At 40.3% G+C, this 57,408-nt stretch overlaps 1 protein-coding gene and 1 non-coding gene across 6 annotated transcripts; one reads left to right on the top strand and one right to left on the bottom strand.

Moving 5' to 3' along the window:
• Positions 1-4,135: 4,135 nt before the first annotated feature.
• Positions 4,136-52,798, bottom strand: tmem144 (transmembrane protein 144). 5 transcript variants are annotated; one of them, XM_033018419.1, is made up of 13 exons: positions 52,601-52,798; positions 41,275-41,406; positions 38,022-38,219; positions 36,644-36,766; positions 32,586-32,685; positions 20,018-20,098; positions 19,702-19,783; positions 17,184-17,263; positions 13,930-14,048; positions 11,439-11,558; positions 8,487-8,584; positions 7,630-7,683; positions 4,136-5,407 (listed from the first exon to the last, which is right to left on the bottom strand). In XM_033018419.1, exons 1-13 carry the CDS (start codon positions 52,785-52,787, stop codon positions 5,321-5,323), a joined length of 1,461 nt encoding a protein of 486 aa, XP_032874310.1. In that variant the 5' UTR covers positions 52,788-52,798; the 3' UTR covers positions 4,136-5,320. The 5 variants fall into 5 exon arrangements, with proteins under 5 accessions (XP_032874310.1, XP_032874318.1, XP_032874325.1 ...); XM_033018427.1 differs by having other exon boundaries at positions 52,618-52,763; XM_033018434.1 differs by lacking the exon at positions 52,601-52,798 and adding an exon at positions 51,607-51,776 and having other exon boundaries at positions 41,275-41,408.
• An 84-nt stretch (positions 52,799-52,882) lies between these two features.
• Positions 52,883-52,953, top strand: trnag-gcc. Its single transcript has one exon. It is a non-coding gene; the product is annotated as a tRNA-Gly (tRNA).
• Positions 52,954-57,408: the final 4,455 nt, after the last annotated feature.

The following is a 57,408-nucleotide window of genomic DNA, read 5'->3' on the forward strand; positions in this document are numbered from 1 at the left end:
GGGGAACGACAAGGTTGGAGGCTGTGGAGAGCAGATAGCCGGAAGTGATTAAAAAAATGGATGTTGGTGATCTCTGGGTTGTGGCAGTTTGGGTAACAGAAATTTACCCTTAAAAATGTCACAAATCATCAAAGATTTTGGGATATAGACTTTGGGATACATGTATGAAATTGATGTGAAGAAAAGTAAACGCAATTTTTAAAATTTGATTATTTTTTCTTGATGCACGTGCGGATGATTCCGCGGCACTTAGGGAAAAATGATACACAACCCCCTGTACAGGGATTACATTATTTAAATTTATAAGTATATATTGGAATAAAAACACATGATCACAGAGGTTTATGGGAACAACCCATGATGCTAGGATAAACCTAATTTCTGTCAATAATTGTCCACTTATTGGTGTTAGAATAATTTCACATTGGGATAGAATGAAAATGTCAAAGCTTGTCACTTTATGCAGATTATATTTGAACTTGGACATCGAGACGTTTACTGCCTGTCTCGGCTGGTGAATTTGCACTTGTTTATCCATTTTTCTCTTTTCCTAAGAACATTGAACTAATTGTTACAATGGAGGATGCTGTGGAGCTTTACTCAATTACCTTTGAGAATTAGAGAGAAAAAAATTCAAAACTTTTCTTCGGGAATGTAAAATCTACAATAAGACAGTTTGTATATGGCTTGAAGATGGAGCAAGCTAGCTTGTCTTAATTTTCTGTTTGTATTCTGTAACACTTTTGTTCTTAAGTTAATACCATATTTTAAATATTAACTAAATGCTATTTTAAATATTAGCCAAATAAACATAACTGATTATTGTGAAGACCTCCACCCTTGTTACTCAGAACCAGCTGACTAGGAGCATATCAGGTGACTTTAACCATGGATTTTCACTAATCCCTTAGGAATGTTTTTCTGCCTATTCACTGCTACCCTGAATGGATGGTATTCACTGTAGCTATTTTAGTAATTTGTTTAGAGCTCATTGATGAAACATTCCAATATGCTTCAGTTCTCACATACATAACTGAACACAAGCTATGTATCATAAATGGTATAGGTTACATTTTCTTATGGATTTTTGCTACCTATGAACTTGAAGGTAAAACATTGCCTTTGCTTCTATGGCCATTTGATGACATTCATTAGCTATTACGTCAAAAATCTGAACATTGGATCCTAATGATACTTCCACTGAAAGTATATCTAGAATGTAGAACTATTGGGATCCTTTCTTTGGAAAATAAAATAATTGAAGTTTTATCAATCATCAAGAAATATAAAAGTAGGTAACGTTCCCAATATAGACATCTGCCATGGTGTCAATGCGTTAGATAAGGTTGAATTTGTTAAATGTGTTCAGGAAAGTTTCCTTAGCCAATATGTAGTGGGCCCTACAAAGGAGGGAAAAGCTTGATTTACATTTATGAAATTGGAAAGGGCAAGTGACTGGGCGTGCCTTTTGAGACTAGTGACCACAGTTCTATTTGTTTCAAAATAGTTAGGGATAAGGAGAGGGCTGGTCCAGAAATAGTTATGAATTGGGTCAAGGCCAACTTTGTTGGTATTATACATCTTACAAAAACATTATTGGAATATGTTGTTTTGCGGGCAAAGGGTGCCTGGAAAGTGGAATGGTTTTAAGTGTGATGGTGAGAGTTCAAAGTGTGCATGTTCCTGTTAAAGAGCTGTTGGCTGTTGGGAGTAAGTAAGCCTGGATGACAGGAAAAATTTGAGGCTATGATCAGGAAAAAGGAGACATAGGCCAGGAAGAGGCAACTGGGGTCAAGTGTATCCCTATTTGAGTTTAGGGGACTGAAGAACATACTTAAGAATGAAATTGGCATGGCAAAAATGGGGCAAGTGATAGATCTGACAGATAAGATTGAACATCCAAAGATACTTTATAAGTACATTAAGGGGAAGAGGGTAACTAGAGAAAGTATATGAATGAATGAATGAATGAATAAGGTTATTGACCAAGTATATTCACATACAAGGAATTTGCCTTGGTGCTCCGCCTGCAAGTGACAACATGACATACAGTGACAGTTAGGAATGACACATAAAACATTAATAATAAAACATTATCGATTAAACATGTGAATTAAATAAAATACCAGAGCAAAAGGAGGCTGCAGATTTTTTGTTATTGAGTAGAGCTACTATTCTTGGAAAAAAAGCTGTTTTTACATCTGGCTGTGGCAGCTTTGACAGTCCGTTGCCGCTTTCCAGAGGGAAGTGATTCAAAGAGTTTGTGGCCAGGGTGAGAGGGGTCAGAGATGATCTTACCCGCTCGCTTCCTGGCCCTTGCAGTGTACAGTTTGTCAATGGAGGGAAGGTTGCAGCCAATAACCTGCTCAGCTGATCAGACGATTTGCTGCAGCCTCCGGATGTCATGCTTGGTGGCTGAGCCAAAGCCGACCATGATGGAAAATGTGAGGAAAGACCCTACGATGGCAGTATAGAATTGGACCATCATTGCCTGTGGCAGATTGTGTTTCTTTAGCTGCCGCAGGAAGTACATCCTCTGTTGGGCCTTTTTGACTGTGGAGTCGATGGTGGCCCACATTTAAGGTCCTTGGAGATGATGGTTCCCAGGAACTTAAAAGATTCCACAGATGTGACTGTGGTGTTGTTGATGGTGAGTGGGAGCTCTCCTAAAGTCCACAATCAATTCCACTGTCTTAAGAGTATTGAGCTCCAGGTTGTTGCGATGACACCAGGATGCCAACTGTGTCACTTCCTGTCTGTAGGCAGATTCCTCCCCATCCTGGATCAGACCAATCAGGGTTGTGTCGTCCGCAAATCAGTCATCTGTGTGGAGCCACAGGAAACGAGCAAGGTCTTCAATGAATATTGCCCCTGTTTTTACTCTCGAGAAAGACGTGAGGATTGGGGAACTTTGGACCGTTAATAGAGAAGTCTAGAGGACAGTCTGTATTACAGTTGAGGTGCTGGACATCCTAAGGCGTATGAAGGTAGTTAAATCTCCCATGCCTGATCAGATATATCCAAGGACACTGGGAAGCTAGAGAAGAAATTACAGGAGCTCTGATGGAGATATATGAATCATTGGGGAATCAAGGATAAGGGGGAAATCCTTTAAAACCGAGATGAGAAGAACTTTTTTCACACAGAGAGTGGTGAATCTCTGGAACTCTCTGCCACAGAGGGTAGTCGAGGCCAGTTCATTGGCTATATTTAAGAGGGAGTTAGATGTGGCCCTTGTGGCTAAGGGGATCAGAGGGTATGGAGAGAAGGCAGGTACGGGATACTGAGTTGGATGATCAGCCATGATCATATTGAATGGCGGTGCAGGCTCGAAGGGCCGAATGGCCTACTCCTGCACCTAATTTCTATGTTTCTATTGTTAGATACGTGAGGTACCAGATGACTGGAAGGTGGTTCCAATCTCCAATACATGAATTTAAAGACATTAGTAACATTTTTAAGTGGAGCAGGCTAGGATATGTGACAATGACAGAAGGATGGAATTCCATAAATCTTCACTTTCCACTCTAGTCTCCGCATTCAATGAATCATCCTTTGCAATTTGCCCACTTTCAATTAGATTCTATGACCAGACATATCTTCTCTTCCTTTTCAGAATTCCAACGGAACTAGTCTCTTCCCAATTCCTGGTCTCATCTTCCATTGCAATCAACCACTCCCCTTCGCAATGCAATGACTCTCCCTTTCAATGACATCTCATTGATTGCAATTATATCATATTCCCATGTGCTGATCAATACTCATGGTTATTCTGCCTTACCAGTCATGGTCCTTGTATAGATGCATTCTAGCCTTCCAATCCTCATATGTGCCTTTACAGGCCCGTGTCCACACTGCCCACTGGATTTATTTATTTTATCTTCTATATTTGATTGTTCATCCCATCATGTTCATCCCCATCTTCCTCATCCCCATCTTCCCTGCCACCTGCCTATATTCCATTTTGTGGTGCAGTTTAGCATCAATGCTATGTGATCCAGAAGACTACCAAGAGGCTAGTGGAAAATGTAATCAGTCCTCAAAATGAGATCCTTAGGACTAAAATAATTCAGAGGTATTCCCTACCGAGGAGCTTAAGCAAATTAGTAATGAATGCATACAAGAACATAAAAACATTTACACCCTGTGGAACAAATTTTATTATGAAAACAATTAAAAAATGTTTTCAATATCTCGTAACAGGATTTCAGTATGAACATGTTTAATCAAAGACATAATGATTTAACATTTTGTTGTTAATAAAAATACACTTGAAAATATCGAACAATTGTAATGTTTTCATTAGAACTCAGGAATATTTCACATCCAAAATATAGTTTTTTGTTTACTTCTGTTTACTCCTAGAGCAATAGACTTTTCATGTGTTTAGTGTCTGTAAAGTACCAAAGCTTGCAAGTCATTATCTCTGATTGCATTTTGATTGCACATGATCAGTTCCTCTCATTTAAAATGAGTAAGTACAAATACAAGTGGGCAAACTAAAGAAATATTTTGAAAGGAAATAATTGCTTAATTAATTTTTATGGTTTTAAGAATATTTTAAGGCCATCACAAAATCATCCAAATGGTCCCATATTCAATTAAAATGATTAATGCATTAATAACATTCCTTTTATATAACATTTAACATTAAAATGTCCAACCTGGTTCACAAACATGTTGGCAATTTATCAGGAAGATGAGAAAAGCTTGTTATGAATTAAGAATTAGAACTAAGAGGTAAAGATGTTTAGGGAAGGACCTTCAGATTTCAGGTAAATGCTGAAAAGCGTAAGTGGTCAGGTTGAGAGGAACTATATACCTGAATGTAACTAGTTCTATACATGTCTCCAAAATTCTAATACAGTACTCCAATAAAATGTCCCACATCATGAACAAGGCCTGCTCTCCAACCGCTTATGTAGAGTGTGCCAGAGGCTTAAATTAGAATTAATTTAAATATAATCAAATGCCCTTGTTTAGTCTGTCATTGATTAAGGATTTAATGAGGTATGTTCTTTTAATTCAGCATCCTTGTCCGAAATTTACAGTAGTTCTGTTCCTAATCTTAACACCTCTTAGCAGTATCTATGTATTTCTGAATCAGAACAATTGTATTGAGGTCAATAAACATATTTTCCATTAACAAATAACTGAACAATAAAAATAATTAAAAATTCTGTAAAGCCTGTTTTCATCTTAAGGCTACTGTTAAAACGATTCCAATGCACTGTATTGCTGATACCAAAAGCAGTCCGTTCATTGAACTGTTTCGATTTCCGAGTGAGCAAACACTTTGCGCCGACGCCAACTCCCAGTTTTAAGACAGCTTGGAAAAGGCAGTTGCTAACACCCCTGCTGATAAAGTGCAGAAGGCAATGCCGAGAATAAGATAGTTCCTCATCCCCTGTGGAGGGAAAAAAATACTTATAATTTATTTCTTACAGATGTGCCGGTACTAATAAAAATGCTTATTGTAATATTAAAATATGGCAAAGTATAAATTACATAGATTTAACATTGAAAATAATATTTTGTCCAAAAATTGATAAAACTGATATGGATAATTGTCAAAATAATCTGCTATTTTGTATATGGCAAGTACAACCAATGTTATTGTTTTCTCTTGTTTTCATAGATCCCATCAAACTGATGTGGTTGAACAGCCACTTGGAGTCTGGAGTAGTAGAGTAATGAACCTTTATTCAATCAATCTCAGTACAAGCATACACACACGGGGTATTCAGCCTCTCCAAGAATCAAAATACATTACATTTTATACTATAATAATGTAAAAGTATTTAGCATGTCCACATACATGTATATGAACTAGTGTGTCAATATACTTTAATATAGCATTCACATTATTTGTTAAAATCCTGGCTACTGAGAAATGTGCAGTATATGCCTAATCAAGAAATGGTCATGCTGATGTTCGTGAGAGAGACAAACTGTGGAGTTGAACTGAATTATGGTACCAAGAGGAGATAAACTTGTGCAAAAAGATAAACTACTGAGTTCCTCCAGTAGTTAGGTTTTTGCTCAAGACTCAAGCATCTAGTCTCATGCCTTCCAGATTAAGATAACATGCTTGTTGACTGAATATTTAGGATTGGATTTGTCAGGCACTGGATGGACAAATGCCAACACTGCTTAAAGGAATAAACAATTATACATTAGATGCATTTGTGGAATTCAATTTTGATTATTTAAAAACAATGTATGTCTTGGGAATTTGTTGGAATACCTTTGAGATACAATGAATGATAATAAATGACAAGTGATTATCAACCCATCACTATTTTTGGTGAAGCTAGGTGGTCAATTCTGCTATAACATCTGCTTCCATAAAGCAAATTGAATATAATGCAATAGATGAATTTGGGAACACTATTTGGCCGAATTGGTCATAACCTGATTTCAATTGGGCGCTAGAGAACTATTAAAAGTTACTTTGAAAATTGACATACAGTGAAAAAGGTGTGTTGAAGAAAAAAATCAGTGTTGGTAAAAAACACCTCATTATGAGTTACCTCCCTGCAGTAATCGGACACCATTGTCTCTTATGGACACAAGTATTAATTTAACTGAAAATGACAAGCATTATTGATGCTCTATTTATACGTATACAATGATCCTATATTAAACAATGTAACATTCAGTCTTTGGTATTTTGTAGCTGAAAACCTTTGTTTTTGAAAATTCTGCAGGAAAAATAACATAGCGCTTCTGAAACTCCAACCCATTCACCTTTTTATTATTGATACAATTGTTTTTATATAGTGATTTTCTATAATGATAATGTATGAAGAATGTCTGAAGAAGGGTCTCGACCCGAAACGTCACCTATTCCTTCGCTCCATAGATGCTGCCTCACCCGCAGAGTTTCTCCAGTATTTTTGTGTATTTTCTATAAGGAAAGGTTTCTTAGGAATGGCAAATATCAAGCTATTTAAGTGGTTATTTTGGAAAACTTGTTATATTTAATTATGTGGTTATTTTGGAACTTCCCTTACTTCTTTATCTCGAAACATCTCCGTTATCTGTTTCAATGGTGCCAAATACCGTAATTCCACACCTTAATATATAATGTCTGGCCCATTCATGTATAGTCTGCTTACTATCAAGAGTTGTTCTCATCCATATAGTACATCTCTCTATCTAATTTATTGTTCTCTTTTATCCTGATATTATTAGTGTGCCAAGTCTTACAGTTTCATTGGGCCTTCTGATATGTGATAGCACAAAACCCAAAGTGCAAAGAGCAATCAGAGCATGGTTGAATTATGCCTCCCTGCTCAAGATTATAGCTGAATGATTTTTTCTCTTCATTGTGAGAGTTGTGTACCATGACATTGATGACATGCCAATCTGCCAGTGGTTGTACTTGAGCCCAATGCCAAGTTATTTCCTTCCTCCTGATATTTAATCCTTGTTTTGCATTCAAGGGCGTAGATTACACATTCAAATATCTGTATTAGTAAACTCAGAAACTCCTATTCTAGGATATACTATAGTCATTAAATTGAGCTGACTAAATGGAAATTGTGGTTCGGGATGTCACATATCAATGTATCTATTGTTATTTTCATCTACTAGAAAAATCCTCAATAAAATCTTCACACTTACTTTTATTTCTTTGAAAACAAGTACCCCCCATAAAGCAGCGATGAAACCTGGTATCTGATAAAAAGGAAACTTAATTTAAACATTGACTAAAACATATTCATTTCAATAAAATAGCTCTTTTAGTCTGGAACATAAAATTATATTTAAAATAATATGCAATTTTTGAAAACCAAAAAATAAAATACTGTTAGTGAGTTGCCAACATTGTTTTATGTCATGTCACCTTTTGTATTTATTCACTTATTGTAGTTAGTAATCAAGTGATCTGCCTTAGTTAGTTTCTTTCAGTTTCACATGTAAATATCAAAATAAAATCAGCAGAACACACCTATACACTAAATCAAATACTGTAAATATATGTTTATCAACAGCTTATCTAATATTTTTCTCCTGCTTTCTATTATAGTAACAATAAATAATCAGGCATGCATTGGATGAAAATGAAATGCAATTCACCAGCTGGCCCAAGTATTATGGTTCTCAATTATTACATGCAGTATAAAATAAATATTAAATATTGCCAATTTCATTATAGGTTGTTTAGTATATCAGTGAATATGAATAAAGAGAATATATATTACATGCACAAAGATTAAATGCTAATCATTTTATAAAAAATAATATGCATTTAAATAATTGAATTCCCAGGTGAAATGGTGAGATTCAAAATCGTCCCTGAATCAATGGTCTGGAATTCTGACAGCTTGAAAAACAACTCAACTGCTATGCTGCTGTATATGAATTCTTCCTCATGGGTCAGTGCCCAGCACTGATGACTGGCAAATTCAGGACCGAAGTTCAAAACAACACAACACATTTCCACAACTTTTGCACATTGCAAAGCTCAATCAACTTACGGCTGTGATAATAGGGAAACTAATAACAGCACTGAGGAAATAATTCGCCAGGAACCAGCAGCAGCTAGCAATAGCCCACAGCACACCTGAAACAAATCCTTAAAGAAAACATGTTAGTTAGCATTGTCTTTGTTTTACAAGATTATTGAAACATTATTAACTTAGTTAAAAAATATTCAGAAATAAAATCTGAAGGAGGCCCTGGACTCGCAGAACAGACACTGTTTAATTATGGGAAGGGATAGCCAGAAGGTGCAAGATTTTACTCAAAGCCACCTTGCAACATTACCACCGAACCCTGGGACCTCTGCCCTGTGACTGCTCAAACAGAGGAGCATTCAGGATGGTATTGAGAAGCTCAATGGCAATGCCTTGGGTGCACATAGAGCCATGCATGACTGGTGGAAGGAGCACATCACCTCAAACTTCCCACCTGCCTTGCTCCTTCAGGCACCATTTTCCCCCAACAGTGGTAGCATCTGCAGATCCCATATTAGCCTCATTGGCCACCTCGGGACTCACAAAATCAGTGGAAGAGACTCATCTTCCATCCCGAGGGGCTGCCTAAGAAAGGAGGAGGAGGAAGAGAAGCAGCAGCAGCTGGCAACCTCTCATGGGAAAAAAATAGTTTAAGAATTATTTTCTCTGTAGGGGTAGAATGTTTGGTCACATGATGTATTGATCTTTGGTTGTCATCTACATTATCTAACAGGAAACTGGATGGGTCAGTCAGCATTAGAGTTAACAAAGATAAAGACACCTCTAATGGTCCTCCCTGCAAAGGCCTCCTCATTGACATCTAAGGAACACCCAACATTGACCAATGAATCAAATGATTATAGGACCTAATACAGTACAGGCAACCCCTGCGTTACGGCTGAGTAATAGAAATTTGCCTTTACAAAATTCATAAATCACTACCCAGAAATTTGAGAAACAGGATAAAATAAAATTGCAAGTGCTAAAACCAGAGAATGCTGGTAATATGCTGCAAGTGAGGCAGCATCGTCATGGTGATTGAAACAGAGTTATGTGTTAGATTCTGATTAAATCTGAACCAGTAACTCTGTTTCCCTGTCCACTAAATTGTTTAGAAAGCTTGAACATTAATTGTTTCACCAAGTATATGGTTTCCCTTTACACCCCTCTGACATGTTAACATATTGACATGTTAACAATTTCGTTCAGACCGAAAAGTCTGAATGACAATAAAGGAATCTGAATCTGAATCATATTGAGGAGTCCTGCTTTGTTGAAATGGTTGGCCTTATGCAGAAACAGATCAGCTTCAACTTAACATGCAAAAATCCTGCCTGAATAGGTCATGGCTCATGGAGTCCAGTGCTGGTAACCTCTCAAATGGATCTTCCTTAAATTAACTATTACATATTATGATGCCTTTCCCTTCAGTTATGAGAATTGCTTTCTATGTGTGTCCCCTGCCCTGCCTTTCATGCGTATTGACCTCCCTACCATCGTAGGGATCGAGAGGAGGCATTGCCTCAAAAAGACAGCCAGCATTATCAAGGACCCACACTGGTCTCGCTACGTTCTCATTTCACTCCAACCATCGGGAAAAAGGTATAGGAGTCTGAAAACTGTGACCACCAGGTTCAGGACCAGCTACTTCCCAAACAACCATCAGGCTATTGAACACTACCAACACCAACAAAACATCAAACTACGACTGTTTGGTTGCACTTGGGGTTTGGACTTTTGAATAATGTTTTTTAAATTTCTTGAACGTTTTTCATATTTGTTGATTATGTTATCTATAGAGTACTGTGTTTACAAGCCTGTTATGCTACTGCAAGTGAGAATGTATTGCTCCATTTCGGTACATATGACAATTAAACACCCCTGGCTTGACCTTTCTGTTCAACCAGTTTCTGTTTTTCTGCATGGTGATCATTTAATCTATAATTGTGCTCAATTTCAACAAAAATATATTGCAAGCTATTAATGTTGAGAAGCAGGTACACAAAATTGCTGGGGAAACTCAGCGGGTGCAGCAGCATCTATGGAGCGAAGGAAATAGGCGGCGTTTCGGGCCGAAACCCTTCTTCAGAGAAGCAGTCTGTTTTATCACAAATGAACAAAAATGCTCCAGTAAGGTATCTTCCTAAACAATACCAAGTTCGAGGAATGCCCTAAAAATGCGCATAATTATTTTGGCAATCAGAAGCAATAATCTAGTAACTAACTCATTTTGTTAACTCTAAATAGCATTTATGACGTTCATCTTAAATTGGTTTTGGGAGATTAAGAGAAATTGTTAAATGTAAAATGAATTCTAAATATGGCAGCAATAGCTTCATATCAGTGTCACCTGGCCATTGGCATCAGTGTGCTAACTCTGCCTGAGTGGAAGTGAGGTAGATACGAGCATAAATCTCTATCACCTAGTACACCAAATGGATGGCACATTCGAATACTAGGAGGTTACAAGGCAACTCAAAAATGTTGGCTTTCTGGAACCCAATTTCTCTTCCATTGCATTTAAAAAATAAAAGTCAGGTTTATAGCTTTTCAGTACTGTGCAAGTAATGGTGTACACAGCAAGGCCTTTTGATTTGAATATCCTGGTATACGATTTAGATAGAGAAATAAAACAAATATTATCAGTTTCTGCACGAGACATAGGGGTAGGTTTATGCCAATGTATCAAAATGTTGAATAAATAATTATTTGAGTATAAAAATGCCACAGATCAATATAGCTTAGTAAATATCACACACAGTAAACAGCATCCTTTACAAATGTTACAAGTTTCATTAAAGCGGTAAACATGGCATTTTTATTTATAAATGTATCTTGTGTGTTCCGTTGCATTTTATTTGTATGACTGACTTGGCAAATGAAATTCCTCGTATGTTGCGAAACATACTTGGTTAATAAAGTATTATTGTGATTATGATTTTTAAATCATCAAGTGAAACAATGATTTCTTACCTGGCAGTATTGCCTTTGGGTAAACTTTTGGTTTATTCTTCATTATTACACAATATATCAGAAAGTAGACAGTACTTGTGAGAAATATGCCACTAAAATGTGCAAATACATAGTCCAAATCTGTAAGTAGAGCAAATTATACAGTTATCTTCATTAAATTGTTTCTAATTTAGATCATCAAATCACAGATTTAGTTGTTATTGGTTGTCCAATGTAATAATGCATTTAGTTGAATGCATTAAAATTGATTCTAGTTTACCGAGGAAAAGACAAAGGACAGGGACTGGCCCTGATTAAGCTTAGTGGTGTAGCCAAGAACAGGTACTCAGATGATTGCAAAAGTACAAACCAGATTTCCACTGAAACAAGCTGTAGAGGAGGTACTATAACTATCTGAGGCAGGAACTATAACAGCATTTAAAAGACACTTGGCCAGATAAATGGATGGCGAAGGTTTAGAGGGATATGGGCCAAATTGTACAGGGTCTTGGTGAGACCACACCTGGAGTATTGCGTACAGTTTTGGTCTCCAAATCTGAGGAAGGGCATTATTGCCATAGAGGGAGTGCAGAGAAGGTTCACCAGACTGATTCCTGGGATGTCAGGACTGTCTTATGAAGAAAGACTGGATAGACTTGGTTTATACTCTCTAGAATTTAGGAGATTGAGAGGGGATCTTATAGAAACTTACAAAATTCTTAAGGGGTTGGACAGGCTAGATGCAGGAAGATTGCTCCCGATGTTGGGGAAGTCCAGGACAAGGGGTCACAGCTTAAGGATAAGGGGGAAATCCTTTAAAACCGAGATGAGAAGAACTTTTTTCACACAGAGAGTGGTGAATCTCGGGAACTCCCTGCCACAGAGGGTAGTCGAGGCCAGTTCATTGGCTATATTTATGAGGGAGTTAGATGTGGCCCTTGTGGCTAAGGGGATCAGAGGGTATGGAGAGAAGGCAGGTACGGGATACTGAGTTGGATGATCAGCCATGATCATATTGAATGGCGGTGCAGGCTCGAAGGGCCGAATGGCCTACTCCTGCACCTAATTTCTATGTTTCTATGTTTCTAAATGTGGGCAAATGTGACTAATTTAGACGGGGCACCTTATTTAGCATGTGCAAGTTGGGCCAAAGGGCCGGTTTCCATGCTGTATGACTCTAATTTAGTTACAAAAGCAAAATTACTTAATACATAGTTTACTCTTTCACAACCATTCCCCTCGTTCAAATGAAAGAAAGCACTGTTCCACCAGTTTAGTGGCTAGATTGCTCAGTGTGAAGTACTGGAGAATGGCTACAACTTTGTACTTCCCTGTTGTACTCCATGAGGACTTCCACATTAGAGTACCAGCCAGGGCCGGATTTAGATGAAGTGAGGCCCTAAGCTGTTCCACTTATGAGGCCCCCTCCACGTTGGTTTTCAGCGCTGGCGGCGAGGCAGCGACCGGACAGCCATGGCGGCCAAATCTCCCACAATTCAAAGCGAGGGAGAAAGTGCCCAGCGCCGACCAGTTGCCGTTACAGTGCGCATGCGCAGGGAGGCCGCTGATGTGCAGGGGGAGGACGTGCAGGCCGCAGCAATGCGCATGTGCAAGGCGGCCTGCCATGCCGGCGGATGAGGAGCGAGCGGGGCCCGGCGGCCCGGATAGCGGGGGGAGATGGAGAGAGAGATAGAGAGGGGGGGGCCCACCCGGGGGGGCCCACCCAGAGTTGAACGGTAGATGTCCTGCCTTGGCCGGAGGCCCCCTAGATTTCGAGGCCCTAAGCTTCAGCCTATGAAGCCTAGTGGTGAATCCGGCTCTGCGAGGCCCCCTTGGACCTCGAGGCCCTAAACTTAAGCTTGTCTAGTTTGTAGGTAAATCCGGCCCTGGTACCAGCCAGAAAAAAGGTTGGTCAGGTGCTGTCAGTAAGTTGGGATTTTCCATGTTTTCCCAGGAATCCAAAACTGGGGGGAATTTATGTAGGAAAAGAGTAGCATTTGTGTGTGTAGCTGGTATAATTTCTCCACAAAATCTTACCAAATATATTGCCTAGCTACTTTCTGTATTTGATGCTTCATAAAAAATTTCATCTTCTGAAAATTGGAAGCATACAATCTTTAAGAATTTTATGAAACATAATGTGCCAGAATTTTGCAGGGATTGTTCTCATCTGCCAATATACAAGAAGGAGCATTAAACAACTCACTGTTTATAGCATTTATGTTCTGATCATCTGCCAAAGTTACAGCAAGCTCGAGATCAAACCAGTCCTCTAGCGCAGGTGAGTTTAATAATGTTAGGCACATGCACACACACGTTTAGTGCTACTCAGCAATGAAATGCATATAGTATCAAGAGTTAGATTTAGCTCATAGAGCTAAAGGAATCAAGGGATATGGGGAAAAAGCAGGAACGGGGTACTGATTTTAGATGATCATATTGAATGGCGGTGCTGGCTCGAAGGGCCGAATGGCCTACTCCTGCACCTATTTTTCTATGTTTCTATTCTTACCAAACTGGCTTGCATTTCTATATTTCGTTTCATTCTTCAGGGCATGATTCTTGATGTATATCACTGGTACAAAGTTAGAACCGTACAGTAATCCTGCAAAGACTGCAAGGCATGAACCCCTAGATAAGTGGGATGATAAATCAAAAACCAAATAGGATTATAAATGACAGCGTATTACATACATTACAAATTTTGAACTGGTATGTTAGCCACTTGCGCAGGATAAGAAACATTAAGGGAGAGAAGACACTTGATCACGGCAAGTATACTGCAGGCCAAAGATCAATTAAGACATAATAAGAGATGGTAAGATATGTGCTGCAATAAATGTGGATTTATTTGATTTTCATGTAGGTTTCACAAATCAAATAGGCAAAGATAGCTTTGAAAAAAAGTTTATAAAATGCATTTGTGAATAGGGTTGTGGAACCAACTGGAGAATAGATTACCGTATATTTGACCATGCATAATGAGAGAGAATTAAGTAATAATTTCCTTATAAATGATCCACTGGAGAAAACCGATGATAAATTGATAGAAATTCACATTTAGTTTGAGAGTGCAAAACAAGTCAGAGGTATAAATAAATCATAATCTGGTTTGCACTTGTAACTAGCAGGTTATCCCACAGATCAGCATTGTTTGCGATCTATATAAATAACTTAGGTGAAGGGACCAAATGCATTTTAGACAAATTTACTGATGATACAATGATAGGCGTGAAAGCAAATTGTAAAGGAAACGAAGAATGAAAATGGAATATAGCGAGGTTAAGTCGGAGGGCAAGGATTTGAATGAAGAAACAAAATATAGGGAAACATGAAGTTGTTCAATTTTGTAAGAATACAAAAGATGATAAATGTTCAACTAGAGAAACTACAGGATACGCTGTATAGAGAAATGCGAGACTTTGTAAATGAAGCACAAAAAGTTAGCATGCAGGTACAGCAGGGTAATAGGCCTTTCTCACGGGGCGACTTGACGCAAGAGGTAACCAGAGTTGAACATCGTGGGAACCTCGTACGATAACCGTACGGCATTCGTGGACCACCGTGGCGCTAACGGCAGGTACTCGTGTAACTTGTTGACTCGGGAGAAAATTCAAGCAAGCTTGAATTTCTCCAAGAGTGACTTGTACACTTGTGGTTGAACATTGAAACATTATATGGACGTAGTGGCCAGTGCGATATCCGTAATAACTGCGTTTACCGTGGGAACTCCTGTGAATGGTGAACCCGGAAGCTGGACAGAGGGGACAGAAGGTGAGTAATCTGGAATGAACATGCTGGTCGTTCTCTGCCCACACGATCTCTACGGAGCTTCCAGGCTGTTTATATATAAAAGAGCATTCCAAAAGTGTCTCACCAGCAATCTGCAGCCTTCAAGAGGTCTTTTTAAATGAAGTGTTTATTTCCAACGTCTGGTAAGTTTCGGTAGAATTGCCACCAGCGTTTAGAGAATATATACCTGTGATTTTGTCCTATTTTTTTCTAATACTCATTAAATCAACGGGAGACTAAAAGTGGCATTTAGATAAACAAAGTTGCTGCCTTGGCGAATATCGATGCTATTATCTTTATGTAAACTGTGAGAGTTCGCAGCTGCCACAATGCATCTGACGAGTTATACCAATGTAATTTGGCACAAGCTGGTTTAATTGTGGGAAAAACTCTTCAAAGCCCTTCCAAGACGGAGGAATTCCCCAGAAAGTAGCTCGTTTTCTTTTGTAGAACTTTCCTCCGTCAACGCATAGATCTACAGTTAGGGAACCAACTGCCGGTACTGGTGCATTTGAGTGTTTCAGGGAATTTCCTCTGATTATTTTCAAGCTTTGTCCATCTCTTTTGAACTCATTTGATTCGATACTATTTGATTTTGGAATGGTGATTACTTATTATATAAATTATGTGACCTATTTTCTGTTCCTATGATTCTCTAAGTACTTTGTTTATAAATTCTGAACTCGTGAATTCGAGATTTCAGTGGTTTTCTGTATGCGGCTCACTCAGATACACTTGGCACAAACCGGCTTTTCGCATTTGGACCGTATAAGCCGTTTACAATCGCGTTAGACTCACTACATTTCTATGATCTGTAATCGTTTAACATTGAGTATAAACGATTATATTTAATACTCGGAATGCATATTGATTTTAGCGATGCCATATAACTTTCTCTGTATGTGAAGGGAACGATCGCTTCTAGTATGTTTACACCTCTCTGTAAAACATCCATTCTTAAAAAGGTGGTCTCAATATCGCCAATGGAACATGTGTCAATGTGTCAAAGCACTTGTAATGCTTGTCTAAAAAAAAGTGACATCATTTGTGCCACGTGATGATTTAACAACACTTCACAGTTCACAATATTCATTCAAGATTTAACGGGAAAGCTCGGGAGACGGACAAGTCACTCGCACAAATAACAGAAATGCCGAGTACCCGTGGGAACTCTTTATCTACCCCCGTTATATCGTGTGATATCGTGCTAGACCACGACCACTTCACACTGGTTACATCTTGCGTCAAGTCGCCCCGTGAGAAAGGCCTATAATTGGAAAGATAATTAATCTTTGCTCTACCACAAGGAGAATGGATCATAAAAATAGGGAAGTCTTGCTACAACTGTACCTAGTATTGCCGTGATAACACCAAGATTACAGTTACAGTTTTGGTCTCCTTATCTAGGTACTGTGTTGCCTAATGAGCAATGAATGGGCAAATGTGGACGATTTTCTTGGGAGTTCAGAAGAGTCTCATGTAATCTTACTGAAATGTAGATTCTCAGAAGGCTTGTCAGGTAGCTTCTGAGAGTATCCTTTACTTCAAGGGTAAAGAAGGATCCCTACCCAATACATCATCTGTCTATTTCCCTCCATAGATGCTGCCTGATCTGCTGAGTTCCTCCAGCAGTTCGTTTTTAATGAATTTCTGTAAAATGCATTTCTGGTTTCTGCAGTTCTCCAATGGGAATGCAGATCAGTTATTATTCAAGACATGATTATCTATTTGATACAGGTAAAACAATGTTCTACATTACAGCCTGCTTATTAAAAAAAAAATCAACCAATATTCTGACTTAGTTAGTTCCATTTTTCAGTGCACTGCGTGCTTTCATGCAGAATTGCACGATAGAATGTTTATTTTTTAACTATTAACTCAGAGCAGGTTTTGACTAAAGGGCTACAAACAGCAAATGTTGAATTACCATACACTTAAATTATTTTTGAAGAAAAGCACATTAACAATACTTACACAACCTTTTTTTGTAGTGGACTAAGTTTGTCTACCCAGGATGCATCTGTCAACATGCCTTCTTCATCACGGTTTATATTCTATTTTTAACAAAAAAAAAGATCAAACTTGCCAAAGTTATACCAAACTTTAAATTGCAGCTCAATAAAAAGGATAAATAGTAATATTGCTTTTAAAAATTCTTGAATCCTAAGGTCAAATAAAAGAGACTTTTCTGTACAATTCTCCTCACAAATGTTTTCTTATAGTCTGAGTATTATGTATTAGAGCTTAAGGTAGAAAACAAATTGGTGTGAATGGAATAGTGAGGATATTTGGATAGATATAGTGGAATGCTGCTCATGCAACATTTACACAACTGTAGACTATTAATGGCTATGCACTTCATCAAAATGAAGGATGGTGGGCATATTATTGGGCAGGATTGGGAAGGGATGGAGATTGGAGATTGAGACAGATGGATGAAGGCAAACAGAATAGAAAAATGGATTAAAGGTAATAAAAGGAAACAGACAGAGCCAGGTGAAAGGAAGGGAAGGTGAAGGTAGATTCAGATACTGGAAGATGATAAACAGGAACATAAAGGGTGCCAGTGCTGTATCCGATTAGTGATAAGCAAGGAAAGTGATGATGGGAGCTATTAGGAGAAAAATGAAGGGCAGACGGAACCATATGAGGAGGCCATATTGGGAGTACCAAATGTAGTAGACAATATCAAAGGAAGTGCATGTGAAATTCACCACCATTTTCAGTATGGTGGCATAGACATTGGTTGCCTGAAGAAAAGGATGCTTGAAAATCAAGACCTTTGTCGGCACCCTATATGTGGGGCTCTTTGCATACTTTGTGTATGGTATGCAAAGCAAAAATGACACTTTGGCATGTTACATGTGATAATAAAGTATCAATCAATCACAAAGCTCTTGGCAATTGGGCAGCAGTGGCCTCTGCCCTCTTGTACACTTTCAAGATGTGGGCTGCAGACGGCAGCAATTCAAAACACTCAGAGATGCCACCCGTTTAGTCTTCACAAAATCCTCCAAATCCACTAGTAGTATAAGTGTTTCCAATGCTTCCAAGCCAAGATTCATAACATTGAGGCTGTAGGTAGACTAAATTTGCTCTTGTGGGCAAACTGCGTTAGTGGCATGGCCAATATTAGAATCCTTAAATAGACACACATTCAAAACTTTGTCATGGGAAAAAGATTACCAACGTGAGAGAGAAAATTATTCAAGGAAGTTACCAAGAGCTCTTTTAAAAGATGCAACATCCAATCAATACTTGGATATCCCAGGTTCACGACTGTTCAAAATGGAGTAGCAACATTCAGGATGGCATCTCTATCCAAGTTCATTCATGTGCAGTAAAGTCTAGTGCAAATGGCAGAAGGAGTATTCTGGCTGTTAAACTCTCTGCCCCTTCAAGCTCCTTGTGCCCCACTTGTGGCATGGTTTTCTAATTAATCATCTAAGTCATTATTGAATATGCGACTAACCCCTTCTGCCCATCCAGAGATTCTAGCAAGACCCTAACTAACTCATCGTGCCAACTGGAGAGCCTGCGCTCTTCACCTCCTGCTGCTCAGCCGATGTTACATCCTCCTGCTCCATACGTAGTCCAATAATAAATTGTATCCATATTTATAGAACCAGCCCTGGTAAACTTATTGGACTGCAGTTACCCACACGAGTATTGCGATGTAACACCTTAGACACTGCAACAACTTAGATTGCATTTATCCTCTTAATCGACATTGCAGATAAAGTATAAACAATCATATTTTTTAGACCATAAATAATAGAAAATTAAACTAATATAAAATTAAAGGCAAATGTACGACATGAAATGGGCACTGAACTATATTAACATAACCGATCCATCATATCTCATAAAGGTCCAGCAGGAATTAATCACATCTGAAGAGCATTCAGGACAGTTCAGAAATGGAGGAGAAAGTAAGGTATGGGAGGTTGTGGGAGTAGGGAAGAGAAGGATGATAATATATTATGATAATATGATGTGATAAATCATAGTATATTAGAGACTGATTTCATAAAGGATAAGCAAACTAAGTGACAGGGGCACCAAGCAAGAGGAGAGTCATCAGCATTATATTGAACTGCCGCTGAGCATGAGACATACTGTAAATCAGGTGTGGGAGCTCAATGGCAGGGAGGGGATTCAGCCTTCTGTATTGCGCGAGGTCTCAGACGAGGAATCAAGTAATGCATTTTGGACATTTTCATGACAAAGTGGATGCAGAAGGTTGTGTTGACAATGTAACCTCCTCTGGTGATGTACACATTGTTTGCAAGAGGCAGGGAAACACTTACCTCAAAACACAGATAATCAATATCTAGGGCAAGTTATTATTGTCTTACACGCTTTATCAATATAGACATTATTTGACTATAACTCTAGTATTCAGGTTAATCTAAATGAACGCAAGTCCTTTCTTGAGTAGAAATATTGTGTTGAGTTTTTCTCAGCACTCCCCCTCACAGATGTTACTTACACTGTCAATCAGCATTGGAACTGTCGACTCCGATGTGTGTGGAGCACTTACATCAGTTTTGACAAAGAAATATACGATGGCACTAAAACAGAAAATATATAAATTAATGTTTTCCTTTCAAATCATTATCACATTTCAAAATTCGTAATAGTTTTAGTTTAGTTTACGTTTGCAACTGCTTCTGACAGTATAGTCTAAAGATTGCAGATGAATCAATAGTTTTGGTTTTCTATAAATCTATTTTAAAAGACAAATCCAGGGAGAATAAACTGCAGCAATTATTCTTACTTCATTAGAGTTGGCTGGACAGGTTTACCTTAAGAAAGACAAAGCTGCCCCAGTGTAGTTTAAGTAAGGTTTTGCTACTTCTTGAGCGTCAATGCCAAACCAACCAAATCTGAAATAGATTATACAGTGCAGTTAGAACATTTGGACATGATTATTGATTTAAGCTGCAGCCACCAAAAGCCAATTCAATGGAATCACACTAAAACTGAAGTTGAGCTTTGTAGCATCATCCCAGAACACAGAAAATGTATAAACCTTCTCTCACTCAATCTTCCTTGATGCATCCACTGCATTAATTACCGTAAAATGTATGTGAGATGGAAAGCTACATCTGGATTATTATGAGTAACATAAAATCTATTGTCAAAACACAAAGTGCTGGAGGAAGGCAGCAGGTCACGCATCTGTGGTGAGAATTGACAGGTGACGTTTCTTATCAGGACCCTTCTTTAGAAAATCTATTGTCTTGATATCCATAATTGTAATATCATTCCAAATATAAGATTTTCAGTTAAATTCTTCAAGCGTGCATCAAGGTACATTACATGGATATTTACCTCAGTTTTCAGATGGCATTTGGGAATTTTGTTTAAAAAAAAATACGAGTTGTTGACAGCCAAAGTCATCATGTAATTGAAAAACCTAATTTAGTGCAGAGAAATGGCTTAATTACCTTCTGCACATGTGGAACCAGTGACATACGTAGGGGAAATATATGATATCAATGAGAATGCAGGAGTATGAGAATGGTATTACAAGCATCTTTCTGCATTCAAAATCAGCACTTTAAATATTCATTTGTGCTGAAATAATACTCTCAAATCGTGTAATAACTCTGCAAACAGTTTTTGGCACACAGGTGAATAGCAACGTATCTCTTGAAAAATATCCAAGAACAAAACCATCCAAAATGATAGATTTGTCTATTGACAAGCATTAATAAACACACTAACGTTTTCAATTAACTATGAGCATAGCAGAGATCAAGATGCAGAAATTCAACCATATCAATGAGGGAGTGGAAGTGCTGACACTTACAGATGGCTGATTAAAATTAATATCAAAATAATATTTAATATAAGGGAACAAGCAGATCTCCCTTCCTAAAAGATATCAGTGAAACAGATTGCTTTTTGCAACCATTGGTTGTTTTCAAAGGTCAAGAGTGTTTTGCTGCAACTTTACAGGCTTACAACGCAATAACACACAAATAACAATCAATGACTAAATAATCAGTAATACTAACTAACTAGACCAAAATAGTGCAAAATCGAAGAACACATGCAGCCAAAGCAAAGTTCATAGTAGGTAATAGTTGCATAAATAGGGTGATGTGCAGTGTTCAAGAGCCTGCTGGTTGCTGAGAAGGAATGTTCTTGAACATGGAGATCATAGTTTTCAAGTTCCTGTACCCTCTTCTCAATGGCAGTAGCGAGATGAGAGTGTCAAATCATACAAGTCAGCCTGCTCTCAACCATACACCCTAGAAGTTCAATAGAGTATTCAGTGACATACTGATCTCCTAAATCTTCTAAGGAAGTAGAGGTGTTGATGAGCTTATTTTTTATAATTTCATCAATGTGCTGGGCCCAGGACAGATTTTTGGAGATATGCATTCCCAGGAATCTGAAGCTATGACCTCTCTCCACCACTATCTCAATGACGAGGACAACTTCACGGATCATCGAGTAGTTATCGATTTTAACTTTTAATTTCATTTTAACTTAAATATCCGAAGTAGAGTTAAAACGTATCAAAAGCAATCCACTGTATGGGCGACAGGGCAAGGCACCTCTTTGCATGCTGCTTTCACTGCATCTGGGCCGTGTAAAATACCCCTTTCTGCTTTCCGCAGACTGTTCCCTATGCAACTCCCTGGTTCACTCATACCTTCTCACCCAAACCACCCCCTCCCCAGGGACTTTCCCCTGCAACCATAGAAGATGCAACACCTATCCTTTACCTCTTTCCCCGACTTCATACAGAGACCCCCACAGTTCTTTCAGGTAAGGCAGAGGTATAGTTTCACCTCCTCCAACCTCATCTACTGAATCTGGTGCTCCCGATATGGGCTCCTATATATCGGTGAGACCATGCGTAGACTTGCCGATCATTTCGATGAACACTTATGTTCAGTCCATTGTGACCTATGCGATCTCCCGTTGCCATTTTAACTCCCCTTCCCATTCACATATCGACCTTTCTGACCTACGCCTCCTCCACTGTCAGAGTGAGGCTACATGCAAATTGGAGGAACAGCACCTCATACTTTGTATGGACTGCTTACAACGAAGTGATATGAACATTGATATCTCTAATTTCAAGTAACTGAACTACTCCAGCATTGTGTGTCTATCTTCGGTATAAACCAGCATCTGCAGTTCCTTCCTACACATGTAAAATATTGCTGTGAGGAACCCAAGACATTGATACATTACATGAAAGCATTCAATATCAGACTTGCAGAAGTAACAAATACAATACGTCTGTGGGGATAGGATACATATAAGAACATTTCCCAAATAAACATTATTTCAGATGTGGACAAGACAGATGCCTTAATGCCATTTTGGGTAGCATAACAGGTCCCATGATACTATTTTGAAAGGCAAGGGAGTGATTGTGAGAAAGAAATTGTGCCTTAAGTAACATTATTAAATGGATCATTATCTCAATTCTGTTTGTGTGAATTTACTGTTTGTGCAAATTGGCTGACATGTATTCATCAATGCAACAGAGCCCATTCTTCAATAGATTACAGTTAAATACAAAGCAATTTGAGACATTCAGCTTGGGTCATAAAAGGTATCACTTAAATGCAAGTCTTTCTTTAGTTAAAATCAGCCTGAAATCCCATTGTATCCAAAAAACCATAAGATACGATAGACCTATCAATGAATGATATTAGTAATACAAAGTAGTAGATATGGATTCTTTACCAAGAACATTAATATTACAATCGAAAGAAATGGAGACAATAAAAGTACAAGTACAAATAAAAGTACAGAAGAGATGGGAACTGCACCAACAGACGAAAAACTGATGATAGTAGAATGTCAATCAAAATTACCAGATGCATGTTTGACAAAGATCGGGGAATGATTGCTGAAGGAGCACATAAAATCAAAAATAAAACAATCATCTAACATTCAGGAAAATGTAAGAACTGCCAAATACAAGTTGAAAATAACAATTAATCAAACAGGCAGGTGCAGTTGAGCAAGCCTTTGTGGCAGAGTACATTGTGTGTATTGTTTTGTAATGTGGCATCATGTTTCTAATGCTGTCACTCCAACATTATTTTCATCTTTATTGACACTATAAAGGACAATTATTTAGTCCCATCATCACTCTATTTTACACTAGTGAACTAAGTCCTGAGCTGGGTTCGAATGTAGTATCGTTCAATTGTTAGTTTACTCAGCTGTCAAAAGACCTCAGCCTTCATTTTGCCTCGGGAATGCAATAATAGTAAATAAGACAATATAGTTACATAGTACTATCAAATGAAAGACCAATGGGCATTTTTAACAAAATATATACAATTGAAAATCATAGTTTCTAATGTACATTATATTTAGGAAAGAAATTTGGAAGTTTCACTTGACGATTTAAGTTCTTTTCCCTCAGTGAATAGTTTTTCAAGATGATTACGGGTGCTTCTCTGAATGCTTCTTTGTATATTCTCCACGTGACCTGCGTGAGTTTTCTCCGAGATCTTCGGTTTTCTCCCACACTCCAAGGACGTACAGGTTTGTAGGTTAATTGGCTTGGTATAAATGTTAAATTGTCCCTGGTGTGTGTAGGGTAGTGTTAATGTGTAGGGATCGCTGGTTTGGTGGGCCGAAGGGCCTGTTTCCTCGTTGTATCTCTAAACTAAACTAAACTAAGACAAATAAGGCTTTCCCATGCACCACTTGGTGGCACTATAGGCCAAGTCCTGATTATATCTAAGGTTCAGGATACAACAGTTTCAAAGCACTTAATAGTTTGCAACAGTCCTTCCTAAGATTCTCATTTCAACTTCCTCATGTACCCACCACTTCATCTTTCTAGTGTTTTTATTTTTTATAGAAAGAGGGAAAAAGAGAGGGTAGAAAGTTACAAATAATAAAGAAAGCAAAAAAAAACACAACAGAAAAACAAGGGAGGTGGAATGGGTTACCTGTAATACATCAATGGAGATAGGTTCGTAGGTTATAAAGTATAGCTTTTCATCTATTCCTGAGTTCAAGTTTCAGTTGGGTCCTCGTGCAGTGCCAATCTATCCCTTCAGATAGTTAATGAATGGAGCCCAAATTTTATGGAAAAGATCTTGTTTGTCCATTAAGACAAGTCTAATTCTTTCTAAGTATAGGGTCTCCGACATTTCCGTAATCCACATTTTAATTGTGGGGGTTGTAGGGCCTTTCCAAAATTTTAATATTAATTTTTTTCCGGTTATTATACTGCAGTTGAGGAAATTTCTTTGGTTTGTTGTGAGTGTTAAGCTTTGTTCTGATATTCCAAGTATTATTAATTTTGTGTCTGGGTCCAGTTTTGTATTAATAACTTCTGAAGTTATTTCAAAAATATCAGTCCAGAAATGTTTAAGTTTTATACAGTTTGCAAACGTATGTGTTAAATTAGCCTCCAAATGTAGACATTTATCACAAATAGGAGAGATTTGTGGGAAGATTCTATTTAGTTTTATTTTAGAGAAGTGTAGTCTATGTAAGACCTTGAATTGTATTAAAGTATGTCTGGCATTTAATGAACATTGATGTATTTGTTGTAAACTTTCGTCCCACATATCTTTCGTGATAGGATGACCTATTTCATTTTCCCATTTGTATCTATATGGTTCGGTCGGTGGTACCTCGTTGTTTAGTAGGGTGTTATAAATATAAGCTATTAGTTTTTCAGTATTAGGATGCTTGTTCAGACATTCATCAAGAATTTCTGATTCCCTATTCCTGTAGACTTGTGTATTAGATTTAACATAATCTCTAATTTGTAGATATCTGAAGAAATTATTTGAGTGCAGTCCATAATTCTGTTGTAACTCTTGAAATGAAAGAAAAGTACCTTTCCCATAAAGATGTCCTATATTTTTGATTCCATAATTTTTCCATTGTGTAAAACCTTTGTCCATAAAGGATGATTTGAATAAAGGATTATTTACAATGGGAAGGCAGAGTGGTATATTATTCAATTTTAAATCTTTTTTTATTTGTTTCCAAATTCGTATTCCACTATGTATTATGGGGTTTTCTTTATAGGTTTTTTTGTGCAGTTTTGTGGGGGCAAATATGATCGGTCCAATTTCAAAAGGTAGACAGTCTTCCTTTTCCATCATTAGCCAATCTGGTTGTTGATCCATTTCTTCCAGCCAGAAATTCACGTTTTTAATATGGACTGCCCAAAAATAAAATAAGAAATTCGGCAAAGCCAGACCTCCATTTATCTTTGATTTACATAAATGTTTTTTACTTATTCTATGATTCTTATAATCCCAGACAAAACTTGTAACAATGGAATCGACTTTTTTGAAAAAAGTTTTTGGGATATATATCGGAATTAATTGAAGTAGGTACAGCAGTTGCGGTAAAAAAATCATTTTTATAGCATTAATTCTCCCAAGCATAGAAATGGGGAGTGTTTTCCAGTATTGAATATTCTTATGTAGTTTATTCAGTAAGGGTGGGAAATTTAGTTTAAATAAAGAGGTATATGTCTTAGTTACATAGATTCCTAAGTATTTAAATTTATCTTTAACTATTTTAAAAGGGGATTGTTGTATTGTATGTAAATTGAATTTTGTTATTGGCATGATTTCGCTTTTATTCCAATTAATTCTATATCCCGAAAACTGACCAAATTGAGTTATTAGATTTAATAGGTTTGGAATACTAGTTTCTAATTTTGTAATATATATTAGTATATCATCTGCATATAAGGAGATTTTATTCCTTGTGTCTCTAGTATTGTATCCAAATATTCCTGGATGGTTTCTAACGCTTTCTGCTAGGGGTTCGATTGCAAGAGCAAATAATATTGGGGATAGTGAGCATCCTTGTCTACAGCCTCTAGAGAGATTAAATTTAGTTGATAACATTTTGTTTGTTAATATTCTAGCTGTTGGATTAGAATATAACAATTTAACCCATGTACAGTACTTCTCTCCTAGTTGAAATTTTTCCATCACCGAAAATAAATATGGCCATTCTACCTGGTCAAATGCTTTTTCAGCATCTAGCGAGATAATTGCTAGCTCTGCGTTAGGGATTCTATTGGAGTATATAATATTAAATAATCTTCTCAGATTATAAAATGAATACCGTTTGGGGATAAACCCTGTTTGGTCGGGATGTATTAATTTGCTGATCACTAAGCTCAATCTATTAGATAGAATCTTAGTTAATATTTTCTGATCAGTATTTAAGAGGGCTATAGCTCTGTATGAACCTGGGTCTTCAAGATCCTTGTCCGTTTTTGGTATAAGTATGATTGTAGATTCATTTAGAGTTTCTGGGAGTTTCTGTTGAGTATAAGCGTATTTGTACATTGTCTGTAGGCGTGGGGAAAGCAAATCATAATTTTTTTTATAAAATTCCGAATTTAGACCATCGGGTCCTGCCGACTTTCCGTTTTTTAAGGACTTTATTGATTCTTCAATGTCTTTTATCGTAATTTCAGCCCCTAGCAATTCTCTCTCTTTCTGATCTAGACCCGTAAACTTACAATTCTGTAAAAATGTTTCCATTCCCGTTGATTGTTCTGTTATTTTAGATGAATACAATTTTTGGTAGTATTGTAGAAATCTATCATTAATATCTTTAGGCAGTGTTAATGTTTCTCCCTTGTCTGTTCTAATTTTGTATATTGTTTTTTCCCCATCCAATTTGCGAAGTTGACGCGCTAATAGTTTTTGTGGTTTGTCACCAAATTCAAAATTTAATTGTTTTGTATGTTGATAAAGTTTTATAACTTGGTCTGAATAAATCTTGTTTAATTTATATTTCAATACTGCAATTTTATTGTGTTTTATCGTGGATGGTGCTGCTGCATTTTCTGTGTCTAACTGCTTTATTTCCATTTCCAGTTTCTGTTGTTTGGCCCTATTCTCTTTATTAAAAAATGATTGGGAAGAAATTAATGCTCCTCGTACAAATGCTTTAAATGTTTCCCAAAGAAGGGAGGCAGAGATTTCAGGGCTATCGTTAGCCTCAAAAAACATTTTAATCTGTTTTACTAGGTATTCATTACATGACTTATCTTTTAAGATTTGGGGATTAAATCTCCATTGTGACTGTGTCTCTGCCATTCCGTTTACTTTGATCATAAATGTTAATGGAGCGTGGTCTGAGATTATGATGTTATGATATTGTGAGTTATAGGTAAATGGGATAAGTTTTGAATCTACTAAAAAATAGTCTATCCTTGAGTAAGTTTTATGTACTGGTGAGTAAAATGAATATTCTCGGCCCGATGGATTTTCAATTCTCCAAACGTCCTTAATATTAGTAGTATTAATGTATGAATTTAAAAATTCACTTGATCGAGATTTTAGTTTTCTTTGAGTTGATGATCTATCCAAACAAGCATCCAAAGTGCAATTTAAATCTCCACCGATTATTAAGTTTTGTTGTGTACCTTCCGGGATATTGTTAAGAATTCTCTTAAAAAACAGAGGGCTATCAAAATTTGGTCCATACACATTGAGGAGAGTCACCTTTTTTAAGTATAACTCCCCTATTATTACAATATATCTGCCTTCAATGTCTGCTATCGTTGATATATGTTTAAAGGGTATACCTTTACGAATTAATATTGCAACACCTCTTGATTTATGTGAGAATGAAGAGTGGTACGCTTTAGCAATCCATTTTGCTTTCAATCTGTGTTGTGCTTCCTTTTTAAGATGTGTCTCCTGGAGAAATATTATATCTGTTTTCAATGATTTTAAATGAGCTACTTCATCTTTAAGTTCTTTTACATAATCTTTGCTTTGATAAAGAATAGGAATTATCAAATTGAGCAATAAATGTTGCTGGCCTGTAGAAAGAGCATACTGCATAACGTTATCATCAAATGCTGATGCTGATACCAATGTCTCCACGTTATACACAATTGCAATTCAAACCTGCAGGGGTACATTTTTCAACTGTTAAATTAATGAATACTTTTAAATTAACTGTTAAATTAATAAACTACTTTTTTCTTTTGACCAATGTTTCTTTTTGCTTTATTGTTGATCTGTACCTGCAAATTTTGAGAAAAAAATCTTCAAATGTCATTCTATAAACTAATACCCATAGAGCCAAATATTATCTGCTTAACTCATTTCATAAATACTAGATATAGTCAATAGAACCAGCTTCCATATTTCCATTCCACAAATCATTGAGCCCCCGTTCAATATTGCTCGCTGTCTTTGTCCTTCTCTATGAAACAAAGAAGCCAGTAGTGGTGCGACTGATCTGGCTGGTGCTGTTAATTTTTGCAAAGTCGACACCACCCTTGGTTAACTTTCATAATTGTTTTCAATGTTAATTACATTTTCCTAGCCATTCCCCCCTCTATCTCTGGTGTTAAACCTGGCGAACCTTGATAGTACCGTTCCCATGGGTTTAATGGGGTAAATAGACAATAGACAATAGGTGCAAGAGTAGGCCATCCGTCCCTTCGAGCCAGCTGTGATCATGTGATCATGGCTGGACCTCAGTGGCCAAATCTTCCACCGAGGTCCACTGTGAGCCAGCCAGTAGATGTACCTATAACTGGGAAATTCCTGTATACAGAATATAGATCAGCTTTTCACTCAGCAGACTTTTGTGCTGCCCTACTGGACTCTTCATGGACTGCAAGAGGACGGTGCAAACTTACACACTTTTCCCAGTTCTCAGCCTGTACAATCCACAAACTCAATCCATCCAGGTTAACCTGATGTAGATCCAATAGGTCCACTGAAATCAATGAGTGAAATTGGCTGCTGGGTGAGAAATGAATATAGACTTTCACTTGATTAGTTGAGTTTAAATGGTTTAATTGTGCATGTGTGTGCGCTTTACTTTTCTAAGTTTTAAATATTATCAATGGAGTCAGCCACTTGGAATGTAATCAGGTCCTGCACAGCCCTGGGCTTTGAGATTGTGCAGTCTGCAACAGAGACCACACTGGAAGAAAGAGTATTGTTGTAGCTGTTGTGACGAGTGATCTCTGAGCAGAAGTTTGTCTCAATTGCATATTGCACTCAATTTGTGCACCTAATATTGACTTGAACAAAAAACAAAGTGTTGGTGGAACTCAATCCAATCAGTCCCAAGGAGGACCAGGTAACATCCATTTTCCTCCTCAGATGCTGCCTGACCTCCTGAACTCCTCCAGCACTTTTGTTATTTGCTCGCTCCCTTTCTTTTGCAAGACCCATCTGATTTCAACAGTGATAGACATAATGGAGGTAAAGGCCTTGAGCACATTTACACCTGCAATAATATCTTTGGCCTTGTGTACAATAGATTATTGTTCACTGTTAAGAAAACAGACAAGATTCCAGTTTCTGCAGTCCCTTTGTCTCTATAGACTTGAACAAATAAGCTAGTTCGTTCCAGTATGTAGTCGACATTACTATGGATCAAACTCATATGCAGTTACTTTCATGGCATTTTGATTCATCACAACTTGTGCTTACAAAGAATAATGTATAAAAATATTCATGCTTTGCATTACACCTGTTAGTGCCTTTCCATGGAGATTGTGCTCATTATTGATTTTCAATGATTTTCAGTCCTTAGTGTGACAAATTGGTGTCTGTTTTCCGTTATCATGCAGGATCGTGTCAAAGGCCTTACTAAAGTCCATATAGACATCGCCAACTGCCCTGCCCTTATCAATCCTCTTTGTGACACCTTAAAAAAACTAATTGGAGAGAACAATTTCTCACACAAAGCCATGCTGACTATTCCTAATCAGGCCGTGCCTATCCAAATGCTTGTAGATCCTGTCCCTAAGAATACCCTCCACAAACTCTCCCACCACTGACATCAGGGTCACTGGCCTTTAGTTTCCTGGCTTGTCCTTGCTGCCCTTTTCAAATAACGTCACAATATTTGCCACCCTCTATTCTTCTGGGAACTCACCTGTGGCCACAGATATTTTTGATTTTTCCCTAGTTTGCCACATGGTCTGAAGAAACCAGCAAAACATGATCATATATGGTCATAAGAACATAAGACATTGAGCAGAGTTAGGCCATTCAGCCCATCAAATCCACTCTGTCATTCAATCATGGCTGATCTATCGTTCCCTCTCAACCCCATTCTCCTGCATTCTCCCCATAACCTTTGACACCCTTACCAATCAAGAACTTGTCAATCTCCACTTTAAAAATACCCAATGACTTGGCCTCTACCGCTGTTTGTGGTCATGAATTACACAGATTCACCACCCTCTGGCTAAAGAAATTTCTCCTCATCTTCTTTCTAAAGGTATCTCTGATACAAAGGCTTTTATTCCCCAAATGCTAGACTCGCCCACTCGCCTTTCACTATTTGGTAAGTTTTGATGAGATTTCCCCTTCATCCTTCTAAACTCCAGCGAGTACAGGCCCAGAGCCATCAAACGCCCATCATATGTTAACCTAAACATCCCCGGGAGCATTCTCGTAAACCTGCTCTGGACCACTTTCCAATGCCAGTACATCACTCCTCAGATATGAGCCCAAAACTGCTCACAATACTTCAAATGCAGTCTGACCAGCGCCTTATAAAGCTTCAGCATTACATTCCTTCTTTTTATATTCTAGTCCTTTTGAAATGAATGCTATTATATTTGCCTCCCTTACTGCCGAATCAACCTGCAAATTAACCTTTTGGGAATCCTGCAACATTCCCAGCCTCTCCACCTATTTTTGTATCATCCACAAAGCCATCAATTCCTTCATCCAAATCATTAATATACAACATGAAGAGTAACAGACCCAACACCAATACCTGAGGAACACCACTAGTCATCTAAAACATCACAACTCCTATGCTTCAGTTCCTTAGCTTCTATGATCTTCTCAGTAAAAACTGTTGAAACATCCATTTACTAACTCATCCATCAGTTGTGACTGTACACAAAGATGGCCATGCTGATCTTACTCTTTTACTCCACCATTTTACTCTTAATATGCTCGTAGAATCTCTTAGGATTTTCCTTTACCAGCCTGCCAGCTCCATTTCATGTCCATGGGAAACATTTGGTCTGTTGTTCCAACGCTGGTATACAAAGAGCCTACAAACCTAATTCCACCTTCCAGCATTGTGTCCATAGTTCTGCAGGTCATGGCTATTTATGTACATCCACGTATCATTTACTGGTGTATGTTATGAGAATTACCACCCTTTCAAATAGTAACTTTCAGAATTCTACCACCCTGTAATGCAACACCTCATCTCCCCTCTAACCTTCCTCCCAATTATTTTAAATCCATGGCTCATGATTTTGATCCCTCTGCTAACAAAACAGGTCTTTCCCATTTACCCTACCTATACACATCATCATTTTGTACACCTCAATTAACTCTCTCAACAGCCTCCTCTGAACCAAAGGAAGGAACCCCAGCTTACCAAAACTTTTCTCAAACCTAAAATATTCCAATCCTGGAAATGTTCTCACTAAACCATGTGTACCTTCTGTAGTTCATTCACATCGCTTATATTAAACAATGACCAAATGTGTATGCAGTACTCAAGCTGTGATTTAAGTAGTGTGGTATATAGTTAGAGTGGTAATTCCTGCTCTATTCCATCCCCCATTCATTTGAATGAGGCACTAACCTTGTGGAAAATATTACATACAGATAATTGTTTTACTGACTTTACTTGTTGTAATGTTGTTAATTATGTGCTTTAATTAAACAAACAAGTTAAAAAATATCATTAATATTTAAATTTGAATAGTTTTTAAATGGTTCTGTTTTTCTGCCTTTGACGCAAGACAAGCAGAGGGTCCCAGAAGATTCCAGAACCAATTCCTAAAGATACACAGTACAGAACCTGCTCTGTCTCACCTATTGGTCATGGAGGGCGATTAGCAATTCTTTGCAGAGAGCTTAGCACAGGAAGATTAGGTCCAATATGTGTCTTTCTCAGTAGAATAAAAGACATTTCTCATCTCCACCTAATCATGAAATTGGAAGTCAGTCTACATCAGTGTAAGAAAATGATTGTCCTGTTATTGTTTAGATGCTGAAGGAACTGCAGATGTTGGAACCTAGCGTAGAATACAAAGTGCTGGAGTAACTCTGCAAGTCAGGCAGCATCTCTGGAGGATATAGATGGGTGACGTTTCGGTTCGGGACTTTTCTTCAGACGGATCAATGTGGCTGGCTATGTGGCTACTCAATCGACAAAGCTGCAGTGAAGGTGCTTTGTTAAGAACCTTCAATAAAATTGAACCCATGGAGAATTTTGAAATAGACTAATATCAAAATTTCAGAATGATTGAGCAACAGCTGGAAAATATCCTCCATCTCCTTATGAGGATTCTAAACCTGCAATTATATCTTCCAAATCAAAGTAAATAAGTGATACTGCAATAAGACAAGGAAGTTGACTATTTGGACTTACCTAGAACTTGCCCATCCCATCAAGAGATTAAATGCTGCCCAGATTAAAACTCCAAGGCCTAAACCAATAGTTTTCAGAATTGGAACAACAGTTATATTCCCTAAAAACAAAGATAGGCAATCATTATATTAATTATTTAATTCAGCCTCATTTTTCTCAACACAGTAAAACTTGAACTGAGATTTACTGACCATTTCTGTATGATGGACAGCTCTGCAGCCTATTGGGTCAATGGGTTTACCTGATGATTGCACTTCATAGAACATAAAAAAAAGTATAGCACAGGAATAGGGCCTTCAGCCCACAATGTCCATGCCGGGTATAGTGCCAAAATAAACTAACCTCATCTGCCTGCACATATACATGTGCCTATCTAAATACCTCTTACATGCCTCTACTATATCTGCCTGCACCATCCTTCCCTGGAAGCTTGTTCTAGGCACCCACCACACTCAGTTTAAAAAACTTGACCCGGAACGCCTCTAAAATTTGCCCCTCAAATAGTACTCTGCATTCTAGGCCTGAGATCAAATTCATGCTCTGAAAGAGGTTGATCCAAGATAGTGAGTTTTATTCTAACTCTGACCATCTACTTAAGCACTCCAGAAAATCTTCTTTTGTATACTCTAATTTACCTGGAGGAAGTAAAGGCATCTGCTGCATACCATCTATACTATTACTAAAACTCTCATCTTGACCACTTCCGGTTTGCGTTGTATTTAAATTTGCGCAAAAACAATCCCCCATAGCTCTACGATTTTTCACCACCTTACTGACCATCCTCCTCTGCTGCAATTCAAATAAGTTTTGTTTCGATCGGTGAAATAGTACAAAAGTTATGAAGGTTTAAAAATCGTAAAAAACGGCACTATCGGAACCCACTGTCAATAACGCGGCGAGGAGAATAAAAAGCTGACGGGGCGCAGTGTGTTGAGCAGCTCGCGGAGAGTCAGCAGCTCGCGAGGAGTCAGCAGCTCGTGGAGAGTCAGCAGCTCAAAGTGTGCAGCCTGCGGAGAGTGAGCAGCCTGCGGGCTGCTTCTGCAGCGTCCAGCACGATGAGCCGGAAGCTGCTGAGTTGAACCGGAAGCCTCTGAGTGAAGCCAGAGTGGGGCCGGGATCTGCTGCATGAGGCCGAAAGCTGAATGTGCGGGGTGAGCACAGTGCGAGTCCCCCCATCCCCACCTTCCCCCACCACCCTATCCCCACACCCCCCCTTCCCCCACACCCCGCCTCCCCCACACCCCCACACTCCGCCTCCCCCACCCCCCCACACCCCCCTCCTCCACACCCCCCCTCCCTCCAGTAGTGTAATATTGCATTGGGGAATGGGTTGCATTGGGGTAACTTTTTCACAAGAAGGGTGATAGATGTACGGAATAAGCTGCCAGAGAAGGTAGTTGAGTTAGGGAGTATCCCAACATTTAAGAAAGAGTTAGACAGGGTAGGTCACGTTTAGAGGGCAGGTAGGACTAATGTTGCTGGGACATGTTGCGTGTTGTGGGCAAGTTGGGCCAAAGGGCCTGTTTCCACACTGTATACCTCTATTACTCTATGGCATAGTTTAGGAGGATAATGTTCAAAGTAGCTTGGTGGAAAATTAGTTGCCATGAAAAGATTTTGTGAAATAAATGTTGGAATTAACTGTTAAAATATTTTTTGCTTGACAACTGTTTTAATTGAAAGAATATTCATTTTTAAAACTGCTTAAATGTATGCTTTTGTCAAATACAAAAGCAATTTTAACAACGAAAGGACAGTGGTCGAAGACACTCTTCTAAACTCGCGGATTAGGTTGCCGCAGCCCTTTTAAGCAATTGATCAGTTTTAGTTAGAGCTAATATCACAATTATTACTTATCTTTTATATATGTGCCCATAAAGTGGATTTTAGCAAATGGAGTATAAATTTAGGATTTATAAAAAGCATTAAAAAAAATTATACAAAAAATGAGATGAGTAGTAACTAACTTTGGATGAATGTGGGCAGGCTGGTAAAATGGGCAGACGTCACTAATAAAATTTAACAAAATAAAATGTATAAATAAATAAAATTCAACATATGAAGTTCACAGGATGATTATAACATAAAAGGCCTTTTAGCCGACTGTGTCCGCAGAGTACCACTCACGTATTTTTCTTCATTGAGACCATTTAGTCATGTCTGCTAATTTACTTTTGAACTTAAAAAAAAGTGTTTTACATATATAGTTGCTAATGTCATAGCGAAAGAAAGAAGATAACAATTGAATTTTCTTAACCAGACTGACGGATTGTGAAATAGCGAGGGACTTTGAGGTAATTGAATTTACGATGGATGAATTCCATGGCAAGTCAGATACATAATAATAGTAGGTATGTTGCAAAGCCTACCTGAAGCGTCTTTGAAAATCTGCCGCTACGGGTGTGTGCGATTTTGGCGCCGTTTAGAGGGGGCGGGTTTAAAACGCGATTTTCTCTAGGCTGTTCAAATCGAAGATGTTCAGCCTAGTTAATTATTAACGAAAAATCGCTGGAAGACCCCGTCGCAAAAGCTATTATTAGTTTTAAAGGCCTCGTAAAATAGTTATAGTAGTTTAAAAATCAATCTCTAAACCCGTGACCGCCAGCAACCGCAGAGTCTCATAAAGCAAACAGCTGAAGTTAGGCTGTATATTTTTACATTAAAAAGGGCTTCTAAAGATCTCTTTATACAAAGTTTAATATTGCGAGTAGCTCAATTTGGGCAAATTATATCGCGCAGTATTTTTCTCGGCATTTGGGGCACAAATCTACCGCAATGTGAACGTTCTAAACCAGCGCGTTCCACAGGGACCCACTAGAAAGCTGATTTAAATGGGCATTTATTTACAGCAATTGAACACTAAATTCCTTCCATTTGGCCTATAAATTAATGTAAATGAGATTTAAAAATCATGTTTTATTGTGAATTATTTGTGAATATTATTTGGACATTTAGGCTATTTAAAAATGTTAATCATTTATTAAGAAATGGATAGATGTTTAGATCTAGTAATTGAAGTCTGAAATTAGCTACAATTAGGTAACTAACTAATTATATGCTTTAATTTCAGGTCATCCAAGTAAGATTATTTTATATTTGTTTCAGAATGCTTCAATCTATGATAACTGAAAATTTCATTCAGTTTTCTTAATTTTTAAGAAAGTTATGGGCTTTTGACTGTTCAAGATCACAGCTTTTTTGTTATGTCCATAGAAAATCAATAGGGAACAAGATGCTCATTTCCGAGTATGAAAATGGCCATAACTTTTTAAATACTTGAGATATGAAAGTGAATTAGGTGTCAAATTAAACTTATTTTTATGCTTTATCTGATGGGATAAATTACAGACTTGATTTTTAAAATCTCAAAATTTTGTAACATTGCTAATAATAGGAATAAACTTTGGATTATGAGAGAATCAAGTTTGGAAACACCAACATTTTAATGTTTCTAGCAATTTATATCTGATGCAAAAGAGTATTTTTTTTTTGCGCAGGAAATTGATGGAAGGAATCAACATATCACATTGTTGATAGAGCATTTACATTTTGAAGATCAAGAGCTGGATATTAACCCTAATTTACATTCTGTTCAGAAGGGAAAGGGTTAGGAAATCTAGAAGCAGCTTCTGACACTCATAGGTAGCCTGATCAATAAGCTGGAGGATTGAGTAGGAAATCCTGTTGCACAAGGCCACAATTTAGGAGAAATATAGAAGCGAATAAAAACAACTGTTCCCAGCCATGGCGTGGAGTTAAACTGTTGATCCGGTCTGACGGGCACAAATAAGAGTGAACAGTATTACCTCTAAGGTAAACAAAAATGTTGGAGAAACTCAGCGGGTGAGGCAGCATCTATGGAGCGAAGGAAAAGGTGGCGTTTCGGGTCGAGACCCTTCTTTAGACTCAATAAGTTACCTCTACATTAATTTTGACAAACTTTGGCCCCATACATTTAACAGATATCAAATATTGTATTGAGAAAGACTACATTTACCTGACACACATATTTGTTTTAGTGAACACAAGATTTTTAATAGGAAACAGACAGCACTTACCAGTTGCCCATATAAAACCTCCTATCATGGCAAAAGGCCAGAATGTAGGGCACTTCAAAATTAAGTTGACAAGAAGAGACACAATCCATATTCCCGCACAAAGAATCCACTGGAAAAACAACCCTAAAAGAAAAATAATCAGATTTGGATTTACTTTTCTCTTCCCCTGCATACTCACACTCCAACACCTTCACTGTCCTTATGTTTATGCCGATGCATCATTCTCCAATAAAAAAAGTATCTTCTCCTTTTTTAAATCTTTCAGTGAAATTGTAAGAAATACAAAGAATGTGTGTAAATACATATGTGGAAGACGTACAAGGTTGATGAGTGAATATACAAAGTGGCTATGTGGGAATATGATGCACTGGCAATAATTAAAACACAGTAGGACTGGACACTTAATAACCCAGAGATCCTCACATATTAAGACTGCTCTACACACACAAGGGACAATTGTTTTTACATTTATACATTTATACCAAACTAATTAACTTACAAACCTGTACGCCTTTGGAGCGTGGGAGGAAACCGGAGATCTCGGAGAAAACCCATGAAGGTCATGAGGAGAACGTACAAACTCTGTTCAGACAAACACTCGTCGTCAGAATCAAACCTGGGTCTCTGGCGCTGTAAGGCAGTAGCTCTAGCACTACGCCACCATGCCGCACAATCACTGATCTTAATAAATAATAGAATGGGCGTGAAGGGCCAGATAGCCTTCGTCTGCTTCTAATTCTTATATTCCCAATGTGGATTTTAAAAGGGAATTTGACATTTCACACAAAAGTTTGGTTTGTCAATTCATGGATTTAAAAACAAAATGGTTTAAGGTAGAAAATAGGGAGAGGTGTAAAATTCCTGCTTCTCATTGTAGAGGACAGCATTCAAAGTTCTCCAGTGCTAGTACCAAAGGGTCAATGTTTGGACCACAGGTTATTTTGATTTACGAATTGGATATTGGAAACAGAGTTTAAAGGATAAACCATTTGAAGATATTCTGCAAAAAAAAGTGAGGCAATGGACTGAATACATTGCTCTGTAATGAGCCTGCATGAACTCAATGACCTAATGCCTCCATAAATTCGGGGGTTTTGAAGAATTTGAATGTTATTGAGACAGACAAGATTCTATAAAGAATTGATAGGTTAGATTTTGAAAGACTTTTGTAGAAATGTTTTAGCTGTACAATAAATGTACGAATTTCATTGATTACTGTAGTGGAGATTGGTAGAAAATGAATGTATAATAGTATGTGGATTTCTCAATGTAACAGTTATAGTTTGCAGACAGTTTTCAAAATAATTTTGGTGCTAATTAACTGAACAGCATTAGCAATAGACACTACAAAGCGAGCAGAGGTACAGTATACAATTACCATCGCCAGTATCAAACTTCTTTACAGGAACAAAATTGCTTCCAAAAAGCACAGCAGCAATGGCGCAGGCAGCAAATCCAAATGCCAAATTACTTCCATTTTGTCCAGATGTTTGGTTTGAGCTGCTATACATTCGTACGATAAATGAGGCCTGATCCCAAGAGTGAACAGCTGTGACATTGGGGCTTTTCCAGTCATCTGTAAAAACATAAATCTCTCAGGATAAGTGATGCATCATTGGCTCTGCACAATGCAAAGGGAAACAACACAAATGTTATCTTCCTATTAGATTTGACACCTCACCAATGTTGCAGAGGTTTCAGGTAACACTTCACCATTATACAACATTTCTATCTTCAAAAGACTCGCCAGACAAATCCCTACATTTGAGCCATCAGAATGGATCTGAGAAGCAGTTGTTTCCTGGTTCCTTTTGAATGGAATATTAAAGTTAATTTTAAATGTTATTTGTTATAAGTTCTGATTGGTTTTAGAAAAAGTACATCATTTAAAAAAAAATCCAAATATCAGAATGAGAATCGAAATCCAAACTGGTTTAGAATTCGCAATCTGATCAAATTATTATCTTCAAGGCAAATTGAGAGAAAATTAAGCGCCAGCTGCTGACGATCAAGGCCCACCGGCCTCCTGCCCCCCCCCCCCCGCCGCTGTGGATTAATGCAGCTGCTGTCAATGCGCATGCGCAGTTTTTAACGAGGTACGTTACTCCACCCACCTTCTTCAAAAGGCGCAGAAAGAACGAGAATGTCCTGCAGCAAAGATCCTAGAATTGCGCTCAGCTATAGGATCTTTGTTTTGCAGATCGCTCACGCGCTGAACGAGGTTCTCCTCACTGTCGGCGCAGCTCGTGAAGCCCGCCCCTCCCATCCGCTGCGCACTCATTCCAGCTGTGGGTTTCCAGAGAGTCAGAAGCCGCTTCTGTCTCCGCATTTCGCAGCGCACTCACTCGCCCGGCTCCCCTCCACCCTCCCCCCCCCCTCCTCTTCTCACCTCCTTGCTCCCTCTGTCCTCCCTCCTTCTCTCTCCTCTCCTCTACCCTTCACAGGGGACGACCTCCTCTCCGGGGAGGCCCGAACGTCTGTCTCCCCCCCGGCCCGGCCCGGCTCTGTCACGCTGGTGGGTGCGCTTACCTTTGCGGAAGCCACGATCGGTTGGTCCCCCCGCTGCTTTTCACCGTCCTCAGATCGCTCCGTGCCTCGCTTGGGCTGTTGCCCCGCCCTCCTCCCCTCTCTCTCTCTCTCTCTGTCCCCCCCCCCTCTCTCTCTCTCTCTCTCTCTCTCTCTCTCTCTCTCTCCTCATCTCTCTCTCTCTCTCTCTCTCTCCCCCCCTCTCTCTCTCTCTCCCCCTTCCCCCCTCTCTCTCCGCCCTCTCCTCTCTCTCCCCCTCCCCATTCTCTTTCTCACTCTCTCCCCCCCTCTCTCTCTCCCCTCTCTCTCCCCCCCCCCTCTCTCCCTCTCTCTCTCTCTCTCTCTCTCCCTCCCCACACTGTCCATATTACCAAGTACTATTTAAATGGATAGAACATAACAATTTTACAGTGGAACCTGAAACAAGGGGAATAGATAGTGTGAATGTAAAGTCTTTTACCCAGGGTAGGGGAATCAAGAACCAGAGGACAGGGGTTTAATGCAAGAGGGGTAAGATTTAATCGGAACCCTAAGGGCAACTTTTCCACTCAGAGGATGGTGGGTATAAGTAACCAGCTGCCAGAGGAGACGTTTAAGAAGGAACCGCAAATGCTGCAAAATCGAAGGTAGACAAAAATGCTGGAGAAACTCAGCGGGTGAGGCAGCATCTATGGAGCGAAGGAAATAGGCAATGTTTCGGGTCGAAACCCTTCTTCAGATGAAGTTCTTCAGATGCTGCCTCACCTGCTGAATTTCTCCAGCATTTTTGTCTGCCAGAGGAGATAGTTGAGGCAGATACTGTAACATCATTTAATTGACATTTGGACAGGTACATGGATCGGAATGGCTAAGAGGGATATGGGTCAAACGGGGGCAGGTGGGACTAGCGTTGATGAAGCATCTTGGTCAGCATGGACACGTCTGCTCCAAGTGCTTCAGTATCAGTGTAGGTTGCAATATGGACCCAATAATTATTTGAGAGGCTCAGCACCTGGAAGGAGATGAAATCCAAGTCTAGCAGACTTTGTGGCTGATGGAATCTAGTCTAGGTGGCCCAGTACTACATGGGAGCTAAAACATGGACCCAAACTGTCAAGTGGTTCAGAACTAGGGAAGATAGATGCCAAGCCTACTTATAACGTGTCAACAAATGCTTAGTTGACCATTGAAGAAATTGAATAACTCATAACAGTTGGGAATTATTTCTATGCACTAATGTAGAACTGTTAACACATAACTACTATAGACTTAATGCAACATTGTTCTAGTACAAACCTAACCATATTACTTAATTATTTTTTTGATATTCGTAATACTTTTCAAAATTTAAAAAGCAATTCAATAGTCATTTGATAGTATGTTATATTGTGCTGGTATACTTCTGTTAAAAATGTTCAAGGCTTCAATTCAAGTTTAGGCAAGCAAATGGATAACCTCTCTGTTGGCAGGAAGGAACATCAGCAAAATTACGCTAATGCCCCTGTCCCACTTAGGAAACCTGAACGGAATCCTCTGGAGACTTTGCACCCCACCCAAGGTTTCCGTACGGTTCCCGGAGGTTTTTGTCAATCTCCCTACCTGCTTCCACTACCTGCAACCTCCGGCAACCACCTGCAACCTCCGGGAACCGCACGGAAACCTTGGGTGGGGCGCAAAGTCTCCAGAGGTTTCCGTTCAGGTTTCCTAAGTGGGACAGGGGCATAAGTGGGACAGGGGCTTAAGAATACCCAGATCCTTTCCAACCTAAGACAAAAACAGAAATCTACAACATTGTAACTGTTTAAATTGGATCAACAATCATGGTGGTATCTTGACCATAGATATATAGCTTCCTGGGAATTGGTGAGGTGAGTTGGTAGGCACTATCTACAGAAATATCATGGAAACGTAAAACATATCCATATTATCATCCATGACTTACACACCGTAGTACCAGTCTGCTTCATACTATGGTTCATACTAGGGAGGAGATGAGATGTTAGCTAAGGCTGCTCTGATTGATTCACATCAGGTGGAAGTCAGGTGGAATCAGTCAACTCTCAGTGTCCTGTGATCAGAAGCTCTGTTAACACAGTGGCATCAGTTATGTTCATTCTTCTACTTACCTGAAGAGATATCACTATTTTCTTCACAGCCGATGGCTGGTATTACAAAAGTGAGGCTAATGCTATATACGACTGCTAAAAATGCCCAGTTGTCCATTTGGCCAAATCTGTGTAGCACAAGATGAAAAATACCTGAAACCAAACAAAACATTTATTAACAAAGGGGTTTACAATTTGTTTTTAAATATTATTAAGCATCATAGGGTCATAGAGTGATGTAATGTGGAAACAGGCCCTTCGGCCCAACTTGCCCACACGGGCCAACATGCCCCAGCTACACTAATCCCACCTGCCCGCGTTTGGATCATATCCCACCAAACCTGTCCTATCCATGTACCTATCTAACTGTTTCTTAAATGTTGGGATATTCCCTGCCTCAACTATCTCCTCTGGCCGCTAGTTCCATACACCCACCACCCTCTGTGTGAAAAAGTTACCCTTCAGATTCCTATTAAATCTTTTTCCCTTCACCTTAAACCTATGGTCCTCGATTCACCTACTCTGGGCGAGAGACTCTATGCATCTCCATTACCTTCAAGATTCCAAGGTCAGTTTATTGTCACATGTATCAATTAAGGAGCAGTGAAATTTGAGTTACAAGACAGCCATACTAAGTGAAAAGCACCAAGACACACAACCACATAAAAGTTAACGTAAACATCCACCACAGTGGATTCCACATTCCTCACTGTGATGGAAGGCAATAAAGTTCAATCTTCTTCCTCTTTGTTCTTCCGGGGTTAGGCAATCAAACCATCCACAGACGGGGCATCAAAGCCCCTGCAGCCGACGATCGAAGCCCCCGTCGGGGTGATCGAAACTCCTGCTTAACGGCGGTTGAAACTCACTCCGCGGCTTTGAGCTCCCGAGTCGGCCTCTTCTTACCAGAGACCGCGGGCTTTATGATGTTAAAGTCCACAGGAGTTGGAGCTTCGATCCCCGGCAATGGGATCGCAAGCTCTGCGATGTTAAAGTCCCACAGACTCCCGCGGCTTGGAGTGCCCGTCAGTCCCCAGGAAAGGCCTGCCAACTCCACGATGTTAGGCCGCAGTGCGGACAGAGATACGATATGGAAAGAAAACCGCATCTCCATCGAGGTAAGAGATTAAAAGCCTCCCCCCACCTCCCACAAAAAACAATCCAAGGAATGCTAAAAAAACTTTTTTAACACATACTAAAAATAACAAAAAGGAATAAAGGACAGACAGACTGTTGGCGAGGCAGCCACTTGGCAAGGCAGCCAGCATTGACTTGGAAACATAGAAAAGGTGCAGGAGTAGGCCATTCGACCCATTCAATATGATCAATGCTGATCGTCCAAAATCAGTACCCTTTTCCAACTTTTTCCCCATATCCCTTGATTCCCTTAGCCCTAAGAGCTAAATCTAACTCTCTATTGAAACTATCCAGTGATTTTGCATTGATTGCCTTTTGTGGCAGAGAATTTCACAGATTCACAACTCTCTGTGAAAAAGTTTTTCCTTGTCTCAGTCCTAAATGGCCTACCCCTTATTCTTAAACTGTGACCCCTGGTTCTGGACTCCCCGAACATCGGGAACATTTTACCTGCATCTACCCCTTCCAATCCTCTACGAATGTTATGTTTATATGAGATCGCCTCTCATCCTTCTAAATTCCAGCGAATACAAGCCCAGTCAACCTTTCACCATACGTCAGTTCCGCCATCCCGGGAATTAACCTGGTGGACCTACACTGCACTCCCTCAATAGCAATAATGGCCTTCCTCTAATTAGGAGACCAAAATGACACACACTACTCCAGTTGTGGTCTCACCAGGGCCCTGTACAACTGCAGTAGGACTTCCTTGCTCCTTAACTCACATCCTCTCGCAATGAAGGCCAACATGCCATTGGCTTTTTTCACTGCCTGCTGTGCCTGCATGCTTACTTTCAGTGGCTGATGTACAAGCACACCCAGGTCTCATTGCACCTCCCCTTCTCCTAATCTGACACCATTCAGATAATAATCTGCCTTTCCTATTCTTGCCACCATAGTGGATAACCTCACATTTATCCATATTATACTGCATCTGCCAAATCACGTAACCTATCCAAGTCACCCTGCAGCCTCATAGCATCTTCCTCGCAGCTCACACTGCCACCCAGCTTTGTGTCATCCGCAAACATAAAGATGTAATATTTAATTCCCTTGTCTAAATTGTTAATATATATTGTAAACAACTGGGGTCCCAGCACCGAGCCTGGCGGCACCCCACTAGTCACTGCCTGCCATTCTGAAAAGGACCCGTTAATTCCTACTCTTTGCTTCCTGTCTGCGAACCAGTTCTCTATCCATGTCAATACCCTACCACCCAATACCCTGTGCTCTAATTTTGCACACTAATCTCTTGTGTGGGACCTTGACGAAGGCTTTTTGAAAGTCTAGATACACCATATCCACTGGCTCTCCCTTATCCATTCTACTTGTTACATCCTCAAAAAATTCCAAAAGATTAGTCAAGCATGATTTCCCCTTCCTAAATCCATGCTGACTTTGACTGATCCCATCACTGCTTTCCAAATGCAATGCTATAACATCTTTAATAATCGACTCCAGCATCTTCCCCACTACCAAAGTAAGGCTAACTGGTCTGTAATTCCCCGTTTTCTCTCTCCCTCCTTTCTTAAAAAGTGGAGTTACATTGGCCACCCAGTCCACAAGAACTGATCCAGTCGAAAGAACTTTGGAAAATGATCACCAATGCATCCACAATTTCTGGGGTCACCTCCTTGAGTACTCTGGGATGCCGACCATCTGGCCCTGGGGATTTATCTGCCTTCAGTCCCAACAGTTTACCTAACACCATTTTCTGACTAATGTGGATTCCCTTCAGTTTCTCCCTCCCACTAGATCCTCGGTCCCCTAGTATTTCCGGGAGATTGGTTCTGTCTTCACTAAGGAAGACACAAACAAAGTATTTGTTTTAACTGTTCTGCCATTTCCTTGTTTCCCATTATAAATTCACCTGTCTCTGACTGTAAGGGACCTACATTTGTCTTATTTTCCTTTTTACATACCTATAGTAACTTTTACAGTCAGTTTTTATATTTCCCGCAAACTTTCTTTCATACTCAGCAAAAAAGTGTTTTAAAAAATGGTTGAGATTATTGTCATTAATAATTAAGTTCTTGCTGTAGGAGGACATCAGATGACATCAATCATGCAGTAGTATTGCCATTGCGGTTTTATTTAAATGCATGCCAAGTTGCTGAAACTGGAAGAGAAACTGAGTTTTAGTAACTGGAGAGCAAATAGGAAAAGGAAGTGCAGCAAGAACGTAATTATAATGACAATAATCTCAACCATTTTTAAAACACTTTCTTGCTGACAAATGTTGGCTCCTGGATGTCATCATCTTTCAGCTTAAAATGTTTGTGTTCAAATATCTTCATGTTGTGTTACATAGAACAGTACAACACAGGAATGGGCCCCGTGGTCAAGAATGTTTGTGCCAAACATGATGCCAAGTGTGAACCTTCAGTGACTAATGATGGTAAAATAAACAGGCAAAGACAAATAAGTGAGAGTTTGAGTACTTGATTTAATAGTGAATTTTGTGCAAAGCGGAGAAATAAACATTGAAGGGGAAAAGGTGATTGAAAACAAAAATGTTTTACATTGAAAATCCCTTGCGTATAATACATGAAAAAAAGTATTTCAGGCAATTTTCGATGCTGAAGCTTAAGTAAAGTCAAGAGTGTTTTATTGTCATATGTCCCAGATAGAACAATGAAATACTTACTTGCAGCAGCACAAGACAATATGTAAACATAGTATACTGTAAACAATATAAACGGTTTTTAAAAGTTCAGTGCGTCCTGAACCTGGACGTTACATTTTTCAGGCTCTTGTACCTTCTTCCCGATGGTTGGGGTGAAATGAGGGTGTAGCCAGGGTGGTGTAGGTCTCTGATGATGCTGGCTGCCTTTTTGAGGCTGTGATTCTGGTAAATCCCGTTTGATGGTAGGGTCAGAACCCATGATGGACTGGGCAGTGTTTACAACTTTTTGCAGTCTTCTTCGCTCCTGGGTATTCAAGTTGCCGAACCACGCAGTGATGCAACCAGTCAATATGCTCTCTACTGTACACCTGTAGAAGTTCAAGAGAATCCTCTCTGACATACTGAATCTCCGCAGTTTTGTCAGGAAGTAGAGGCGTTGATGGGCTTTCTTTATGATTTGCACCAGTGTGCTGGGTCCAGGAAAGATCTTCAGAAATATGCACACCCAGGAATTTGAAGCTTTTGACTCTCTTCACCATCGTCCTGTTGATATAGACAAGTTTGTGGGTCCTCATCCTTCCTCTTCCAAAGTTCACAATCAGTTCCTTGGTCTTACTGACATTGAGAGCCAGGTTGGTATGTTGGCACCATTTGGTCAGCCAATCGATCACACTTCTATACTCTTGACTCATCATCATCTGTAATTCGTCCAGCAACTATGGTATCGTCGGTGAACCAGAAGATGGAGTTGCACTGTGTCCAGCCACACAGTCATGAGTATAGCGTGCGTAGAGCAGCGGGCTGAGCACACAGCCTTGAGGTGCTGATTTTTATTGAGGAAGAAGTATTTTTGCCAATTCAAACAGACTGTGGTCTGATGATGAGGAAGTCAAGGATACAGTTTCAGAAAGATGTGCAGAGACCCAATTCCGTGAACTTGGTAACCAGCTTTTTTTTAAATCAAAAAATGTATTCAATTATTAAAAAATAATATTTACACTACAATAAAACAAGCCAGAACCCACCACCATAATACAATACAAACATATATTCATAATAAACTATTATACAGTTATGATACAATCCTTATTGAGGATACATTTAACACCCTGCGGAGCCCAGCGATCCCGCAACTCCCTCAATGTGCCCGTGGACAGTGCGTATTCCCTTTCTAACCGCACCCGGCACGGACGTATCCCCGGAAAAGGGGCAGGCAGCCGGCTCGGGTAGAGCCCTCCACCGTTTGGCGCCTTGACTCGCGGATGGCCAGCTTGGCCAGGCCCAGGAGCAACCCAACCAGGACATCTTCAGCCCTACCCTCTCCCCTACGCACAGGGTGTCCAAAGATGAGGATAGTGGGTGAAAAATGCAGCCAGAAGGCAAGGAGCAGCCCCTTTAGGTATTCAAACAGTGGCTGCAGCCTCACGCACTCCATGTACACGTGGTACACAGACTCTTCCTCGGTAACCAGCTTGGAAGGGATGCTGGTATTGAATGCTGTGCTGTATTCTATCAACAACAGCCTGACATATGTGTTTTTATTGTCCAAATGGTCCAGTGCAGAGTGGAGAGTCAGTGAGATCACATCCTTTATTGACCTGTTATGGCGGTAGGCAAATTGTAATGGGTCGAGGTTCTTGCTGAGGTAGGAGTTGATATGCACCATAACCAACCTCTCAAAGCTCTTCATCACCACGGTCGTTAGTGTTACCGGCCGATAGTGGTTGAGGCATGTCACCTGCTCTTCTTCTGCATCAGTATTATTGATGCCTTCTTGAAGCAGGTGGGAACCAGACCTCATTATTGAGAGGTTGAAAATGTCGGCAAAATGTTCAGCTGATCTGCACAGGTTTTGAGAACAATGACTCCCCTGAAGGGTTTTACAATCACAATCATAAAAATAATTAACCTTAAAACATGTCACAAAGCTGATGAGCAATAAGTGAAAAAACAGTAACTTGAAACAATTTAACGATGCTGATGCAAGACACTCGTTTTCATGAAGGTAAATGCAATGCAGAGAAACACACATAGACTTTGCAATATTCATTCGTCTCATATTTGCTTCCTGCCTAAAGCTAGTGTATCAATTGTCATAAATATTAATCATGGTAGGTACCAGCAGCTTCTATTGTTTAGAAAGCACATCATTGAGATGTTTGATTAATACACAAAGAATGAGTCATATTGCAATCATCTTAGTCAGTCCAGAATCAAGCAGTATTTGTTTCCATTGCACTTCTTGTCAGGGTGCTTGAAGAGATGACAGTGAATCAACAAACTTTGCTGCGGTTGGGACAAGAGACGCTGGATGGGAACGGAGGGGTGAGGGTGCACGTGAAAAGTGTGAGGTGGTGCACTCTTTCTGCCATTCCCGCTGGACTTCCAATGAATGCTGGGTGACCTTCCTCTCTTTTGCTCGGATTCAGACTCTCCATAAATCAATAAGATTTGTTACGATTATTTCAAGGTGGCTTTGAAAATATCCTAAAGCAATTATTTTATCCTTCTGATAATCTGGCATGAACAATCTCAAAATGCCTGTTTCAAGAGGTTGATATGGGGTGTGCGAGCAAAGTGACCCATTCATAATCATAATAGTACTTTATTAGCTAAGTATGTTTTCCAACATACGAGGAATTTGATTTGCCATAGTCATACCAGTAAAGAGCAACAAGACATCCAAATAATTTTTTAACAAGAACATCCACCATAGCGACTCCCCCACATTCCTCACTGTAATGGAAGGCAACAAAAACGTTCAATCTTCTTCCCTTCTTTGTTTTCCCGCAGTCGGGGCACTCAAACCTTCCGTTGAAGGGACGATCTTAGCTCCCGCAGCCGGCGGTCGAGCCCTACTCGTCGGGGCAATCAAGCTCCAGCATCGGGGGGGATCTCAGCTCCCCTTAGCGGGAGATCAGATCCCAGGTAGGAGCTGGTCGAACCTTCTGCGACTTTGGAGTTTCCCAAAATCAGTCTCAACCCGAGACTGCGAGCTCCTCGATGTTGGAATCCGCAGGCCGCGATTGGAGCATCGATCCCTGGCAAGAGATCACAGGGTCCGATGGCAAGTCCACGGCCCCGCGGTGGGGCTCAAAGTCAGTCCCGAGCAAGGCCAGCAGTTCCATGATGTTAGGCCGTAGAGCGACTGGAGATACGATCCGGAAAACAATCGTATCTCTGGCAAGGCAAGAGATTGAAAAAAGTTTCCCCCCAACCCCTCCCCCACCCCTCACATAAAACAAACCAGAGAACATTAACACATACTTTTTAAAACACACTAAAAATAACAAAAAAGACCAAAAAAAACAGACAGACCGTTGGCGAGGCTGCCATCGCTGATGGCGCCACACGGTGCAATGGATCAGCTGCAATTAGAACCTGGTAATGTTGACCTATGGGAGAAGGCTACATTTGTTCACTTAGCCTTTCAATAGATTTCAAAGGTTTTGAATCACTTACTGGTGCATACAAGAGGAAAAGGATCTTCATCTTACGATATTCTATCCCTCAGATGGCCGAAGGCTGAGCTGCCTAATTTAATTGTCTTTGCTGAAATGTTATTGAAAATGGTCTCATGGTGTTCTTCACTGCTTTTGTTTTGGAGGATGTGGGGAATCTGCAGTGCTGTGCAGACCTTAGTTTTGCAGATATTTCATACAATGCAGAAGGCACAGGAGATCCTGCATCTGTGTCATAATTACTACGTACAGATGCTTCTGAGGTGCCAACAGCATTTAAAGCCCAATCATCAAAAGGCCCAATTTGAAGCTATGATCCAAGGTCAGTGAGGAAATCAACTGCAAGAAGGAGCACTTCAAAGATCTCCTCGATAACAACATGACTTTAATGCCAATATTCTTCACTCCATCTTACAACACTCCAATTTCCTCACAGCACCAGAGACCAAGGTTCAATCATGACATTGGGTGTTGTCTGTGTGGTGTTTGCATAATCTCCCTGTGACAGCGTGGGTTTCGTCTGGGTGCTTCAGTTGCTTCTCATGTCCCAAATTCATTTCCCAAATTCATTTCTGCTTTAGAAATATCCACTGATTTGGCCTCCACAGCCCTGAGTTCCACAGATTAACTACCCTCTGATTAAAGAAGTTCCTCCTCGCCTCCTTTGTAAAAATTCTGAAGCTATGACCTCTGGTCCTAGACTCTCCCACCAGTGAAAACACCCACTCTATCTATGCCTTACATTATTCTGTAAGTTTCAATGAGGTCTCCCCTCAACCTTCTAAACTCCAGCAAGTAGAGGCCCAGTGCTGTCAAATACTCATCATCTGCTAACTTACTTATTCATGGAATCAATATTGTAAGCCTCCTCTTGACCCTCTCCAGAGCCAGCACATCCTTCCTCAGGTATTGGGCCCAAATTTGCTCACAGTACTCCAAATGCGGCCTGACCAGTGACTTATAGATCCTCAGCATTACATCTGTTTTTATATTCCAGTCCTCTTGATATAGATCACTAGGTTATGTGATAGGAATAGAATTAGGCTATTTGTCCCATCAAGTTTACTCCTGCATTCAATAATTACTGATCTATCTCTCCATCCTAACCGCATTCTCCTGCCTTCTCCCCATAACCACTGACACCTGTACTAACCAAGACCCTATCTATCTCTGCTTTAAAAAATATCCACTGACTTGGCCTCCACAGCCTTCTGTGGCAAAGAATTCCACAGATTCACCACCCTCTGATTAAAGAAATTTATACTCATCTCCGTCCTAAAATAATGTCCTTTAATTCTGAGGCTATGACCTCTTGTCCAAGACTCTCCCACTCAGGGAAACATCCTCTATTCTGTATGTTTCAGTGAGGCCCCCCCTCTTTCTTCTGAACTCCAGCGATGACAGGCCCAGTGTCGACAAACGTTCAACATAGGTTAACCTACTCATTCCTGGGATCAGTCTTGTAAAATGCTAGCATTAGAAACATAGAAAATAGGTGCAGGAGGAGGCCATTTGGCCCTTCGATCCAGCACCACCATTCATTGTGATCATGGCTGATTGTCCCCTATCAATAACCCGTGCCTGCCTTCTTCCCATATCCCTTGACTCCACTAGCCCCTAGAGCTAATTTGACTTCCTTATTTGCCTTCCTTAATGCCGATTCGACTTGCAAATTAACTTTTTGGGAGTCCTGCACCAGCACTCCCAAGTTCCTTTGCACCTCCGATTTCTTGATTCTCTCTACATTTAGAAAATAATCTACACCCTTATTCTCATTACCAAAATGTATGACTCCGTACTGAATTTCATCTGCCGCTTTTCTGCCCACTCTCCTAACCTGTCCAAGTCCTTCTGCAGAGTCCATGCTTCCTCTACATTGCCTGCCCCTCCACCTATCGCTGGCGCAGCAGTGGAGTTGCTGCCTTACAGCGAATGCAGCGCCGGAGACACGGGTTCGATCCTGACTACGGCTGCTGTCTGTACGAGGTGTATACATTCGCCCCGCGACCTGCGTGGGTTTTCCCACACTCCAAAGATGTGCAGGTTTGTAGGATAAACGGCTTGGTAAATGTCCCTAGGGGGTGTAGGACAGTGTTAATGTGCGGGGATCGCTGGTCGGCGCGGACCGGGTGGGCCGAAGGGCCTGTTTCCGCGCTGTATCTCTAAACTACACAAAACTATCCTAGCATCAAATGCAAATTTGGCCACAAAGCCTTCAATCCCCCTATCTAAATCATTAATACAACGTGGAGACGTGGCCCAGCACCGACCTTTGCGAAACTCCACTAGTGTCTGGCAGCCAACCTAAAAAATTGCCTTTTATCACAACTCTTTGCCTTCTGCCATCCAGCCAACCCACTATCCATGCTAGTATGGTACACAAAATTGCTGGTGAAACTCAGCGGGTGCAGCAGCATCTATGGATCTATCCATAGATGCTGCTGCACCCGCTGAGTTTCCCCAGCAATTTTGTGTACCTTCGATATTCCAGCATCTGCAGTTCCCTTTTGAACACATCCATGCTAGTATCTTCCCTTTAATACCATGGGCTCTCATCTTCCCTAGCAGCCTGACGTGCAGCACCTTATGAAGGCCTTCTGAAAGTCTAGGTAAATAACACCAACCTCTGTCTGTCCTGCTGTTAACTTCCTCATAGAACTCCAGCAGATCCGTCAGGCAAGATCTTCCCTTCACAAAACCATGTTGACCGGCATATTTGATCGTGAACATCTAAGTGCAGCGTACCCTCATCTTTCATAATTGACTAAAATCTTACCGACCACCAAAGTCAGGCTAACCGGCCTGTAGTTTCCGCTGTGTAGGAAAGAACTGCAGATGCTGGTTTAAACCGAAGATAGACACAACATCAATGCTGGAGTAACCCAGCGGGACGGGCGGCATCTCTGGAGAGAAGGGATCGGTGATGAAGAAGGATCTCGACCCGAAACGTCACCCATTCCTTCTCTCTAGAGATGGGCCTGTCCCGCGGGGTTACTCCAGCAGTTTGTGACCGTCTTCAGAGGGCGGGCAGGTGTGAGTCGCCAGGTTAGGCAGCTCCTCCTCAACACTGCCGGGCCCGCTCACACTCACTGCCACAACATCCCGGCTTCTCCACGGATACTCACTCACTCACCGTGATCCCGTCCCTGACCGTGACTGTAACTCTGATCGTGTCTCTTGTCCGCAACCCTGTCCCTGTCCCTGTCCCTGGCTCTGCCCGTATCCGTATCCGTGTCCGTGTCCGTGTCTCTTGTCTCCCGGCTCCCTCACGCGCCCAACCGCTTCTTCCACGTGACCATCGGCTCCCTCACGCGATCCGGGCCCTTCATCCTGTATCATGCGCCCTGCATCCTGTATCATGCACCCTGCACCCTGTATCATGCACCCTGTATCCTGCACCCTGTATTCTGCACCCTTCACTCTGTATCCTGCACCCTGTATCCTGCGCCCTTCACTCTGTATCCTGCACCCTGTATCCTGCGCTCTGCACCCTGTATCATGCACCTTGCACCCTGTATCCTGCGCCTTGCACCCTGTATCATGCACCCTGTATCATGCACCCTATATCCTGCACCCTTCACTCTGTATCCTGCACCCTGTATCCTGCGCCCTGCACCCTGTATCATGCACCTTGCACCCTGTATCCTGCGCCCTGCACCCTGTATCCTGCGCCCTGCATCATGCACCTTGCACCCTGTATCCTGCGCCCTGCACCCTGTATCATGCACCTTGCACCCTGTATCCTGCGCCCTGCACCCTGTATCATGCACCTTTCACCCTGTATCCTGCGCCCTGCACCCTGCATCATGCACCTTTCACCCTGTATCCTGCGCCCTGTATCCTGCACCCTTCACCCTGTATCCTGCACCCTGTATCCTGCGCCCTGTATCCTGCACCCTATATCCTGCGCCCTGTCATCTTGCACCCTTCACCCTGTATCCTGTGCCCTGTACCCTGTATCCTACACCCTGTATCTTGCACCCTTCATCCTGTACCCTGCGCCCTGTATCCTGCACGCTGCACCCTGTTGTCCCCATTGGGGTATCTACGGGAGCCTTTTGAACGCTCCACCTCTTTCCTCCGTCTCTTGATTTCTAACATCCACATTAGTTTTGATTAACACCTGCAAAGCATACGCACGATCTGCTCCCTCTTCTTCCTGAATTCGACTGGCGGTCGCCCTCCTCCCAGTCATCCCGTGGTATTAAAGTGGAGCAATAGTCTCGACCCCAAACGTCATTCCTTCTCTCCAGAGATGCTGCCTGTCCCGCTGAGTTACTCCAGCAATTTGTGTCTATCTTCTGTGACATCAAAGACCGCGGGCGCTCTTCCCAATCGTTCAAACTCCATCGATTGCAGATTCTGCTTCAAGCTCTACTACGTTAGAATAGGCTGTGACTCACATGCATTGGTGGTTCAGTGGTAGAATTCTCGCCTGCCACGCGGGAGGCCCGGGTTCGATTCCCGGCCAATGCAATCATGTTTTCCTGTTCTTTTCTGTAACTGTGTGTAAAAGTGAGAAAACATAATTGAAAATGTATTTATTCAACATATTATCCTTTTGCTTATTTTATTGCCCCAATCTTTAGAGGCTCATTAAAATACGTTTACCTTTCTCCACTCTCAGTAGCCAGCAACGATGGGGTTACACATTTATGTCTGTGTCGGGAGTTTGGTGTCGGACGTGAATTATATCAAAAATCAAAAATAAACTGCAAATAGTAGAAATATAAACAACATATACAGAAAATGCTGGAAATAGCAGGTCAGACTGCATTTGTGGGAAGAGATGAAGCCTAATCCCATCCCTTGTTTCACTTTCTCTGGGAGCTCTGACACGCTGGCGAGACTTGCTCAGCATGACTTTCTATGCATTTTACAGCTGCAACATTATTTTGTCTTGTTCTCACTTTCTGACTTCTCTCTTTAACCCATAGACCAGATAATCTTGTTTATCACCATATTTTACTCTACTTGATATCTCCCTCGATAACCTGGCCCCACCTTCCACAACTCCCCTACATCTTAACACGTTTCATCTGTCTCCTTCCCAGTTCTGATGTTTAAGAAAGAACTGCAGATGCTAAAAAAAAAATCAAAGGTAGACTTTCCCAGTTCTGATGATTAGTCTTCGACCTGAAATATAGCTCTGTTTTTCTTCACACGGATGCGAACATAACATAAATAGCATTTGTTGTTTTTAACAGGGCCAGATAGGCTGCATCCCAGAGTACTTAAGGAAGTAGCTCCAGAAATAGTGGATGCATTAGTAATAATCTTTCAAAACTCTTTAGATTCTGGAGTAGTTCCTGAGGATTGGCGGGTAGCAAACGTAACCCCACTTTTTAAGAAGGGAGGGAGAGAGAAAACGGGGAATTACAGACCAGTTAGTCTAACATCGGTAGTGGGGAAACTGCTAGAGTCAGTTATTAAAGATGGGATAGCAGCACATTTGGAAAGTGGTGAAATCATTGGACAAAGTCAGCATGGATTTACAAAAGGTAAATCATGTCTGACGAATCTTATAGAATTTTTCGAGGATGTAACTAGTAGCGTGGATAGGGGAGAACCAGTGGATGTGGTGTATCTGGACTTCCAGAGGCTTTCGACAAGGTCCCACATAAGAGATTAGTTTACAAACTTAAAGCACACGGCATTGGGGGTTCAGTATTGATGTGGATAGAGAACTGGCTGGCAAACAGGAAGCAAAGAGTAGGAGTAAACGGGTCCTTTTCACAATGGCAGGCAGTGACTAGTGGGGTACCGCAAGGCTCAGTGCTGGGACCCCAGCTATTTACAATATATATTAATGATCTGGATGAGGGAATTGAAGGCAATATCTCCAAGTTTGCGGATGACACTAAGCTGGGGGGCAGTGTTAGCTGTGAGGAGGATGCTAGGAGACTGCAAGGTGACTTGGATAGGCTGGGTGAGTGGGCAAATGTTTGGCAGATGCAGTATAATGTGGATAAATGTGAGGTTATCCATTTTGGTGGCAAAAACAGGAAAGCAGACTATTATCTAAATGGTGGCCGACTAGGAAAAGGGGAGATGCAGCGAGACCTGGGTGTCATGGTACACCAGTCATTGAAAGTGGGCATGCAGGTGCAGCAGGCAGTGAAGAAAGCGAATGGTATGTTAGCTTTCATAGCAAAAGGATTTGAGTATAGGAGCAGGGAGGTTCTACTGCAGTTGTACAGGGTCTTGGTGAGACCACACCTGGAGTATTGCGTACAGTTTTGGTCTCCAAATCTGAGGAAGGACATTATTGCCATAGAGGGAGTGCAGAGAAGGTTCACCAGACTGATTCCTGAAATGTCAGGACTGTCTTATGAAGAAAGACTGGATAGACTTGGTTTATACTCTCTAGAATTTAGGAGATTGAGAGGGGATCTTATAGAAACTTACAAAATTCTTAAGGGGTTGGACAGGCTAGATGCAGGAAGATTGTTCCCGATGTTGGGGAAGTCCAGGACAAGGGGTCACAGCTTAAGGATAAGGGGGAAATCCTTTAAAACCGAGATGAGAAGAACTTTTTTCACACAGAGAGTGGTGAATCTCTGGAACTCCCTGCCACAGAGGGTAGTCGAGGCCAGTTCATTGGCTATATTTAAGAGGGAGTTAGATGTGGCCCTTGTGGCTAAGGGGATCAGAGGGTATGGAGAGAAGGCAGGTACGGGATACTGAGTTGGATGATCAGCCATGATCATATTGAATGGCGGTGCAGGCTCGAAGGGCCGAATGGCCTACTCTTGCGCCTAATTTCTATGTTTCTATGTTTCTATGTTAATATGTGAATGACGTGTCTGACCATTGGAGTTAAATGGGTATAATTTTTATTCACATTACAATAACCTTATCTTAATCAAACCAATTAAGTACGAAAACGTATTGTATTTTTTAAACATATATATTGTGTTATATATATACTCGCCTTAGGAAGATTTGCTCAATGTATTACCTCAGGTTGCCTGAAGCTATTCTGCTGCACTGAAGTTGAATTTCATCATCAATGTTTGCCTTTACAGAGATGAGGTTTCTGATTATATGGGAACTGAACCATTTTTCCGGGATTTTGTGATGGACCTCAGTTAGGATGACTGAAGTTAGGATGAAGAAGGGTCTCGGCCCAAAACGTCACCCCTTCCTTATCTCCAGAGACGCTGCCTTTCCCGCTGAGCATGTTGTGTCTACCTTTGAAGTTAGGATGATCTTGATTCTGGAAAATTAAGATGGATTGAACATTTTCTGTTTTTCCTGAAATTTAACTATCCTACAGTGAGAAACCATCTGAAAGTAAATTGCAGCTTTTGAGAAACTCCACACCAACTTGTGGAAACCCTGATCCATTATCACTCAAAATGTCCAAGAAAGATTCAGGTAACATTGGAGACCTTGAGTCCATGCACCAGGAGGACAGGGAAGCCCAGTATAAAGGGTATAAGAAGCATAACACCTCCCAAATTAACCAGCACTTCCAAGCACCTCCTACCCTACTGCGGTAGAAGCTATTGGTCCTAAATTGGCATCATTGGCCACTTTAGACCCAGCAAATTGGAAAACGAAATGGTAGTGATATAGGTCATCTATAACTTTGAGTGATCACCTCTACGGAAGGAAAAGAAGAATAACCACCAGTGGCACTTGTCACTTATTTCTTATGAGTAGCAATGCCAACTGATCATCTTGCTTTCTCACTAACTGACTCACTCAAGGCAGCTACTGAAGACTAATCTAACTAATCTAAAATCTTTCACACAGCTTAGAAAATAGCAAATATATCTTTACTATTTAAGGAAGCAGGGAAGAGAAAAGAGGGAAATATAGAACTGTTTGTCACATGCAGGACAAATACTGAAATCGATTTTTAAGAAAGTGATTGTAGGACATTTAGAAAATAATAATAGGAGTTACAGAGTCAAAGTGGGTTCATGAAGTGGAAGTAATGTTATGAAGTGCAACTCAGCCTATTGAGGTTGTAATGATGAGCATTTGCCAGCACTGGGCCTGTAGTTGCTGGTTTCGAAGGATGAGGGGGAACCTAATTGAAAATTACCAAATAGTGACAGGCTTGGATAAAGTGGATATGGAGAGAATGTTTCCACTAGTTGGAGAGTCTAGGACCAGAGGCCATAGCCTCAGAATTAAAGGATGTTCCTTTAGGAAGGAGATGAGGGGGAATTTCTTTAGTCAGAGGGTGGTGAATCTGTGGAATTAATTGCCACAGAAGGCTGTGGAGGCCAAGTCAATGGATAATTTTAAGGCAGAAATAGATAGATTCTTTATTAGTACAGGTGTCCGGGGTTATGGGGAGAAGGCAGGAGAATGGGGTTAGGAGGGAGAGATAGATCAGTCATGATTGAATGGCAGATCAGACGTGATGGGCTGAATGGCCTAATTCTCCTCCTATCACTTATGACCTTATGACCTTATGTTGTCGGCAGTTTGCATTTACAGAAACTTTTTGACAACAAGCTGAGCACGATGTTATTAAACTAAATGAGTGTACATGGGATTGGGGTACACAAGTGACTGCAGCTGCTAGAATCTGGATTCCATGGGTCAGGCTGCATCTGTGGGAGGAAATAAATTGATGACATTTCGTTTCGAGATCCTGCATCATGAATGAAAGTCGAGAGGGAAGATAACTAGTATAAAGAGAAGATGCTGAGCGACGAGACAGGGTCAGTTTAAGAAGGAACTGCAGAGGCTGGATAATCGAAGGTAGACAAAAATGCTGGAGAAACTCAGGGGGTGAGGCAGCATTTATGGAGCGAAGGAAATAGGCGACGTTTCGGGGAAGGATGCTGGAATCTTGAATAAAACACAAAATGCTGGAGTAACTCAGCAGGTCAGGCAGCTAATGTGAATTACATGGATAGGTGATGTTTTGGGTCAGGACCCTTCTTCAGACCTTCATGGAGGATGATA

The sequence above is a fragment of the Amblyraja radiata genome, chromosome 1 (genome assembly GCF_010909765.2).
Source record: "Amblyraja radiata isolate CabotCenter1 chromosome 1, sAmbRad1.1.pri, whole genome shotgun sequence".
NCBI classification, from domain to species: domain Eukaryota; kingdom Metazoa; phylum Chordata; class Chondrichthyes; order Rajiformes; family Rajidae; genus Amblyraja; species Amblyraja radiata.

Bases quoted from the DNA above. Each gene is read 5' to 3' on its own strand.
- tmem144 (XM_033018419.1), bottom strand. From the start codon at position 52,787: ATGTCACAGAAGATAGACACAAATTGCTGGAGTAACTCAGCGGGACAG. The intron at 8,585-11,438 runs GTAAGAAATCAT...GTTTTCTTTAAG, and splicing joins CCCAAAGGCAATACTGCCAG to GATTTGTTTCAGGTGTGCTG. The intron at 7,684-8,486 runs GTAAGTTGATTG...CCTTTTTATCAG, and splicing joins GTTTCCCTATTATCACAGCC to ATACCAGGTTTCATCGCTGC.